The following is a 57,779-nucleotide window of genomic DNA, read 5'->3' as shown; positions in this document are numbered from 1 at the left end:
AAGCGGGAACAGATTACTGAGTATTATGATCAGCGGTGATCATAATAAATGGCCGAGCAGGCTTGAATAGCCTATTTCTGCTCCGATCTTTTAATATTTCTATGTCTCCCCTCTTGGGTTCTGGCTCTGTTAACTGTACAGCTTTCAGTTTATCTCTCATAATCTCCTTTTCACCTTGTCACATTGATCAGCCTTTAGTTTTTACCAGTCATCAACTTTATTCTCTACTTCTAACTTTCCATCTTGGAGTGTTGTACGTTTCTGAGATTCTTTTTCTTTAGCTGCCTGAGCTTCCAAATTAATTCTCTTTCCTTTTTTTCTTTTTATTCGAAGAGCTTTTGGAGCCTTTCAATATTGGCTTTGTGAATATCAATATCTGACTGCAGACCATCCATTTGGCTTTGCAAGCGATAGAATGTACCCAGTCTGTAGGCTCTGTGACTGGTGATAAATTTCTTGCTTCTGATCCTTTCCTATGGCTTGACTGAAGGCCAGCTGCTTGGGTCGTCACCATCTTCGTCGGTCTACTCTTGGCTCCATGAGCTCTGGCAGTGTCTACAACAAGCTAATCCTCTCCAATCAAATATTCTTGTACTTCACGATGTGCGGAACCCCAAATGAGCTGATTTATCCACCTTTCATCGGTTCTGCTGTGTTAAACGGGAATGTATTGTATTAAATTTCCGGAAGGATGTGCATTCTCAAAACAATCAGTTCCCTTTTCTCTACGAGCAGTAAAACAATGCAACATCTATTTTATTAAGTTTTACATCTGGAGAAGATCCATCACATCACTCTTTTAAAGTGCCCACCTCAATACTGTCACAGTCCCTGGCATTGTTCCTTAATTTAGAACATAAGAACATAAGAACTAGGAGCAGGAGTAGCCATCTGGCCCCTCGAGCCTGCTCTGCCATTCAATGAGATCATGGCTGATCTTTTGTGGACTCAGCTCCACTTTCCGGCCCGAACACCATAACCCTTAATCCCTTTATTCTTCAAAAAACTATCTATCTTTACCTTAAAAACATTTAATGAAGGAGCCTCAACTGCTTCACTGGGCAAGGAATTCCATAGATTCACAACCCTTTGGGTGAAGAAGTTCCTCCTAAACTCAGTCCTAAATCTACTTGCCCTTATTTTGAGGCTATGCCCCCTAGTTCTGCTTTCACCTGCCAGTGGAAACAACCTGCCCACATCTATCCTATCTATTCCCTTCATAATTTTATATGTTTCTATAAGATCCCCCCGTATCCTTCTAAATTCCAACGAGTACAGTCCCAGTCTACTCACCCTCTCCTCGTAATCCAACCCCTTCAGCTCTGGGATTAACCTAATGAATCTCCTCTGCACACCCTCCAGCGCCAGTACGTCCTTTCTCAAGTAAGGAGACCAAAACAGAACACAATACTCCAGGTGTGGCCTCACTAACACGTTATACCAATCCATGGGTGAACAATAAGTGATTGTTGATGCTGTATCTTCTACGGGCAGCACGGTAACGCAGTGATTAGCACAATGGCTTCACAGCGCCAGGGTCCCAGGTTCGATTCCCGGCTTGGGTCACTGTCTGTGCAGAGTCTGCACGTTCTCCCCGTGTCTGCGTGGGTTTCCTCCGGGTTGTCCGGTTTCCTCCCACAGTCTGAAGATGTTCAGGGGTAGGTGGATTGGCCATGATAAATTGCCCTAATGTCCAAAAAAGGTAAGGTGGGGATATGGTGGAAGTGTCGGGATAGGGCGCTCTTTCCAAGGGCTGGTGCAGACTCGATTGGCCGAATGGCCTCCTTCTGCACTGTAAATTTGGTGATACATCGACAGCAAACTCCCAAGAGATGGGCAACATTGAGGTGCCTCCCTGAAACATATCCATAAAATAATCTGTGTTATTTCCAGATGCTTGGGGACTCCTGTGTGTTCTGAGCATTTTCTATATTTTGCTGCAGATTCTTACAAGTTGGTTTTCTCTTTCTTTAACATCTTCATCAGTTCCTGTCTTATTGATTCTGGTGCATTCATGAAAACAATTTTAGCCAGCTGATTGTCATCCTATGTGAGAAAGTGTGAGATGCCAGTGGAAGGCTAACCCAGAGTGAGGGTAGCGCACATAAGATTTCAACCTAGATAATGCCCTTACACTCATTACATCATGGCGACGGACCAGCTCACTGCAACAGTGAATAAAACGTATTCCTAATTCGTTTCGACTATAGATTTGTGCATTCAATACATTCACTTGATGTGCGGATGACTAATGTTTATCATTAATGAAACTGCTAAATAAATGGATATAATTTGCATAGAAAATGATTAAAGTTGCAATCAAATTGGATGCATGTTGAGTCATGTAATTCATCAAAACAAATGTGTTAGGCATGCAAACCAGCACTTTACACTCCTTATTCAAAATATTCTGATTTGTTTTAAAGTTATATGTTTAAAAGAAGAGGTCTGAAGCACGGAAGGTGGGTGGTAGAATATTCCTTCCGAACCACTTGTTGGGGAAAGGTGCAAAATTCTCAGGACAAAGGATCCAGGCTGTTAGTGGGCAGCAGGCCAGAGGTGAAAACAGTGATGGACCAGTGCTGAAATGGCCAGGTTAAAAGGTCTAAATCCGTCCCCAGAAACATCAGCCCAGTTCTCCATTGTCATCTGTGACTTCTCCAAATAAAGTGGAACCTGCAGATTACTGTTAACATCAGAACCATACATGGTGCTGATATAATAATGTCAGATCACACGGCTGAGGAGTACGAGAGATCTGGAAGAAGGAGGAACACCAACGCTGTGGAGAGATCCAAGTGTGTAAGTACCTGCAGTAAATAAAGAGTAATGGTTTTGGGAAACTACAGACTTGAGCAGCAAACTTTGGGAGAATAAACAATTCCCCAAACCCCTGCCTAGACTCAGACCACACAATGCAACATGGTGACAGCGAGTAAAACACCCAGCAGACCTTAAAAAGAAGATACGGGGCTGGCAAAAAGATCCTCGAAGGAAGGACAAAAGAGAAAAACAATTAAGATTCACCAAGATGTTGGAAGATCCTGGGAGCAGCAGATGCAAGAGACTTGGTGACCAGATAGCAGTGAACGCAATCAGCAGCAGAAGGAAACAGAGATCAATTCCAAGGCTCAAGCAGAAGCACAGAATCCACATTGCCACCAGCAGAGAGCAAAAGACTCGCAATAGGCCCAGCGTCGGACGGAGAAGAGAGGATTTAGCTCCAATGGAAGCAGTGCAGATTGCGATGGAACCGGAAAACTTGGGAAACAGAATCGGGACATTGATCACTGGGAAGGAGAGCTCCCATGGAGAAGATTGAGTGAGACCATTCAGTTTGTAGGCTATGAAAGACAAAGAGTGCCAAAGCCTAAGCCCACCAAAATGGGGAAAAGCGCACCGACCGCCATTGTGAAATGTCTTCAGTGAGGCACAAACAAACTGCACAAACAAGAAGAATGTCAAGCAGAAGATTCTAACTGTCATACTTGTGCTATAAACAGCCACAAACAAAAACACAAACCCAGTATCACTACAAAGGAGCATGAGAGGGTAAAACAGCCCAAGGAAGAACAGGAGAGCAACCAGGTTCAGAACTTTAATCATAGGCACAGAGCATGTGGGTTACCAGTGCTGAAGCCCAAGGAGACAGTAAGGGTCCAAGACTAACAGAAGAAAGGCACAATCATTGAAAAAGTTCTTCAACCAAGATTGTACAGGATTGAGACAGACCAGGGTCTCATAAAGAGGAACCGCAGTGCCTCAATATCCTTGGCGAGAAAGCCAGTAGAAACTTGGGCATAAAACTCACATCCTGATGAAGAGGAAAGACTTACGACAAGTCCTACAGTCACCCAGGAGAAGAACGGTCACATAGACAGAAGGGCCAGTACCGAATATCCCTCAACCTCAAAAAGAAATCAGAACCAGACCAAGATTAGTCAAGACGCCTCAGAGTCTACTTGCGAAGTCTGAGACTTTGGGGGGGAGATTTAGGAGGATGTAAATATGATTGGGATAAAGACTTGGGGCAGGGTAGTGTTGGAGAGTAATGGGTTAAAATTAGAAGCATACATGATGCTGATGTAATAATGATGTCCGATCACATGACTGAGAAGTGTGAGAGATTTGGAGGGAGAGGAAGTTCCAGCCTTGTGTAGAGGGCCAAATGTGTAAATACTTGCTGTAAATAAAGAGAAATAGTTTTGAGAAACTATTGAATCAAGTAGCAAACCTTAGGAGAATAGACACTCCCCAAAACCCCTATCCAGACCTCAACTACCCAACGCAACAATCCCTTTAACCCTCTACATGCTCACCGCTTCTTTCACCCACCGCTCACATTTTATACACTTTATAAACAAAACTCATGAGTCCTACAGTAACATTTGGAAGTCATTGAAAGATGATGGGGCTGGATTCTCCGTTGGCTGACACTGAAATCAGGAAACGCGATTGGGCGGAGAATTGTTTCCGACGGCAAAATTGCGGCGTGCGCCGATTTGGTGTTAAATCGCAATTCTCCGTCACCTTGACAGCGGCGTCGATATGTTCCGGAACACACATACAGTGAACACCGTTTGCATATAATCAGCAGGCCTGACCCAGTATTCTTCGGGGCCTCCGCATTTCTCCTCCTCCGATGGGCTGAGTTCCCGACGGCGAGGTTCACTTGTGCTTTTAAAAACAGTGAAACCAGCGTTGTGGCTGCTGAGGGAGAGGGGGAGGGTATGGAAACTGTCCAACATCGCCATAGTTTGCTGAAAATTGCCGCTGGCCAGGAGCTTCTGCCAGGGTTGGGGGGGTGTAGCGGGGGACAGCCAGGAGATGGGCTGTGAGGTTGGGGCGGACGGGCATGGAACACTATTGCTGCAGCCAGAAAGGCAGCCATGCGGCTGGGAACGCCAGTGACAGCCCACTGTGAACTTAGGACCACGGATCGTATAGGTGTCCCCCCCAGGCCGCCCCTCTAGGTGCCCTCTGGCCCCAGCCGACCCATCAGCTGTATGGGCATGCTCCAGCACAACCAGTGCCCTCTTGTTGGCTGGGATGCTGTCTGTGGGGAGTGAAGTGGGTACATGTGGCTTGTCAGGCTCCTGAGTGTCAATCCCACACTGCTTTTCATTGGACTCGATTGTTTTCCATGTAGCGCCTCAACTAGCCCCTTAACAGTAGCTGAATCGGTCCACGAATCCTGCGCCGGCATCAACAGTCTGTCTTAGAATCGGAGAATCAAGCCCATAAATCTGTCAAAATAAACAAACATCACTTGAATAGGCCCTTAACATATTCAGAATCCCATAAATCTATATTAATAAACAATCATCATATGAAGAGGTGCTTGAAATAACCTCTTCAGAACCTCAAAAATCTGTCAAGGTCATCAAACTCACATTTCCCAGGCCAGCTGAACGAACTAACCCTGCACTTCAGAATCTGTTGTAGGTGACTCGAGGATCAAATCCATTGAGCGAGGAAAGTGAGAGATCTGCAGTTCTGGAGACCGGAGTTCAAAAGAGTGAAATTGCAACGTGATGCTACATGTCTGTGTGGAGGGAACGCAAATGCTCAGAGCATCGTGAAACAGTCTTTGTGTGTGTCTGCTGCTCGATTTGTAATTTATAGTTTGTACCAAATTGTAATTTGCCAGTTGATTTATGTTTAATTTGCATTGCTTCTGATTCATGTGAAAGTAAAAGTTACAGAAGTGAAGACTTTTGGGTACTTTCTTCATTTGGGGGTTTGGTAAAATTGGTTATTTTGGTCTATGGTTAGACGGATTGTTCCAGTAGGTATGATTGACATAGAACGATTAATGGAGTTTACAACAACAGTTAAGCTAGCGCAAAGGAATTCAGCAATATTAGTTTGCCGATTGTATGCTCATAATCAAACTCTGACCACGTCATGTACAATTAGACTCTTGTATTGTCAACAAATTGAAAGCCTTGGCATGCTTCGTGGTTCTAATAATTGATATTTACCAATTTGCTCTCGGGTTTAGCAATGGTATCAGAAACCTGTGCAACTTTGTTCTTCGATGTTGAAGACCTGGGGGGCAGGATTCTTCGGAAACCGGCGGGGTGGACAACTCCGGCGCAAAGAAGTGGCGTGAACCACTCCAGCGTCGGGCCGCCCCAAAGGTGCGGAATCTTCCACACCTTCAGAGGCTAGGCCACCGCCGGAGTGGTTTGTGCCCTGCCGGCTGGCGCGGAAGGGGCTTGGTGACACGCCAACTGGCGCCAAAGGGCGTCCGCAGGCTGGCGCGAGTTGGCACATGCGCGGGAGCACCAGCGTGTGCTGGCGTCATCCCAGCACATGCACAGGGGGGGTTCATCTCCGTGCCGGCGATCGCAGACCAGTACACCAGCCGGCGCGGAGGAATAGCGTGCCCCCACGGCACAGGCCTGCCCGCGGATCGGGGGACCCCGATCGCGGGCCACGCCACCATGGGGGCACCCCCCCGGGGCCAGATCCCCCGCACCCCCCGAGGACCCTGGAGGCCGCCTTCGGAGCCAGGTCCCGCCGGTAAGTACCTGTCGTAACATAAGCCGGCGAGACCCGGCGAAAACGGGCGGCCACTCGGCCCATCGTGGGCCGGAGAATCCCCGGGGGGGGGGGGGTTCGGAGAATCCAGCCCCTGGAGTTGCCTGCCTCACTGTTCTCTGTGAGGACGGTGTCAGATTCCCAGAGTGAGGGAGGGGAGCTCTGTCTGGCGAAGTAATAATCCTTCTCTCAGTTCCTCTGCTGCTCAGCAACCTGGCAGCTCTTTTCGAATCTCACTTCCCCTCGTCTTTGGGAACCTCTCATACATCTAAGTAACACACTTAATGCCAGCCCATATCTGACCAGTCAATTCCTTTTAACTTCTTTGACCCCTTTCTGTATCTCGAGTCTTTTGACAGAATGAGTGCTAACGTTGCCACTATGTACACAGATATACAGACCTAGGCCGGAATTCTCCCGCCATTTGCTGACGGTGGGATGCTCTGGTCCCACAGGGTGATTTCAATAGGAGTTCCCATTGGCAACGGTGGTCGCCGAGAATTCCGCCGCCAACAAACGACATACCGCCTCCCGCCACTGGGAAACGCGGAGCTGGGAGGGCGGAGAATCCCACCTTATATATCTAGACCAAGCCTATGTTCCCCAGAAGAACGAGAAGTAATCTCGTTGCAACATGTACATTCTTAAAGCAGTGTAGATGTTGGAGGATGTTTCCCTTAGCTGAGGATCTTGGGGGCGGGGGAGGGAGAAGGCTGTCACAGTCTCAGATTAAAGGGGATGGCCATCTAGGACTGAAATGAGGAGAAATTCCTTCCCTGAAAGTGTTATGAATCTTTACAATTCTGTCCCTGAGAAAGTTGGAGATGCTTTGTCATTGAGAATATTCAAGACATAAATCATTTAGGTTATTGGACCTAAGGGAATCAAGTAATATGGAGATAGTGTAGAGAGGCGGTGCTTTGATGGAAGATCAACCTTGCTCCTATTGCTTTGTGAAGCAAGCTTTAAGGAAGCTTGGGCGGCACGGTGGCACAGTGGTTAGCACTGCTGCCTCACATCTCCAGGGACTCGGGTTCAATTCCCGCCTTGGGTGACTCTGTGTGGAGTTTGCGCTTTCTCCCCGTGTCTGTGTGGCTTTCCTCCGGGTGCTCTGCTTTCCTCCCACAGTCCAAAGATGTGCACATTAGGTAATAATAATAACAATCGCTTATTGCCACAAGTGGGCTTCAATGAAGTTACTGTGAAAAGCCCCTATTCGCCACATTCCGGCGCCTGTTCGGGGAGGCTGGTACGGGAATTGAACCCGCGCTGCTGGCCTTGTTCTGCATTATAAGCCAGCTGTTTAGCCCGCTATGCTAAACCAGCCCCTATTGGACATTCTGAATTCTCCCTCTGTGTACAAAGGGTAGATGGAGTTATTGAGTTACTGGGATAGGGTGGAGGCTGGGGCTTAAGTAAGGTGCTCTTTCCAAGGGCCGGTACAGACTTGACAGGAGGAATGGCCTCCTTCTGCATTGTAGGGATTCTATAAATGAATGGCCTTCCCCTCTCCTATTCTGTTTGTTTTTCAATATGTTCTTATTTATCATTTTTAATACTGAGTTAGAGCCAGAACTTCAGCTTACTGCCATGATTTGGAGTAATGTTAGGTATGTTTTGGGCTCTAAATGCTTCAAAAGAGATCTTCATCTTCATAATGGGTATCAATGGATGACTGCAGAGAGCTATCTTTAAATAGACTCCAGGAGAATGTCAGATCCATCTGTAATTACAATTGTCAACACGCCAGGTTTTAGGAATGATTGGATAAACACAAGCAACATAAAAGCAACTACTGGAAGAGACAGTAGGAGGGAGAATTTATTCTCGGATTTGCCAGCATTCTGTCGCGTTTATGGGAGCCTGTTTCTTATATTAAAAGGCCACAAGAGGGCAGTGGTGTTCAAGATATGGTTTCACATGGTTCAGTTTTTATGTTAGGTGTGAGTATGGTGTAGATTCCTACCTCCCAGATTCTTAAAATTACAGACATGCTCATTACAAATGGTGCAAAGGTGTTTAAGCTGTCTACATGGACCAAGCTGCACTCTGAGGTGCTTCCATACAATTGTGATACATGAAACATTCACTGTGTATGTTCTGTGGTACCGCGGGGAGCAGCCTGACGAGACACATAGGCCAGGAACAGAAACTTCTGCAGGAGGCCTCGGCTGAATTGATACTGGCGGTCTGCATGAGCACTAAACTGAACACATAAACTCATTATCGCTATATGGACTTTGTGATTACCCACTCACGTTTACGCAAAATAACAAGACCATCTCTGAATATGTAACAAATTTCCAGACACAGGTGGTCAGGACGAAGGACAGACAAATGAAGCCATCAGACTCCAAATTGGGTTGTTAGCTGGTCAGATGAAGGTGCTACAGAGGACAATGGGTCTTGATTGAATGATCCTGGATAAACAGGAGTATTCTGTCTTTCCCATTAACGAGTTGGGGTCTGGGTGGCACAATAGCCAGTTATAGGCGCCTACCTATGACTGAATGCTAGCAGAACCAGTATAAAGGTAGGACCATCGGGACACATCTTCGGTGATAATCTGGGAGTCCCCCAGGCACAACTATTGCAAGAAGAAGGGACCCTGGGTTTCGAAGCCCAGGGAAGGTATCCACATTGAGTGATTGTAGCCTGACCAGCCTCCTTCATTAAGTGCGGGTAATATCAGAGCTCAGCTGTGAGTCCGAGTCATACTTTTTGTGATCGAGAGAATTGTGAATAAAATTGCGTTAAACCGTGTACCAGTCACTGACTGTGTGGAGTTTACACATTCTCCCCGTCTGTGTGTGGGTCTCACCTCTCCACAACCCAAAGATGTGTAGGGTAGGTGGATTGGCCACGCTAAATTGCCCCTTAGTGTCCAAAAAAAAAGGTTCGGTGGGGTTACTGGGTTACGGGGATGGGGTGGAGGCATGGGCTGAAGTAGGGTGCTCTTTCCAAGGGCTGGTGCAGACTCGATGGGCCGAATGGCACTGTAAATTCTATGATTCTATGATGATTCTAACCTGCACTGCCACTGCTATGAAGTAGATATGCAGAGATAGTGGGGCAAGACTCCCTGGCAATCTGTCGCGACAAGCTGGCACACTCTGAATTGGCAAATTGCGTTTACAATGCTGACAGATCAGAACAAAGAACAAAGAACAAAGAAAATTACAGCACAGGAACAGGCCCTTCGGCCCTCCCAGCCTACGCCGATCCAGATCCTTTATCTAAACCTGTTGCCTATTTCCCAAGGATCTACTTCCCTCTGTTCCCCGCCCGTTCATAGATCTGTCCAGGTGCATCTTAAATGATGCTATCGTGCCCGCCTCTACCACCTCCGCTGGCAAAGCGTTCCAGGCACCCACCACCCTCTGCGTAAAAAACTTTCCACGCACATCTCCCTTAAACTTTCCCCCTCTCACCTTGAAATAGTGACCCCTTGTAATTGACAACATCCATCATGTCCCTCTCCTTGGTGAATATCGATGCAAAGTACTCATTAAGAAGCTCACTCATTTCCTCTGACTCCACGCATAAATTCACTCTTTTATCTTTGAGTGGGCCAATCCTTTCTCTAGTTACCCTCTTGCTCCTTATATATGAATAAAAGGTTTTGGGATTTTCCTTAACCCTGTTAGCCAAAGATATTTCATGACCCCTTTTAGCCCTCTTTATTGCGCATTTGAGATTTGTCCTACTTTCCCGATATTCCTCCAAAGCTTCATCAGTTTTGAGTTGCCTCAATCTTATGTATGCTTCCTTTTTCATTTTAGCTAGTCTCACAATTCCACCCGTCATCCATGGTTCCCTAATCTTGCCATTTCTATCTCTCATTTTCACAGGAACATGTCTGTCCTGTACTCTAATCAACCTTTCCTTAAAAGACTCCTACATTTCAAATGTGGATTTACCCTTAAACAGCTGCTCCCAATCCACATTCCCTAGCTCCTGCCGAATTTTGTTATAGTTGGCCTTTCCCCAATTTAGCACTCTTCGTTTAGGACCACTCTCGTCTTTGTTCATGAGTATTCTAAAACTTATGGAATTGTGATCGCTATTCCCAAAGTAATCGCTGACTGAAACGTCAACCACCTGGCCGGGATCATTCCCCAATACCAGGTCCAATATGGCCCCTTCCCGAGTTGGGCTATATACATACTGCTCTAAAAAAACTCTCCTGGATGCTCCTTACAAATTCTGCTCCATCGATGCCTCCAACACTACATGAGTCCCATTCAATGTTGGGGAAGTTAAATCTCCCATCACAACCACCCTATTGCTCCTACATTGTTCTATAATCTGTCTACTTCACGCTCGCTTTTGGGAGGCCTATAGTAAAGTCCCAACAATGTTACTGCACCCTTCCTATTTCTTAGCTCTATCCATATTGCCTCGGTGCTCGAATCCTCCATCGTGCCCTCCTTAATCACAGTTGTGATATCATCTCTGACCAGTAATGCAACTCCTCCACCCCTTTTACCTCCCTCTCTATCCCTCCTGAAGCATCTATACCCTGGGATATTTAGTTGCCAGTCTTGCCCCTCCCTCAACCAAGTCTCAGTAATACCAATAACATCATATTCCCAGGTACTAATCCAAGCCCTAAATTCATCTGCCTTACCTGCTACACTTCTCGCATTAAAACAAATGCACCTCAGACCACCTGTCCCTTTGCGAACATCATCTCTTCCCTGTCTACTCTTCCCCTTAGTCACATTGAGTTTATTATCTAATAACTTACTGGCTTTAGTTGCTGCCTCTTCACTGACCTCTAACTTCCTAATCTGGTTCCCATCCCCCTGCCACATCAGTTTAAAACCTCCCCATCAGGGTGTCTACTAAAATCTGCCCATCAGATAAACTTACTTTTGGCAATCCTCGGAGATGTGTTGTACACTTTATTAGAATTTGGCTGCATTTTAAACCTCCTGCGGGCTTCACAGTTTCCTTGAAGTTGTCTAGTCCAATACCATCACGTTGTGCAGAAAGTCGCCACGAGTAATCGGCCAGAACCAATCAGGAAATGCGTCCAAACTATATTTCTAAATTATTTCTCCGAATGGAATGCTTCACGAAAGCTCAGGTTAAGACTAACTATGAAAGGACCTTAGGCTGCACAATGGAACAATTGAAATACAGACGGCACATCTTCAAAACGTCCAGCAGCTTGACACTCCTGAACTTGCACACTTGTTGCTAAGAACAGTGTGTGTTCTGTCAACTGGGACTAATTAGATTGTATTAGATAATAGTTGATCCTCGTGTCACTAGTTCACATCTTCAGCGGTTCCGAGAGGGGGGGGGAAATCATAGACCGATCCAGAGGGCAACAAAATGAACATAGAGTTAGTTAAATGAAGGACAAAACAAACCTCTGTAAAATAAAGTAAATTAGCGCGGGCCAGAAAAATGTAATGTATATACACAGTAACTGTTTATAAATATGAGAAAAGCCAATAAAAAGAGTTTTTAAAAAAAAGAATGACACTTCAAAATGTAGTTCAGCACAAGCTTACTGTAAAACTGCCCAACTCATCAACATTGTGCTTGCTCCCTTGCCAAAAGCCGGGATCTATTATTAATTGTTGATCCCTCCATTTCAATAAACTGGAAATGATCTAATGTAACAAGTTATATTTATGTCGCAAATAACACGCCTTTAACATAATAAAACACCCCAAGGTGCTTCATAGGACCCTATAAGAGAAAATAATCTCTAGGCATTGATCCAGTGTTCTTATTTAAGATTTTTATTCAAGCTGTCGCAGGAAAGCCTGTCACCCTCATGTGCCTGACAGATCCTCGGACAAAGGAGTACAAGGGTTATTATACCGTTCAGCTTTGTTACAAGTAATTTACATATACTAATCATTCTGAGGAAATCGATACTCAATTATGACCAAGTGAATGCTTGACCCGTTATCAGTTAATTATGGAATCTGGGGGTCAATTGTTCATTATGTTTCTACAGGTAGCAGACATAAACAGGAAACAACTGTGAGCTCCTGACTTGTTATCAGCTAATTATGGTACATCAAAGTTCCTCTTTGTCCATTGTTCTTTGTGTTTCTGCAGCTCCAGCAGTTTTATGTCAATTCTGTGGCTGCAATGATTTTAACCCCTTCAGTCTCTCCTTTTGGACCTTGGTTTTACCCAAACGCGACAAGTTGGCGTTGAGAATACTATCCCGAACTCTCTGAATGGCCAGTCTTCCAGATATCGGGAGGTATCCTAAACTATCCTGCTGTAAAGATCAGCTTCCAGCTTTCCTCCTGTTTGAGAAGTGCCATCTGTGGACAACACCAGGTTAAAGTCCAACAGGTTTGTTTCAAACACTAGCTGTCGGAGCATTGCTCCTTCCTCAGGTGAATGGGGCGCGGTTAGGGCAGGGTATTTGGCAGCTCTTTGTTGGTGACAGCACGTGAAGGTCTCACACGAAAGCCTGTGCCTCTGGTCACTCTTATTCTAAACATTTTGCACCGACCTGCGTACAGATCCTGGCATAAAGCAGCGAGGAGGCCCAGATTGCCTTGCCCTGGCGGCACATTGGGCAGCTGGGTTCACTTGTAAAAGTCTTTTGTGGGTTTGTTCTCTTGAGATTCTGACATATTTTTGAACGATTTAGTAGCATTCGAGCTATTCTTCCAGGGTTCCATCGGTAAACAATGAGTCGCCCCGCCAGATGCCAACAAATGCCCCGAGATTTTCCCGGCAGGTGCAACTTGCCTGCGGTTAGAGAGCCCGTTACTTGAAGACAAAAGCTATGAGGTTCAGATCAGGCCCCCAATGATTATTTCCGTTTCAACCGTCATGAAACACCACTAAGGAGATCCCACCTGTACAGCTGTAACCCCTCCCCAAACAATGGCAGGACATCAACCAGGATGGTGTTATCATTCTTTAGGGCTTAAGGACTCTGCATGTACACACAACATAGTGTTCTGTTTCTGTGGAGCGACCTATGGTACATGTCAGGCGACCTTGGTGAGTCAGGTATCCCCTTGACCTGGGTCGGTAGACCCAACCTCCCAACTCTTCTCCCAGTGATTCAAATGTATAACTTTCCTTAAAAGTACCATTGGCCTGATTGCCTTCATGGCTCCGACCCCTACCCCCCACTCCACCTTGCAGGGCTGGGTGACAACTCACCTCTGTCGGTCTTGATATATATTAAGGTTTGATTGGTATGAGGTGGTGAACAGGTGCCTGGGGAATGATTCAAAACTTTAGGTCTCCAATGTCTGATTCAACTCTGCCTATTAGATCTCAGGCAAGGTTACCACATTCCCTTAGCTATCATGATTATTCCATCAGCAGTAAAGTGTCTGCAGAAGCCGCTCACTCTGTAGATCGATAGTGGTTAGGCATTTTCAGCCCCATTCCAGCTTCTGTGGCTACCCAAGAGGAATAACTATTCGACTCGGCTAGCTGCACTGAAGTGGTTGTTGAGTTAGCTCCGAACTAACCCCCAACATACTCCTCTTCCTCCTATTTCGCATTCACGATTCTGGGGCGTCAGTGATTCCCTTCAGCTGGACTCCGGCCCATTCAATAGGAATAGGGTAGTCTAGACAGGCAGTAATATTTCAAATGGCCCCGAAACGTCACATTACTCCTTGGGAGATCATGGTGATGCTGTGCTGTAAAAGTACAGCTTTCCCAATCAATCCATTTGGGGGGGGGGGTTGGTTTCACCATTTGAAAAATGAAAATCGCTTGTCACGAGTAGGCTTCAATAAAGTTACTGTGAAAAGCCCCAAGTCGCCACATTCCGGCGCCTGTCCGGGGAGGCTGGTACGGGAATTTAGGACACTGAGGAGGTCCTTGATATCCACATGCTAAATTTATAACATCTAACACCAATACAGTCATGCCTACCTATTGCATACATGCAAAACTCTTGGCAAAATTGGCCGGTAAGACCTGGCTCTCATACTAACAGGGGTGTTTGTGTCCATTCTGCGGACGGGTTCATCGTCGGCCCTTCCAGATGGGAGGCGTAGGGTACCCCCAAGTTAAGTCCATTGGTAATGTTGATTAAGCCCAAGTATCTCCATGTGCCCAATCATGTGGTTGGATCATACATTCCCCTAATGCCCAGATTGGCCTCTCAATCCACGGTTTTCAGCCCAGGCAGGGAAGTGGTAGAAAAACCAACAGTTCCTACCAACGACACCTTTATCGAAATCACCATCCTATTGGCTTAATCTGTTAGCCCACTTCTCTGCCCAGCCACAGCCCGGATTGGCGAGCCAGATAGGTGCACCCGACCACTCCAAGGCCACGATGACCGCACAGTCTCACTCGGGCGTGCTCCAGGAAGGCATGATGGTTTACGTTAGATGACGAACAGATGTAACCCGGTCCGAAATACAGATGGGCGGCACGGCAGTTAGCACTGCTGCCTCATAGTTCCAGGTTCAATTCAGGCCTCTGGTTACTGTCTGCACTTTCTCCCAGTGTCTGCGTGGGTTTCCTCCCACTGCCCAAAGATGTGCAGGTTATGTGGATTGGCCTAGCTAAATTGCCCCTTAGTGTCCAAAAGGTTAGGTGGGTGTAACTGGGTTACAGAGATAAGGTGGAGGCGTGGGCTTAATTAAGTGGGATGCACATCCCAAGAGCCGGTGCCCACTCGATGGGCCAAATGGCCTCCTTCTGCACTGTAAATTCTATGATAATTGCACATTGTTCATGTAGGTAGTGAAACAGAGACTATTACGTCATCAATAGGCAGCACGGTAGCACAATGGGTAGCACTGCTGCTTCACAGCTTCAGGATCCCAGGTCTGATTCCAGGCTTGGGTCACTGTCTGTGGAGTCTGCACGGGTTTCCTCTGGGTGCTCCGGTTTCCTCCCACAAGTCCCGAAAGACGTGCTTGTTAGGTGAATGGGCATTCTGAATTCCCTCCGAGTACCCAAACAGGTGCTAGAATGTGACGACTAGGGGTTTTTCACAGTAACTTCATTGCAGTGTTAATTTAAGCCTACTTGTGACAATAAAGATTATCATTATTGTAGAAGTATATTGATAATGCAGGCTCAAACCCAGATCCCAGAAATGGCATGGCAATGTGGTCAGCCTACAGAGTTACCCAGGCCCTATATTTATGCCTTATTAACCAGATCTCAACTACATTGAAACGTTGCTATTCCCTTCATCTGCATAGGGAAAAGGGTGTTCGTTGAAATTGAAAAAAAAAACAATTTTACAAGTTTAAGTTGATAAAATCAAAGGAATTTTTATTGATGTGAATTTTGACATCGGTATCACATACTGATGAGGTGGCGTGGCAACATGAAAAAGTTATCAAGTTTCATTTTTTAAAGAATTATTATACTTCAGCAGTACAGATTCAGCACATTAAAGTTAGTGCATTACACATAACACGACCGACCATTAGTACAGTGTGTGGTCAAATACTATAAACTATCCCCCATCTATACAAAATGGTACAATTCAAATCAGATAAATTTCTACGGGTTTCTCACTCTCAAGGATTTAAGTAAAAGTCTAACTGAATGATCATATTCTGCCTATAAATTTTTTTTAAAGAAAATTAATTTCAGAACACAAAATTAACAGTGTGGTTACAGCAAAATTATTTCAAACTGATCAAAATTGATCCTTCAGAGGAGCATGGTGTGAAGGTTAAAAAGGTGGGAACCACACCATAAAATGACCACCATATTAATTGGGCCTTTTCTTTCCCAGACAAAAGGACGGCAAAAATACTGGCAAACCAAGCTCCATCAATATTACCACTAACAGGACGCGAGCAACGTACTCTGCTATAAATATACTCAGCTGCAGTCTATTGGGAAGTGTAATCAAGAAGACAATAAAAATAGCTTACTCTAAAGATAACAGACCATACACAATCTTACCAGTTATACAAGGGGTGGGAGTTGACAGTCATTTTAAGCTCAATGATGAAGAGTATTCGCAAGTAACAACTCGAGTACACTTCATTTTAAAGCCAAGAGATTTCTCAACAGGAAATCAAAGATCTGCAAAGTGAGTGATATCCAGCACAATTTGCAGGCCTTGGATTGCGCCAATAAGATTGCAGGATTCAGGCAAGTCACATGCGAGGGCTGTGGTTCAAGTCCCAAGGTAGCAGAAGTCCAGGTGAAATTAGCCCGGAAGAACATTGCACCTTCTGGTCCCACAAAAATATATTTTTCATCTATCTGTGAGAACCTACAATTCTTGGCTGAAAGATTTTGTTGAGCAACGTCAAAGGCATTTGAGCCTGTTTACCTTGATGTATTGTTCCAAGTGTATTTACATGGCTTCAGCCTGGCTCAGGAAATTCCCCAGCAGGTATGAAACAAGTGGCAGAAACCAGCAGTAGGGCTTAAAACCTATGAAGCTTACTCGCTTTGATTTGAACTTTCAGTGCCCAGTCTGCAGGCAGAGAGAAATTAAATACCCCATCTTATTTCACCATCAAATGTAAAGACAAAAGTTGTGGACTAAAGTGTTGCCCAGTCACTTTAAAAAGTCTCTATTCATGATAATTAACTCTGCTGTTGGAAGAGTCCCACAAGCACTGAATTTAAATCCAAAGTAACATTTTCTTAGTAATGTATCAGTATAATGGTGAGAACAACTGGAATACATTAGAGCAATTCACCAGTATCGTACTATGTACCGCAGGAAGCCAATGCCATTCAAAGCATGCAGAACTGATACAGCACACCTATTGGTCTATATTTCAGAAATTGGAGATTGAAGCATTTGCATTCACAAATTCCATACACGTCAAAATAATTATGATAATCTACAGTTTATATAACAGAATGACAAATATTAGCTATCATTTATTTGTAACAGAACACAAATCAATATCTCTAACCAAGAAAAAGCAAATCTTTATCAGGAGCATTTTAGTCCAGTTTATACAGGTGAGATAGGCCTAGGATATAATATACTGTCTCTTCAACCAATTGACTGCTAGTGCCAATGGCATTATACAGTGGGTTGAAAGGCACCAGCAATTAAATTAAGTTTTAGATTTTTCTGTAGAGATCTGAATGCTTTAGGATCTGAATCGATCAAATACTTTAATTGTGTCGAAGATGGCATTCTCTGTGCCAACTACAAAACCAGTCCATTCGTGCTTGAAGTTGTCAGGCCTCCTCCTGGGGGGGGGGGAACAAAAGACATTTCAATTCTTTTTATATAGTTATTTTGACTAAATTGCTTTCACCATTAGCAAAACATTGAAGATGATGAAAATCTGAAGTTAAAATAATAGTAAAACAAAATGCTAGACATATCAGGTCAGGCAGCATCTGATCACTGTTGTTTTGATTTTGGGGCTGTTGAAAACCATTTTTTCATCTTTGGTTTCTGTATTAAGCTGGCATTCATAGAATTTACAGTGCAGAAGGAGGCCATTCGGCCCATCGAGTCGGCACCGGCTCTTGGAAAGAGCACCCTACCCAAGGTCAACACCTCCACCCTATCCCCATAACCCAATAGCCCCACCCAACACTAAGGGCAATTTTGGACACTAAGGGCAATTTATCATGGCCAATCCACCTAACCTGCCCACCTTTGAACTGTGGGAGGAAACCGGAGCACCCAGAGGAAACCCACGCACACACGGGGAGGATGTGCAGACTCCGCACAGACAGTGACCCAAGCCGGAATCGAACCTTGGACCTTGGAGCTGTGAAGCAATTGTGCTATCCACAATGCTACCATGTTGCCCCTGAGAAGTGGATGGTAACTTGTGATGGCATAACATAGCGCAGGAAGTGCAGCCCTATACAAAATGTTCAAGGGATAGAATGCTGCCCTCAACCTCATTTAAAATTCTCATTCATTCTTTGAGCAATCATACGTGTTTCTATTACACAAATGAATAAAACTTGATCCTGATTCACAGAAGTGCAATATATGTGATGGTTATTAGAAAACCCACATCTCATAACTTTATAATAAGCAGTAATAATTCACCAAAGAGCAGATTTTTTCTTTATATTTAGGTTTTAGGACTCTTCAGCCCAATTACAGCAAGAAAGGAGTAAAAATAAATATTTGCCAGCATGCATGCTGGTCATGAAAGACTTGGATTCATATAGAATCGAAAATGACACCATGATGTCCCAAGCTCTTTGCAGTCAATGATTGCTGAAACAGTCATTAAAATGCAAAAATGGCATCAAGGTGTATAAAGCAACAGATGGGGGCTGCTGTCACAATCTTCAATTCGTTTTAATGATTTATTTAGTTGTCACTGCAAAAGGGTGATTTGTTAACTATGCACATGAAGGGGCTGACTTAATGGAGCAAGGAAGTAAAATAGTCAACAAATTTAGTTGTCCTAGCCAATGTTATCCCTCAGTCAACGTCAAAGACCGCCTGGTCATTATGGCATTGCTGGCCTGGTTCAAATTAGCTGTCATATTCCCTAAAAACTGTGACCACGCTTTAAATAAAGCACTTTGGGACATCTCGTGGTCATGTAGGGGGCCACTATATAAATGCCAAGTCTTTCCTTTTTCTATTTATATGTTGACGTTCCCCATATATTTTACTAAATACCAGTTTAGGCCATCAGACGCCAATCTGAATTTTTAAGCCCGACATGCATTTGACTAAAATGTTTCAAACAAATAAAAGTGATAGCTCTGATTCTGCAGAGTCATTTTGATTGAGGAGTCATTTTAGGAGCTAAGAATGACCATGCAAATTAAGGCAATGACAAAAATAATTTTACAGCTGGATCTTAAAGAGGTAATATTTCAAATGACTGAGCAAAGGTTTAACGAATTAATTAAAATATCCAACCTTTCCTGAAGAATAAAATAGAATCAGTTGGAGTTTCGCTGTCTGACATTTTTGTCCTTATGATTCATAGATGCATTGCTTTTCCTACGGGAGAAGGAATAAAATAGTTAAAATTCAGTAACACAAACCGCTTGCAATGGCTAATATACAATAAACATTTAAATATGAAATTATTTGAGTCAACTTACAACGGTGCAGATCCTTGTTCATCGTCTGATTACCATGCAAACACAAAAAAGACAAGTTTTAGTAAGGGTACATGAAAATATTTAATGAATTTACAGATGTCATTTAATTTGCTATTCAATCTCTTAAAATAAAATGCTTTACTCCAGCTTTGTAACAATCGTCACTCTGTGAAAAGTTAAGATTTTAGTGCCAAGATAGAAGTACCTCAACACAACAAAGTGGGAGATCATCACAACAGTTTCCAGGTGTTAAAATTACAGAATAAAGATCGAACACAGTCACAGAAAGAGCCCAAGGTCACTATACATGTCATGTCAAGGTACGCCAATATATTGAAACTGGATATGTAAACCACCATCATCGTTTGTTTTTCCAGATTCCTTGGAAATTACTTTGCAGCATAGTTATTTCAAATTATTTCAAGAGGTCCACAGCAAAATTGGATCTTAACTTCATAATGCACTATTCAAGAAACTCCCTTCAGGCGTCAAACATGTTTACTGTGGTAACGGATGTAGTCCCTAAACAGATGATTTCCCATAGGAGTTTGCTTCACTACTTCAACTATGATCTGTGATTCTCAAATCTATCACCGAAAACCTGTAAGCAAAAAAGCAGCAATTTCTTACTCCTAAACTAAGCAGAACTCTAAAACGAAAACAAGAGTAGACCTGCGGATTAGCAGCAGCTTTGTTCTATCAGCAAACTGTTTAGCATTGCCCATCTTAAATATGAGACAAGTTTAGGCTCAAGGTTTTGGAATTCTCCAAAATACCCTCAATCATGATAACCTGTTTAAAAAAAAAAGTATTATTTTGTTTGACCTATAATTTCCAAATGCTATTTTGTTTGGAATGTGAATGCCAAGACCTATTAAACATGGACTCTCATTAGCTGAGTTCACCTTGTGCCTAATCCCATTTGCTTTCATTTTGGCAGTACTGTAAATCGAAAAACCACTGACCAGAATTGTTACAGATAAAAGCGTAAATAAATGTAAATTGCGTTCGCTCCACAGCTAGAATTTCTTGCAAAATATTGATTTTAGCTCATAAAGGGATCTGGTTTGTCAAAATAGTTTTGAACCCTGGGAAACAGCAATTAGGTAAAATAATTTTATCCATTGACAAGGCACACACAAGAATAGTTGGCATTTGGGGGTGAGAATCAAAAACTTCTACAATTTAGAATAAACAAAATATTGCGGATGCTGGAAGCTAAAACAAGAACAGAAGATGCCAGCAAAACTCAGCAGGTCTGCCAGAATCTATTAGGAGGGAAACAGGGTTAATGTTTCAATACTTTTGACTCTTCGTCAGAACTGAAGGGAGGGCAAATGTGTTAGAGCTGTAGAAACTGCAACAAAAGCAGCAACTTTAAGAACAAAAGATAGATAGATGGTCTGTTATGAGGGGGCAGGCACTTTGCATCGAGGCGATACAAGTCTGGGATGTTTAAAACAAAGTGGGTTTAAGATGGATTAAAAAAGATCAAAATTTAAAGTTGCCAAACTCAATTCACAAGGGGTTGCACCTTGCCCAGCCGCACTGAGCTTCATTGGAGCATTGCAGCAGGCCAAAGATGGACTTGTGGGCATGAGAGAAAGGACTTGTGGGCATGAGAGAAAGGTGTTGAGGTGCAGCAGGAAGGGTCATGTTTGCAGATGATTGAAGGGCTACGGGGAAAGAGCAAGGGAGTGAGACTAAATGTATATAGCAAGCATAAACATGATTGGTTAAATGGCCCGCTGTCCTGATCATTCTATGATTTCAGTATTACCTTTATCTTCAAAAATTCCTGTGGAAATGGAAGTAGTAACAATACATCAAACTTCCTCCCATCCAAACAAATTTGCTTGACCGTTCAGCAACATTTGTATATTTATGTTGTACTGCTGTTTTTTATGGTGTCAAGATTAGCAGTAATCACCTGGGTTAATATCACTGGTCAAACAACAAAACCGAAGCCTCAGGGGACCCCCTAACTGCATTTACCATGAAATTCAAAAGATGCTAAGCGTTTTGTCATCTGTGGGTCTTGGTAGTGATCTGCATGCTGAAAGGTTAATATGGGTGTTGCGATCACAACATTCTATTCCATTTTGAATACAAGCTAAAAATAATGTTAAGATGCAAATAAATTTACAGGTATTCTTGTGCTCGACGTTGTAGCTTTGGATGCTAATTTTATCTTCTGTATTGTCTATTCAGAAATTGTTCTTCGAATTTAAAGTGCAGTGTGCCGAGCTAAACATGCTAAATGGCTTAACAGCATTCTGCTGAAGTGATAGATGAACGATCTGATGAAGCAGCAATTTATTCGATTTACAGTACCGTAGTTTAATGCTAAACACATGAAAAACACAACTGTACAGACATTACAGAAACCAGAATGCTAAGCGGCTCAGGTAATGGACGTATGTCGCTTCAGAACGACCAGCATTTTATTCCACTTACCGCAGGATATGAACCAGCAGCAAATGAGAAAGAAAACATGTTTTCATCAACGAATAGCATTTTGCCTCAATCACGTAATGAGACACCTTGTACTGCACTGAACACAGAAGCCTTAAAATATCAACACTGCAGAAAGTTTTCAATAGCCACATGGCATCATACCGCACGCAATCTACTACCAAATAGTTAGGGGATGAAATTAGTCTTTGCCAGTAGTTTCATCGCCAACAACCAGCCCATTTTATATTGTCTAATTTTTTCTATTGAAGTTTGATAGAATAAAACAGCTGTGGAAATAAAACGGGCTGTCGATGCATTATGAATCTTGCCCAAGGCAATTTCACTCCAGCCCCATGTGTCCTAAATTGGCAGGGGCTAACCGATTTGACTAAAGCAATATTAGCAAATGAAACTGAACTACAATTGTATTCTCATAGCTACTAATCACATGCTGCAGAAAATGTAACTAAATGGAAAAATATTGCCCAATTAGTGTTACTAATGTTAGAAGGAGCATATCTGCACTCGCCAGCTCCCTCTGTCAGAGCACATGGAATTTGTCAAGATAGTCCATGCAGATAATGATGTGTAAAATCCCCTCCAGTGGAATCATAAAGATGGACAGATTAAAGGAATCATACTTCAACTGACTATATTGTAACATTTGGTAATGCAGGCAAGATTATTGCTCCTTATGGGAAGTATTAATTTGTACTCATTCTGAATGAACACAAATGATGGGGTGAGGGAGGGGGGGAAATTTTAAATCCCAGGATGCAAGGGAGAGGTACAGGGTGTTAAGATTCGTAAGAATGGGAAATCCGAACTGCATTCTGCTACAACCATACCCATTCCCAGTTCAATTGGGTTCGACAAGGGGCTCAGGTGAGTTGGTCACCTGTTGGCTCCAGAGGTTGATCTGGAAAGAGGCTCTCTACCTCAGGTTTTGACAGTTAATTGGTTTTTGGCTGGAGGGCAACATTTTCCAAGGCTCAAGAAATCCAACAATTAAATCTGAGGGTTTGCTTTTCCAGCACATCCCGTTAGCCAGGAGCAGGAGTGCTTCCGCCATTCCACTCAACCTAACCTGCCATGACTGGCTGACCCCCACTCATGATCTCCCTCCCCCAGCTACAGTCTTTCCAATGTGGCAGGCATACAACCTCTCAATATGGTTAGTAGACCGCATGAAAACCATGGTGAGTGGACAGGCATGAAACGCGAGGAGATAGGCAAGAAACATAGCTGGCAGACAGGCATGATACAGAGTACAAAAGTACTAACGAGGGCCGTTTATTAAATTCAGCATGCCATTCCTGTATTCTGGACTTCCTGGAAGCTGACAGGACCCCTACACTCTGTATCCAGTTTCAGTCTTCGAAAGCTTTGCAGATAGGCACCTATTGTAACAGTCCTGTTCCAATTGTTAATCTAGGTTTTCAGGCATTGAACAATAGAAATAACAAGATTTGGATCAGAATTTCACGCTCACTGCTAGTGGGGTTTTACCCGGCTTTGTGTGGGGGGCGGCGCAGTGGGAAATAGAAGAAACGGGCTTCCCTCTGGGTTTCCATTGCAGCAGGCAAGGCCTCCAGCAGGAGGCTTTCACAGGCACGGGACACCTGAAAATGACTGGGTTTATGCCTCGGGGAGGAAGCTTCCATCAAAAGCCCCCTTCTAACTTTAGCTGTCTAACTCAACAGCCCAATTGCCGATTTTCTATTCCACCCTCCCCTGCCTGGGACCCTGAAAATTTACTTTTCAGTCCAGTTCCGGGACTTCTGTTACCTTCCATGTACTTCTTCTATCTACTGCTGCTCCTGTCACTGTATGGTGCTGCAGGTCAGCTGGGACTTCTTACCTAGTGAAGGTAGAAGTTCCGCCTGCAGCCAAATGACACACAACTGAAGAAACCCCATCATCCAGAATATCCAGGCCCTGGTTACACCAGTTGAGTTTGAAATCAGGTTCCGAATTTAGAATGGCCTTCAATTGGAATGAATAGTTAGTGACTAAGTAGGTGAGAGTAATGACAACTACTTAGTCACTAACTGTCCATTCCAAAGTCGTTCTAATAATAATAATCTTCATTAGTGCCACATTAACGCTGCAATGAAATTACTGTGAAAATCCCTCACTCGCCACATTCCGGCACCTGTTTGGGTACACGAAGGGAGAATTCAGATGTCAGATTCATCTAACAGCACGTCTTTTGGGACTTGTGGGAGGAAACACACGCAGACACGGGGAGAACATGCAGACCCCGCACAGACAGTGACCCAAGCCGGGAATTGAACCCAGGATCCTGCCGCTGTGAAGCAACAATGCTAACCACTGTGCTACCGTGGCACCCTCTCACTTTAATTGCGTGAACAATAAATACGATGGGAGGATGAGAACTGGTGACCCCCCTCACAAACAACCCACACAATTAAAAAAGGCACAAATGCTGGAAATACACTATCCATCAAGCAGATTCCAAAGAACAAAATACAAATTAATGTTTTACGTATCCTCGTCTGACAAAGGGCTATACTCAAAACATTCAGATTCTCACCAACCATGTGTGCATTGTCAGCATGGCCTTTATTTTAGCAAGTTTCCGTTCACAAACAGATCCCACGGAAGTGAATTTAACATTCACTTAGTGATGCAGCTCACGCACGTAATAAAAATTTCAAATCCATTACTTAGTTCATTCAGGATAAAAATAGAACCAAAGGTGACAACATTGAGTGTGTGCATCACCGCTGAAGCTTATATATAGTTTACTTTCGTAGCTAAAGAGTCACGAAAAGAATAACTATCATTGGAAAAACTAGGTTAAAAGGGGATTTTCTCACAATTTCATGACAAGACTCATAACTCTTTTGAGGATTTGAAAAAAAGCCTTCCTATAATTTCTTTCCGAAACTCTTCTGTTATCCCCCTCAATCTTTAGGATGAACCATGAAACCAATCTCTGATCAGGTTTATGGTCATCTACCCTTACACAGAACCAAAGAAAGGATATGGTGTCGAAGAGACCATTCAGCCCAACATGTCTGCACCAGCCAACAAAAAAAAAAAGAGAAAAAATAAACTAGCCTCAGCTTTGACAAAGAGTCTTCGGACTCGAAACGTTTGCTCTTTCCTCTCCCTACAGACGCTGCCAGACCTGCTGAGATTTCCCAGCATTTTCTCTTTCGTTTCAGATTCCAGCATCCGCAGTAATTTGTTTTTAAAAATAAACTAGCCAATCATTTCAATTCTACTTTACAGGACCAGGTCCATTGCCTTGCAGCCACAGCACTAGATCCTGGTCCAGGTACCTTGTTAATGGGGTTTTGGCCTCAACCACCGCCTTAGGGCAAATTAGAAACATCCCCCACCTTCTGGGTGAAAAACATTTTCCTCATGTCCCCTCCAATCACCTTAAATTCATGCCCCTGGTAATTCACCCCTCAGCTAGCAGGAAAACATGTCATTCCTGTCTCCCCTATCTCGGCCCCTCAGTTTTTTACACCTCAATTAGGTCACCCCTTAACTTTGGTCTGTTCCAAGGAAAATCCCCATCTATCCAATCTCTCCTCTTCAAGTCCTGGCAACATTCTTGTATATCTCCTGTTCCATGTTATCCAGAGTAATTATGTCCTTCCTGTAATGTGGTGACCAGAACTGTACACAAAATTCCCGTACCAGCCTCCCCGAACAGGTGCCGAAATGTGGCGACTAGGGGCTTTTCACAGTAACTTCATTTGAAGCCTGCTTGTGACAATAAGCGATTTTCATTTTCAAATTCCAGCTGTGGCCTAACCAGCGTTTTATACAGTTCCAGCAATACATCCCTGCTTTTGTATAAAGGTAAGGATTTCATAGCCTTTCTATTGATCTGTTTTTCACATTCCGGCACCTGTACGGGGTGGCGGGTACGGGAATTGAACCCGCGCAGTGGGCTGAACAGCTGCCTTGTAATGCAGAACCGGCCCCTTTATGTGCCCCTATCAGCACCCTTTCTAGCCTTAAATCAGCCCAATTTACATTCTTTTCATCTTCTGTCCTCAACATCTTTGTCTATCTCCACATTTCGTTGCCCCCTAACACACCGCTCCACCCCCACCCCCCACCAGTATAAATTTGACCCCATTTCCAATTTTCTCGAGCTTTGAGAAAGAGTCATCCAGATTCAAAACGTTAGCTCCCTTCTCTCTCCACAGATGCTGTCAAACCTGCTGAGGTTGTCCAGCATTTTCTGTTTTTGATTCAGATTCTCGCATCCGCAATATTTTGCTTTCATTTCTAAGTGTGGGTTGGACCGGGGTGAAACTCCTCAAAGCGCCCCAAAATGACCAAGAGTAGTGAATCCCAGTCTGGATCTCAATCAAAGAGCCAACGGGAAACACTTCGCCAAACCCACCCTAAATGACACTTAAAAGTTTTTGGTTGAATCTGAGGTGGTTTCTTTCTAGGACTCTGACAAAGAAATAGAGTAGTTTTCCTACACTTCAGAAAGCTCCAGGGAAACTTTACCACAAGGTCCTTTAATGTTCCCGTTTACAGCTTTTTCATGCAATGTCAAGCTAGTCTGGTTCAAACCCTGATATCCTACAATAGTACAGAATAGAATCCATAGAACCACAGAATTCCAACAGTGAAGGAGGCCATTCAGCCCATCGAGTCTGCACCAACCCTCTGAAAGAGCACTCCACCCAGGTCCACTATTCCATAACCCTAGCTAACCCAAGGGTACAATTTTATCATGGTCAATCCACTTAACCTGCACATCTTTCGGACAAAAGGAAGACATCGGAGGGAACCCACAGGGGGAGAATATGCAAACTCCACACAGACAGTCACCCAAGGTCAGAATTGAACCTGGGCACCTGGCGCTGTGAGGCAGCAGTGCTAACCACTGTGCCATCCCTTAGGATCTTGCCAGGACCTTTAGGACTGTGTCAGTTTCTGGAGAAAAAAAATTGGGTCTGCAATTCAACTAATACGTGATACATGAAATCAAATAAACAGCTTTCTGGGTGGTGTTGAGTGTCGCTTGCACCACTAGAGTACAGGAAAAGAGCAACATGTGAAATGAATTAGTCTGGCCAATGCAGCACCCAGCCGAATTGTCCCGATAAGTTACTTTACTCCTTTATTAATAATTAAAATTGATGCATGGCAACTTATAAAAAAGTCTGGGCTTATTGGAATACTTCCGTTTTTGGATGGTTGGATTCGAGACATTATCTGTAGGACACGTAATCGCTTTTGCGACATTTTCTAGCTTCATCATAAGTCAACTCACTAAGGGCAACACAGTGGTGCAGTGGTTAGCACTGCGGCCTCATGCCACTGAGGATCCGGGTCACTGTCCGTGAAGAGTTTGCACAATCTCCCCGTGTTTGCGTGGGTCTCACCCCCATAATGCAAAGATGTGCAGGACAGATGGATTGGCCAAGCTAAATTGCCCCTTAATTGGAAAAAAAAAATGGGTACAAAAAAAGTCAACTCACTCCAACTGAAATTGGGTATTGCAGAAACTGAGGGACAAAACAGAGGGAAAGGTTGGAAGGTGGGGCAAAGATCAATGCAAAAACACTTCACCAACAAGTACTGTCATTGAGAAATAAAGGAGGGAAGATTTCTATAAACATAAATGAGAAATTTAAAAATTGTTTTCAGATGATTTATTCATTTGAATGTATGACTTATTGTAACAATTACTCCGACCCGTATTTTGGATTTATTATCGTAATGATAAATGGATCGTAAGTAAATGTAAATAAGACTTCCTCTCCCCCCCCCCCCCCCCTTAAAACTTCATTGTTCTCCTTAATAGTCAAAACATCACAGGCCGGATTCTCCACTTGCGAAGTGTGACCGCTGGGACTGAATAGCATACAATGTGTGTTTCCATTGAGGGCTCTATGCGCTCCGTTATTCAGGACATGCAAATGGACCAGCACTCTGCTGGCAAAAATTAGAAGCAATTCCTGGTCCAGCAGGCAGTGTAACCGCTGGGGCCAGAATTAGTGCTAAAGAGCCCGACAGCTGGAGTTGATTTTAAATGCGGTGCTCCCCACATTCATGCAGCCACGAAGATGGCTGAGAAGACCTGCGCCCAATTTCAGGAGTCTGAGGTGGACTCACTGGTCGATGTCAACGAGAAGAGGAGGGACACCCATTTCCCCAGGGTGGGCACAGAGTCAAGCTTGCCCTCCTGAAGAGAGGGAATAATTGGCGAGTCCCAGGAAGGATGACAAAGGCCACGGTGCAGGTGTCCTTTGTTTGGGGCGAGCTCTGGTAATCCCCCTGCTTCCTCTGCAGTGGGACAGTGCTTCGGAGGAGTTCCAACACCTGTGGGCCCCTGGTTGAGCTTGCCCACGCCCATCCTCTTGACAATACAGCTGGGGGCATGAGGATTTCCAGAGAGGCGGCATGGGTGGGCTCCCACATCACCAGAGGCTCTCGAACATTTACAGGACACAGTGAGTAGTCTGTAGTGCGAGCGACACGGCAGCACATGGGCGGCACGGTAGCACAGTGGTTAGCATAGTTGCTTCACAGCTCCAGGATCCCAGGTTCAATTCCCGGTTTGGGTCACTGTCTGTGCGGCGTCTGCACGTTTTCCCTCGTGTCTGGGTGGGTTTCCTCCGGTGCTCCGGTTTCCTCCCATAGTCCAAAGATGTGCAGGTTAGGTGGATTGGCCACACTAAATTGCCCCTGTGTCCAAAAAGGTTGGGTTGGGTGGGGTTACTGGGATAGGGTAGAGATGTAGGCTTAGGTAGGGTGCTCTTTCCGAGAGCCGGTGCAGACTTGATGGGCCGAATGGCCTCCTGCACTGTAAATTCTATGATTCTATGAGCAGCCAGGAGCCTGTAAGAAGCACCAAAAGGGTGCATTTAAATCCACAGAATATAATGAGGGTCTGAGCCAGGCTACCCCGATCCAGAGAGGACACCAGAGTCCACGAACCTGGCAGCTAGTCATTGCCCGCTACTTCCCCTGGCTGTTACCCCCCAGCAAGGTTAACATTTTATGAGGGTTTTTTAGCATCCCACTCTCCTCAACAGCCATGGTACCTGGGCCCCACTTGTACACATTTGCACTAATTCGTGCCCATGAGACTCCCACCTAAGCATGAAGTGTCCAACCCACTAATGATATTTAAATCCATGCAAATGACAGTTTACCATGGATCTGCCAGTGTGGGGTGCAAACTTCGATATCCCCACCAGCAGGCGACTGGAGGATGGGGTCTGAATCAGCACTGGGCGCAAATTACGGATTTTCAATTGTGCACTGTACTCCACCCGATCGCAATACTCGCTGCTGGCGGCAGGAAGCAGAGAATTCAGGCCTAGGTGTTTATTCCCCACATGTTCCTTCCATTACATATGTCTAACACCATTCAAATGCTACGTGACACTTGGAAAGAATGAGACCAGAGAAATTCACAGTCGATTGAGGGGCCGCTTCAAAATCTTAACGTAGTTGTTCCAAACAGATCCTCACTATCAGTTGTTCAGAAACTCAGCCCATGAAGGAGATCGAGTACGCTGCTCTTGATCAATTTTGGTTAAGACAAAAGTTATTTTACGATTCAAAAACCTGTTAAAAGTAACCACTTGATCATACAAAGTGGTTAAAACATCTATTGGGAACTTACCATCTGAAATGTCATCAGGCTTTCTCCTTTTCTCATAAATGAAGATAATTGCAACAAGCACAATCACCTCTGCGACAATTCCCAAAAAGGGCCAGAGAGCAGCAAAACGGCCACGAACGCGAAGATGAACAGTCTCCCCTCTTGTGCCAATTTCATTGGTTGCATTGCAAATGTAATCTCCTTGGTCTTCTTCAATAGTCAGAGGTTGGATGCGTAACTCGGTCTTATTTCCAGAATTCTTGATGTGAAATTTTTCTGTTCCGTTGACAATCAACTAAATTGGAAACACACGTTGCTTTAAAATATACATTTTAAATTCACACGCAGCAGAAAGTACTCAAATATTCACAACTTTTCAACACTAATGAAGTGTTTCCATGTGTGAAGACATCCTTGATCCTCAAAAGTATCCTTCATAGCTGGCTTTAGTCTGCTAAGTTCTCAACTGCTTGATACTCTCAGCGCTCCAGCTCTCACTGGCTCCAGCTCTCACTGGCTCCAGATTTTTGATGTGCAAACCAAAAATAATATTCATCAATTCAGGCTGATATGTTCAACAAAAGATACTAGATTTTTTAAAAATACATTTACATATATGCTTAACATGATATTTTAATCTCAGCTTTCACCCAGTGGAGAAAAGTGCAGCCGTGCTCATTACTCAAATTCTAACATTAAAAACAATAAAGTGTGACTCAAAAAATAAGCTGAACGACAATAACAGAACACTTAAACTGTTGCTGTGAATGTACTTCAATCATGCTTGACCCAAGAGATGGACACAAGAAGTATCTTAATAGTTGATAGAAATGTTCCATCCACCGGAAGGAAACGCTTCATTTCATAACAGTAAAAGCTAAAGGTAACAAAGTACATAATGTTGAATGGGCACAATCAAACTGCAGAAATAGCTTCGTAATCCACACACATTTTTTTGAAAAAAAATTGCGTCCTGATTTACCTCGTGGACACCACTTGAAGACATCCTCGACCAGATCCAGCTCTCAACGAACGGATAGCCACTGCTCTTGCATGTCAGCACTCCAACATCTCCCTCATTTCCGTATTCAGATTTCTTGTCGCTGCTCACGCCAGGTGGAGCTAGGTTAAAAAATGATTAACTTATTTCCCAATCAAGCCCAGATTTTCCTCATGGCACCCATGGTGACAGATATTGTAAGAGAATAAATTCCTAGATTCGTAAATTATTATTTCATGATACTTTAGAATTATTTCAGTGCCAGAGAAATATTAATTACTTGCTCTCCTTTTCTTTTTCTTTAAAGTTAGAAAAGCCAATTCATTTTGTCAAATTAAGGGGCATTTTAGTGTGGCCAATCCACCTACCCTGCACATCATTTGGGTTGTGGGGAGCGAAACCCACGCAAACACGGGGAGAATGTGCAAACACCACACGGACAGTGACCCAGAGCCAGGATCGAACCTGGAACCTCGGCCTATGAGACCGCAGTGCTAAACACTCTTGCTCTCCTTTTCTGAAGGTATTTAGCATCTATATATAATCACAAGAAAACAAAGGACTCTTATTCATTCCACTATGCAGCTATTTTAATCATGTGGACCTCCTCACTCCATCATAAGATAACATTCTATATCCTTGGTATCGTGGCCATCTGTTGCTGAAGAACTAGAGTTAGAACAGAAGAATGGGGAAATATGGGGAAGCTATCGACTTGGCAGAAAGTTCATGGCAGGGCAAGAACTTGCCAGATCATTCCACCATTGCCATTTTGCCTCCCAAATAGCTGGCCAGGACAAAGCACAAAGCTATTTTGATATTAGGTCCTACAACATCAATACAATCCCAATGCCATTTCAGGACTGATCTGTGCACACCCCAACCAGTGTCAACTGGCACTTCAGCCGAACAGAAGCCCAAAAGTAAGCTTTTAATTTATTTTTGTGAAGCCACAAATGCTCAAACACCACAAAACTAACCCAAGTGCTACTACACTGCACAACATAACATTCCTGCAATCTATCATCTGCTGAGACAGAAAATCAGTAAGAAGTCTTCCAACACCAGGTTAAAGTCCAACAAGGTTTGTTTCAAACACTAGCTTTGGAAGCACTGCTCCTTCCTCAGGTGAATAAATTCACCTGAGGAAGGAGCAGTGCTCCAAAAGCTAGTGTTTGAAACAAACCTGTTGGACTTTAACCTGGTGTTGGAAGACTTCTTACTGTGCTCACCCCAGTCCAACGCCTGCATCTCCACATCGAGACAGAAAATGTCAACCACTTCTGCTTGTTTTCTACTCAAAAATCATTACTGAGATTTTATTGTTCAATATATTCAAACTCCCGTCACTACAATTAGGAAGGCTAATCATGAGGAAGTGAAATCTGCTTCAATGTCTTGCAAACAGCAACTCCACCACTTCCTTTATAATTATTTGTGCATCTACTACAGAAATTGGGTAGAACTCCAATCTGTACTTTCTTTTCACCTGTTCATGCCTGCTAGCCTTACCTTTCACATAGATGGTGTTATTGACAGCAGGTGTAGTAAAATAGTGGCAGCTGTACGCCCCTGAGTGTTTTGCATCAACAGAACTCAGCCTGGAGAAAAACGTGCAACAGACGAAGGCATTGCAATTAAAGCACAAATAAATTTTGTATCTATCAAGAACAATAATGAATTTTCTGGGTGAAATGTTTATGCAATTAAGGAGACAACTCTAGTGTCAGCATTTTCTAACATTAAAATCTAAAGCTGATTCACCTGGGTTAATTGTCAACTAAATTATTGTCATAACTAACGATGCCGATATGGAATGTGACCACTGCATTGAGGCATCTTCTACCAGAAACAAAGTTGAAGGCCTCCTGCTGAGTCCAAATACATTGCATATTTCAAGAAATGTTGAATAAACTAAGATGTCAACCAACACTGATATAGCATTTTCACTGTTGCTTAAAAAGGATAAGGATCCGACGGGGTATGGGTCGTATAGGCCCATTTCACTTCTTAATGTGGAAGCAAAGGTATTGGCAAAGGCACTGGCGGGTAGGCTGGAGGGGTGCCTCCCGAAGATGATAGGTGAGGATCAGACAGGGTTCGTGAAAGGGAGGCAGCTGTTTTCAAATATTAGGAGGGTCTTGAACGTCGTTATGGCATCAGCGGAAGGGAAGGAAACAGAGGTGGTGGTGGCACTGGACGGCGAGAAGGCGTTTGATCGGGTGGAATGGGGGTACCTGATGGCAGTGCTGGAACAGTTTGGGATTGGACCAGGGTAAAGTTATTATATAAGGAGCCGAAGGCGAGTGTCCGCACGAACAATATCAGTTAGAGATACTTCTCTCTCCACCGTGGGAAGAGGCAGGGATGTCCTATGTCCCCCCCCTGCTGTTTGCGCTTGCGATTGAGCCGTTGGCCATCGCATTAAGAAGTTTGGGAGCATGGAAAGGAATGGTATGGGGGGGGGAATAGAGCATAGGGTGTCCTTGTATGCAGACGACTTGCTGCTCTGTGTCGGAGCCGAGTGCATCGATAGGAGGAATATTGGAGTTGCTGCAGGTATTTGGGTCTTTCTCTGGGTACAAGCTGAACTTGGACAAGAGTGAGTATTTTGTGGTGTCTCAACCGGGGGTGGGGGCAGGGGTGGTGGGGCTGCCATTCCGTAGGGCGGGGACTCACTTTAGGTATCTGGGGGTGCAGGTTGCCCAGGAGTGGGGAAGGCTTTGCAGATACAACATCACTAGTTTGGTGGGGAGAGTGAAAGCTGACCTGGCGAGGCGGGATGGTCTCCCTCTGTCACTGGCGTGTCAGGTGCAGACGGTTAAAATGAATGTGTTGCCGCAATTCCTGTTTATTTTTCAATGCCTACCGACTTTCCTGCCAAAGTTTTTTTTCAGGGAGATTGAGGGGAGGGTTACCCCGTTTATATGGGGAGGGAAGGTGGCCAAAGTGAGGAAGGTGCTGCTACAGAGGGGAAGGCAGGCAGGGGGTTTGGGTCTCCCGAACCTGATGTACTACTACTGGGCGGCGAATGTGGAGAAGGTGCGGAGCTGGGTCAGAGGGGTTGATTCCCAGTTGGTCAGAATGGAGGAGAGGTTGTGCAGGGGGTCGTGGCTGAAGGCACTAGCAACAGCGCCGCTCCCGATAGCTCCGGGGAAATACTCAGGGAATCCGGTAGTAATAGCTTCATTGAAAATCTGGAGGCAGTTTCGCCAACACTTCAGGTTGGGGGCAGGGTCGAGGGAAATGCCGATCCGGGAGAACCACAGATTTGAGCCAGGGAGGTGGGACGGAAGCTTACAGAAATGAGAAGAAAAGGGGATTAAGACTCTAAAAGATTTGTTTCCTCGGGGTCGATTTGCAGGATTGAGGGAGCTGGAAGCAAAGTATGGGCTGGAGCATAAGAACATAAGAACATAAGAACTAGGAGCAGGAGTAGGCCATCTGGCCCCTCGAGCCTGCTCCGCCATTCAATTAGATCATGGCTGATCTTTTGTGGACTCAGCTCCACTTTCCGGCCCGAACACCATAACCCTTAATCCCTTTATTCTTCAAAAAACTATCTATCTTTACCGTAAAAACATGTAATGAAGGAGCCTCAACTGCTTCACTGGGCAAGGAATTCCATAGATTCACAACCCTTTGGGTGAAGAAGTTCCTCCTAAACTCAGTCCTAAATCTACTTCCCCTTATTTTAAGGCTATGCCCCCTAGTTCTGCTGTCACCCGCCAGTGGAAACAACCTGCCCGCATCTATCCCATCTATTCCCTTCATAATTTTAAATGTTTCTATAAGATCCCCCCTCATCCTTCTAAATTCCAACGAGTACAGTCCCAGTCTACTCAACCTCTCCTCATAATCCAACCCCTTCAGCTCTGGGATTAACCTAGTGAATCTCCTCTGCACACCCTCCAGTGCCAGTACGTCCTTTCTCAAGTAAGGAGACCAAAACTGAACACAATACTCCAGGTGTGGCCACACTAACACCTTATACAATTGCAACATAACCTCCCTAGTCTTAAACTCCATCCCTCTAGCAATGAAGGACAAAATTCCATTTGCCTTCTTAATCACCTGTTGCACTTGTAAACCAACCTTCTGTGACTCATGCACTAGCACACCCAAGTCTCTCTGAACAGCGGCATGCTTTAATATTTTATCGTTTAAATAATAATCCCGTTTGCTGTTATTCCTACCAAAATGGATAACCTCACATTTGTCAACATTGTATTCCACCTGCCAGACCCGAGCCCATTCACTTAACCTATCCAAATCCCTCTGCAGACTTCCAGTATCCTCTGCACTTTTCGCTTTACCACTCATCTTAGTGTCATCTGCAAACTTGGACACATTGCCCTTGGTCCCCAACTCCAAATCATCAATGTAAATTGTGAACAATTGTGGGCCCAACACGGATCCCTGAGGGACACCACTAGCTACTGATTGCCAACCAGAGAAACACCCATTTATCCCAACTCTTTGCTTTCTATTAATTAACCAATCCTCTATCCATGCTACTACTTTACCCTTAATGCCATGCATCTTTATCTTATGCAGCAACCTTTTGTGTGGCACCTTGTCAAAGGCTTTCTGGAAATCCAGATATACCACATCCATCGGCTCCCCGTTATCTACTGCACTGGTAATGTCCTCAAAAAATTCCACTAAATTAGTTAGGCATGACCTGCCTTTAACGAACCCATGCTGCGTCTGCCCAATGGGACAATTTCTATCCAGATGCCTCGCAATTTCTTCCTTGATGATAGATTCCAGCATCTTCCCTATTACCGAAGTTAAACTCACTGGCCTATAATTTCCTGCTTTCTGCCTACCTCCTTTTTTAAACAGTGGCGTCACGTTTGCTAATTTCCAATCCACCGGGACCACCCCAGAGTCTAGTGAATTTCGGTAAATTATCACTAGTGCATCTGCAATTTCCCTAGCCATCTCTTTTAGCACTCTGGGATGCATTCCATCAGGGCCAGGAGACTTGTCTACCTTTAGCCCCATTAGCTTGCCCATCACTCCCTCCTTAGTGATAACAATCCTCTCAAGGTCCTCACCTGTCATAGCCTCATTTCTATCAGTCGCTGGCATGTTATTTGTGTCTTCCACTGTGAAGACCGACCCAAAAAACCTGTTCAGTTCCTCAGCCATTTCCTCATTTCCCATTATTAAAACTCCCTTCTCATCCTCTAAAGGACCAATATTTACCTTAGCCACTCTTTTTTGTCTTATATATTTGTAAAAACTTTTACTGTCTGTTTTTATATTCTGAGCAAGTTTACTCTCATACTCTATCTTACTCTTCTTTATAGCTTTTTTAGTAGCTTTCTGTTGCCCCCTAAAGATTTCCCAGTCCTCTAATCTCCCAGCAATCTTTGCCACTTTATATGCTTTTTCCTTCAATTTGATACTCTCCTTTATTTCCTTAGATATCCACGGTCGATTTTCCCTCTTTCTTCCGTCCTTCCTTTTTGTTGGTATAAACCTTTGCTGAGCACTGTGAAAAATTGCTTGGAAGGTTCTCCACTGTTCCTCAACTGTTCCACCATAAAGTCTTAGCTCCCAGTCTACCTTAGCTAGTTCTTCTCTCATCCCCTTGTAATCTCCTTTGTTTAAACACAAAACAGGTTCGGGACTTTGTCAGGAAGGAGATACAGAGTTTCCCGGAGGAACCGGCCTCCATGTTGTTGGAGGAGGTGCTGGCGGCAAGTGGACTGGAGAAGGGGACAGTGTCAGCGGTATATGGAGCTATGTTGGAAAAGGATAAGGCACCACTGGAGGAGATCAAAGCGAAGTGGGAGGAAGAATTGGGAGAGGTTATAGAGGACGGGGTCTGGTGTGAGGTGCTCCGGAGAGTGAATGCCTCCACCTAGTGTGAGAGGTTGGGGCTGATACAGCTGAAGGTGGTGTACAGTGCACACCTCACGAGGGCGAGGATGAGCCGATTCTTTGATGGGGTAGAAGGTGTGTGTGAACGTTGCGGGGGGGGGGGGGGGGGGGGGGGGGGGGGGGGCTAATTATGTTCATATGTTTTTTTTACATAGAATTTACAGTGCAGAAGGAGGCCATTCGGCCCATCGAGTCTGCACCGGCTCTTGGAATGAGCACCCTACCCAAGGTTAACACCTCCACCCTATCCCCATAACCCAGTAACCCCACCCAACACTAAGTGCAATTTTGGATACTAAGGGCAATTTATCATGGCCAATCCACCTAACCTGCACATCTTTGGACTGTGGGAGGAAACCGGAGCACCCGGAGGAAACCCACTCACACACAGGGAGGATGTGCAGACTCCGCACAGACAGTGACCCAAGCCGGAATCAAACCTGGGACCCTGGAGCTGTGAAGCGATTGTGCTATCCACAATGCTACCGTGCTGCCCAAAGCTTGGGGAGTACTGGAAGGAGGTGTTTAGGGTAATTTCCAAGGTGGTGCATGTGAAGCTGGACCCAGGTCCCCGGGAGGCCATATTTGGGGTGTCGGATCAGCCAGGGTTGGAAACGGGTGCGGAGGCAGATATCATAGCCTTCGCCTCGTTGATCGCCCGAAGGCGGATCCTGCTGGGATGGAGAGCAGCCTCTCCACCCTGTGCCCTGGCGGGGCAAGGGGACCTGCTGGAATACTTGACCCTTGAGAAGGTTAAGTTCGAACTGAGGGGAAGCTCAGAGGGGTTCTACAAGTCATGGGCACTATTTATTATGCACTTTCAAGAACTGGATAACATCGAACATTAGTGGGGGGGGGGGGGGGGGGGGAGGGTGGGTGGGGTGCAGGGGGAGGGGTGCTGTGTATGTTGAAGATGGCTATGGGTAATCCCTGATTCCTTTTTTTTTCTTTGTCATTTGTTTATGTTAACATGCGGGCTGATGTCTGGGCATGGTGGGAGGATGGGATCATTGTTACTGTTATGGGGTTTGAGATATTTGTTGTTGGTTATTGATTGTTGTTGGGTGCAAATTCAGGAGAAAAATTGTGAAAGAGGAAGAGAATAAAAATATTTTTTTTAAAACACTGATATACCGTGTTCCCACTGCCCATGGCATCCAGTAACAAGGCTTCAACCATCCACTACCAAGTGATGATAGGCCCCGCTTTCCCATTTGCTGGCAGGTCTCCTTGCTTTACCTGCTGTTCCACTCCTTTTAGTACTGGCCTGATTTTTAGTGCTGGCTATTTGGCTGCAAAGACCTACAGTTTATTTCTTCTAATTCAAACTTTATCTACTGAAATTGCCCATTAATTCAGTGTTTTGAGTAACAAAACATTTTACTTGAAGAAAACTGTACGTTTTCTGCATAGCGAATATTATTTGAGCTCATCCATTTAAAAAATCACAGCAGAACATTCCTCAAACTGTTTTTTCTCCTTTTTAGGGTATAAATAATGTTCATAATCCATAATTGATAAGAATTAAACATTCCATTCTATATCACAGCATTGATCATGTAACCGATCATTGTCTTTGGTTTCTCCACTTCTCTCTAAAAGATACACGTTTGTGCATGTATCAAATTAAAGTAACCCACTTCAGCCCTCAAAATAGCTAACATTCTAGGAATGTCTTCCAGGCTTTGAAAAACATATTGTTGGGAGTTTTTTTTAAAATTAATTCTTGAAATTAATGGTATCGCTAGAAAGGTCCTTGAGGGGTGTTTGTTGATCCTTCTGTAGCCCATGTGAAGGCCCTCTTGCAGTGTTGTTATTCAGGGTATTCCAGGATTTGATCTAGGATTTGACCCACGACAGTGATATATGTCTACGCAAAGACGGTGTAATTTAGAGGTGGTATCTCACAGTCCTTGTTCTTCTAGGCAGTCGAGGTCTCAGGTTTGGGAGATTTTATAAAAATTGTTATCTATATTAATAATGCTCATCTGTTTGCATACATTCAATTGGTTATATTGCACCATGTTGTCATTAAAAGCCAATTTAGAAATAAGCTACCTGATCTTCACCCCATAATATTCTATTTTGTGACAATGCCCAGGCTTACTGAAGAAGTCAGTTTGAGCCCAAGTCTTCATGCAACAATGAAACACAGGGGAGTTTAAACAGAAGAAAAGTGAGCATTAGGTTTATAGAATGAATGGTTTATAGAATGGATGTGGAAAATAATTAAATAACGAGATACAGGAGATACAGAAACGTAAGTTTGTGAGGACACGCAGAAAAAGAAAAGTGAAAATGTAATCATAGAGTCTACAGTGCAGGAGGCTATTCGGCCCATCGGGTCTGCACCGGCCCTAGGAAAGAGCACCCTACTCAAGCCCACACCTCCACCCTATCCCCACACCTCCACTTTATCCCCGTAACCCCAACTAATCTTTTTTTGGGCACTAAGGGCAATTTAGCATAGCCAATTCACCGCATCTGCACACCTTTGGACTGTGGGAGGGAACCGAAGCACCAGGAGGAAACCCACGCAGACACGGGGGAGAACATGCAGACTCCGCACAGACAGTGATCCAAGCCGGGAATCAAACCTGGGACCCTGGAGATGTGAAGCAACTGTGCCACCGTGCTGCCCACTAAATAATTAGAGAGCAAGGCAAAAAGCAGATAGCACACAAATGTTCAAGCTAGGGAGAAAAATATATACAGGATGTCATGTGAGAGTACCTTTAAGAAATGGGTGTTTATCAGTGATGTCAGAGTGTGGGTGGAGCTGGGCTGTCTGTCAGGTTTTTTACTTTCGTTTTAGGCTGTTTGCTGCGGGGTGTGTTTTAGTTTCATATTCAGAGCTGGATAGCTGCAGTCACAGCCAGAAGGGGTATTAGTCTCTCTCGCTGCAATCTAAAAACTGTAAATCGATTCTTTGGTGATTTAAAACTAATAACTGCTCCCAGTAGTGACTTTAACCTGATGTGCTTCTGTTAAACGTTGTGTTTTTATGGATTTTAAAAGGAAAGCTTAAAGGATTAGTGTTGTATTCTTTGGGGGTTGTATTTGAATTACCGGTTGCTAAGATGTTCACTATGGTTTAAAAAAGTTAACTTGAGTTCTAGACTAAACATTGTTTTGCTTTAAAATACTTTTCCATTTCTGCTGTACCACACTTGTAGAGGTGCCATGTGCTCCCCATACCACAATCTATTAAAAGTTGTGGGTCAGGGGAACTCCATGATACACTTTGGGGTTCTCCATATTCCATAACAAGGAATATTAACTATATTGCACATCATTGCACCAATAGGACTTTTAATAGATTGTCAAATAAAGCAAGAATCACTACAATGTTATTTATGAATATATTTTTGACTAACTCGGACAAAGGGACTAAAATGTGTGCACGTGTCTGTGTGTGTGTGTGGGTGGGGGGGGGGGGGGGGGGGGGGGAGATGAGAAGAGATTCAGGAAACTCTTCTTTCCTGCCCCCAAAATTTAGGTACATTTTAAATATCTGCAGTTCAATTTTGAAGCATTTGTGGCGGTAAATGTTACAGCAATTATACTGAACTGTCCTGGTACAAAGTACGCTGCTATATATTAATTTTGATATTTGATAAAATAGGACTAGTGGGCAGGAAATATGAAGATTTTTTTGTCTAAACCCAAGCTACTCTCAGGCCAAAGTCTTACTTTTACTGAAGTAATACTCCTAACTAAAAATAATTACATCAAAGAAAATAAGTAGCAGTCACACATTGAAGGAACTTTTAAGCAGAAAAATCAAATGTTGAATAATATTGCCACATGTTCCACAGAAATCCTTAAAACAGTTGTTTATGTAAATTCTGTAGATGTAGACATGGCATATGTGAAAAATTAAATTTTAAATGCTGTTGTAGATCCTCACATTACGAATGGCATTACTCAATATATCATCATCATGGTACCACTTCTCAAAATCAAGTACAGGGCAGAAATTGATGTGGGGGGGGGGGGAAAGAGAGAGAGAGAGAGAGAGAGAGAGAGAGAGAGAGAGAGAGAGAGAGAGAGAGAGAGAGAGAGAGAGAGAGAGAGAGAGAGAGAGAAAGGATATTTGAGAATAAATGGGAACAAAATACTGCAATAGTGAACTAGTTTAAGAAAATACCCTAATATTGGTAATTTCATATCAGATAGGTAAAAACCAATGTTACTGATTTTTAATTATGGAATTATTCAACAGCTGGCTGAGCTGTGCTGCGTGAAAGGATCTGATACATACTTGTATTCCATAATTGTTGAAGTCGTTTTATCACTGGTGTCTGGGATATCCATGCCATTCTTTTGCCACACATGCCCCTCAACGGAAGATGGTGGATTTGTCAGGTTGCAGCGAAGCATTGTTTCCGTTAAAATATCCCCTGAATCCAAGATGGGAGGACTCGTAACAATTATAGGGTCTGGTTGCAAAGAACAAACAAATTTCAGGCTTGAATGAAAACCTCATGAATGCAGAGACCGGCTAACTACAAAACATCAGAATGACCAAACTTCACCTAACATACACTTCCACAACACTTCGTAGCAGGAATGTATTTACAGAAAGTACAGATAACAATAAACCACAAAGTCGTGTGAACTACGTTAAAATTTTAAAAAGAGATAAAGAAACTTTCAATTCAATATTTGGCTCAAAACAGTAGTCAAGTGAAAGCTTGCTCTGTGAACTAAATAAAGAAAACATTATACAGTTTAGTTAGTATTACAAACATGATTGCTTTGTTGAGACATCTTTTCCACTAATCAGTTCAAGGGAGGAAAGTAAACTACTGAAGCTCATCACAGCAGCAAAATGCAAACCTCTTCCTTCTGCTTTCTTCTAAAAACATAACCTATTTCATGGATATTTAAACGTCTCAGTTTCAGATAACATTGCAGTCACTCCCACTCAATTTTTTTCATAATATGGCTTATAATTTAATCACTGACATGATTAGAAATAAGCAGCCTTCCTTATTTGTGTGTATGTTAAGATCGATCTCGTTATCTCACAGTCAAAAGTAGTTTTTCCGTGGAGAAAGTATGAGATCAGATCAGAATGTTAATCACATAATGTATAAATAAATCTCATTAGGGTCTCGGCATTTTTAGTGTGCGCAAAATCAATAGAATATAAATACAGCATCATAGTCACTATTATAGCTGTATGCCAATGATACGCAAGGTTAAAAAAAGCATTTTTCCCATTGCCATGAAGTCCAGATTGCACAAATCAAATAAGACATTGGGGTTATCTATTAGTCTGGTTATTACTTTCTTCATTTGCTTTGTGCAAATAAAGTTTATTAAAAATATAAACTAAAACTATTCTGTATAACTTAAAAGAAAGTAATGCAACTTGAGCACTGTCCAAGCACTCTTGCTATTATGACAGCAACAGCACCATCTAAGGATTTATTTGCTGCTCTTATGTCTTAAAGAAAATGTGACAACGAAAATATCAGCTTAGAGGCTGAGGGTCCTGTTTATTTTGTTTTCCCCCAATAAAAAGGTTTGCACTGTAACATAACCAGAAAAATGCAAGGGCACTACAGCATAGGCTGAACAAGGAGAGGACAAAGGAGTCTTTAACACTCACAAAGTTGGAGCATGGAGGGTAGGGAGAACATGGCAGCCATTACATACATCAAAATGACACAATCATAAGATAGTGATTGAGAAAGTACATGGCTCTGTAGGATCCACAGGGTATGCAATATCTTCCTAAAGTACCAGAAAGCTCCAGTTGCCATCTTCTGGTTGTAAAGGTAAAATGCGAGACCAGTAACAAAGTGTGAGATTGTAACATTACAAAAATATATTTTTTTTAATGCTGTAAAGATAAATGGCAAGCCAGCTATTTAACATTTCTCATTATAAAATTTGGTCCAAGATTGTTTGGAGGTGCCTGAAGACGTCTTCAACACATGGCTGAAGTAAAACAAATATATAACTAGCAATCAGTTCTCTAAAATATTGTGTTTCTTCAGTTTGATTAGACGGCTGGCCACTGTCCATTCAGAGTTGCTATAGTGAGAGTCATCATATCTTAACTGAAATTATTTTACTGCCAACATCTAAAAGTAGGGAAAACAATCTCACACCTTGCATCCAGTCGTAGGACAAAAACAGGTAACCGCCAGGGTAGAAAAGGGTTGGATATGGCTTTGATCACATGACAGCAGTGCAGGTGGCAGGAGGTTTTCTTGGAAGGATGACGAAAAGGGCACCAAATGCATACCAGGCACTTGGGACTAAGCTACTGGTAAACATCTCTGCCTCAACTTGGCAATCACCACTCGGCAACCACCACTCACGTTCGATGACTATTAATGTCGCTTGGGACCGTATCCACTTGATCTTTGGGCTCTTTTGTAAATCATTACGGTCTGGATCATTACTGGCTCTGCATTCGTATGTTCCAGTGTCCTCGATACTTAGATTTGTGATCTTGATAGAGCTCTTGGCATTAATGTTATAGCTGGAGTTGATTTTGACTCGCTGTTGTCGCGCACCGTCGTAGAGCTGCGACATGACCTCTGAATCGTTGCCTTCTATGCCCCACCACTGTATTTCAGGGGTGGGTTTTCCAATTACCTCACAGTTCAATTCTACATTGTCTTCCATTAGCTTCACTTTAGACAGTGGTGACTTTATAAAGCCAGCTGCAATAAAAAGATCATTTGCAACAGAACAGAAAAAGTTTCAGTTGATGAACATAAATTTATAAAAGGAGTACTACGAAAGGAAGTCCTCACAGAAATCACCACTCCACTCCTCCAAACACATGCATTTAAGGAGTCTATTTTCTAAACCTCCTAATAAAAAATAATTAATCAGCCTTTAATTTGTTTCCGTTCAGTAGCATCATGTATTGAGTCCTGTTAATCATCAACACTTTCAGCACTCTCGTGTGCACTGTTGTCACTGGGCTTATTTGACATATTGGTGTCTATATAGTACAGGATTTAATAAAATATTTTCAGCAAACACACTTCTCGTATGACACAACTTAATCAATATAAAGTTGGAAAGGAAAAATTCAGTAATTAAACTACTGCAAAGAGAATTTATGCACATATAATGAAAATTTCACACAGACCATTACCACATTTTAAGAGTATTTAACTGTTAAAACAGTGAACAACTGTACAGTGCACGAAAGATCTTACTGCATCAGAGTTCTGTGTTAGAGAATTAGTAGTTTTAGGTTAACTACAATATAACATTGAGGAAATTTTGTGCACGATCTTCCCAAAAGGGAACAAAGTGCCCTAGCAAGCACGGTTAGCCAAGCGTTTTCCAGCACTTGCAGTGCCGAGAAACATGGTTATTCAACGCGACTCGCTTTGAATAAGGGGTCTAAACGGGGAACGTGGGACCGAGGCTGCACATAGCCCCGTTTGTTTTTACAACGGAGAGTTCCGCTCACCGGAACTCCCCATTGTAGCAAAAGATCAGGCGTCCCGATCTCGGAGACCCACAAAAGAAATCCAGACCTCCCCACATCCCGAACACAACATGGGAGGGTCCCCCAACAGCCACAGCGGTCAGCCCCGGCCCAATCGTGTGAGTGTAGAAATTGGCACGTTGGCAGTGCTAACCTGGCCCCCTGGCAGTGCCACCTGGGCACCACCAGGCTGGCACCAGCTTGCCCAAAGGTCATGCAGCTGTGGGCCTCCTTTCCCCTCAGGATTCCATGGGGACCAAACAGCACTTGCCTGAGGTGAAGAGAATGAATTCCAAAGCCTCGGGTAGCTTGGGAATCTGCACATTTGACTCAGGCTTACTGCTCTAATATGCAGATTTCCCAAAAACTGATCGGACGGGATTCCCATTGCAGCTTCTCGCAAGATTGCGCTGAGTCTCGCGAGGCGTTGCGAGCCAGGTAGATCGCAGGAGCAGCAAGTCCCAGCTTCCGCTGGCCACTCTGCGCCGCGTCAATCTGCTTTTCCGGTGCAGCATGTCTGGATGATCGCGTCCTTTGTCCTCTCGCAGGGTCAAGAAGCTAACAAGTTGTGGCTTCGATTGGGGAAAAAATAGCCAAGCAGAAGACAGAGTAAAATATGAAATGGATGTTAATACACAAATATTAACAAGATCAAGATTACAGTTCAAAATATCTTGTACAACCGTAATTAAAATGCTGCACAGAATAAATCAGTCCAAATTTCCTGAATGCCTTCTACCTGTTAACAGAGGGGAAGAAAGAAATTGCATTCGGGAAGTCTCAAAGCACAAGACAAAACAATTCTGCTTTCCATTGAATGGACCATTCTTGAATAAATGAAGCAGAAATAAATTTTTTTTAAAAAATAATCCAAGTAGTCATGTGGGAAAGAAAAGTACAGAAGGTGCTCCAAATTTGATCTACTTGTCTACAGATCATTTTAGGGGAGGTGGTGGCGTTGCGGTATTGTCGCTGGAGTAGTAATCCAGAGACCCAGAGTCATGCTCTGGGCACCCGGCTTAGAATCTCGCATGGTAGATGGTAAAATTTGAATTCAAGAAAAAACTGGAACTACAAGTCTAAAGGTCACCATGAAATCATGGTTGATTTGTCATAAAAATCCATCTGGTTCACTAATGTCCTTTAGGGAAGGAAATCTGTCGCCCTTACCTGGTCTGGCCTACATGTGACTCTAGGCCCACGGCAATGTGGTTGACTCTAGAATGCCCTCAGGGAACAGCAATAAATGCTGGCCCAGCCAGCGACGCCACACCCCATGAACGAATAAAAAAAGTTACTTTGCAAGATCTAAATTCACAAGTTTATGCTTTGAACTGCACTCATGTTAATTTTACAGTCACTGACAAAATTCTTCTTTGAATCAAAGATATATCTTGGAAAAATATTTCTCTAATTTTGTTATAGAACATTATCCTGTAATGTTTACCTTAAGATTCAAACTATGCCCTTCTCCACTAAATAATCTCTATTCTTGCACGTGTATTAACTCTAACCCTCATCCCAAAGAAAATCTACAACACCAAAACAAAACATCTATAGACCTAGAAATTGTTCACAGATAACTCAAGATGTGCAGCAATGTTTAACCCTGATGTGGTGAATTGGTGGTTTTGATCTCAGATTGGAGGTGAAGTATGCTATGAACTGGTTAGCATGAACTGGAGAGATGGGAGGGCAGGATTCATAAGGCAAGAAATAGGAGTAGGCCATTCAGCCCCTCAGGCCTAGTCTGTCATTCAATAAGCTAAATTCAATTAATAATCATACAGACTGTAAAATATAAAGTACAGGGATATAGTAACATAACATAGAACGCACAGAACAGGCCCTTCGGCCCTCAATGTTGTGCCGAGCCATGATCACCCTACTCAAACCCACGTATCCACCCTATACCCGTAACCCAACAACCCCCCCCTTAACCTTACTTTTATTAGGACACTACGGGCAATTTAGCATGGCCAATCCACCTAACCCGCACATCTTTGGACTGTGGGAGGAAACCGGAGCACCCGGAGGAAACCCACGCACACAGGGGGAGGACGTGCAGACTCCACACAGACAGTGACCCAGCCGGGAATCGAACCTGGGACCCTGGAGCTGTGAAGCATTTATGCTAACCACCATGCTACCCTGCTGCCCCCAAAAAAAATTTGAATACATAAATACATATATAACTTTAAAAAATGGACCATTTTGATGAATAACTTGTTATGAGATTCAAGAATTTGAAGTTTAGTTTTCTTACCCTTACCCATGTATAGATAATAAAAAAGGGAAATGTGTTTGAAAATTTTCCATGAAATTCAATGTAATTTGTCATGAGGAAGTTGAGGGCTAGAGTGTTTCTGTATCATAAGATCAAGAGTACTGAGTTGAGATCAGATAACAAGTTGTGTTGGAAAAGCACAGAAACAGGAGTGGGCACTGGTTGAAGCAGGATCTGCTGGTAGTGTGGGAAAGAACTCTAATGAGAAATTGAAAGCTGGAAGCATGCTAAGTACTAGAGGAAGAAACGGCAGGTATTAGTAGATATAAAATGGATGATACAATGCAGCCAAGGGTGCATTCGGGGCAAAATATCCTCATGGGAACCTTCAGGACAAGAGACGCCACAGAAAATCTATCCTTGTAAGGGTGAAGGGAAAAATCAACTTCTCAAGCAAATATAGGAGTGGGTAATAAATGCCGGTAATAACCGCATACTATGAATGAGCGAGAAAAGCTTTTACAGTGCATTCCCAGGCAGTAAAAGTGGTTGTAAAGCCAGTAGAACATTGATCATATATATGCAAGTCAGGAAAAAATGGTTAAAAATGTTGGTTTTAGTACATGATAAAAAGTTACAAGTGTTCCAAAGGACATCAAAATTTTAACTATTTACTCTCACTGCCAGAGTGTTGGCTGAAAGTCAAAACTTGCGATAATAACGTTCAATATTCCTTCAAATCTTGACCAGTGACCAGGTCAAGAGAAATCATCTAAAAATATTAGAAAGAAATTACCTTTGTGCTCGTACTCTAACCTCTACTCTCTGTTCACAAATTAGAGCTGCTTGTTGGCCAGCTCATTCAGTTACTGTGAAAGTCACCTTGAGCCCTTTGCATGAACAAAACTCAAGGGTATCCAAGGAACCCAAAGTCATAATAACCTTCCAATAACTCTGCTATTACCTTCCCAGACCATAACATTTAACATTGTTGGTAAAACCAGATATTAAGCAAGAATTTCCTCATAAGTCACATCAATATTATATATTGTAAATGATAGGGTTTGAAAAATTCCAGCAATCCAGCAGAATTTGCGAATGTTCCTCGCAAAAGCTCAGTCCTTGAATCACAAATTTAACAATTATGACAATACCCACAACGGTTGTGCATTTTATTCCAATCTTTTCATGCAGCCATGTGCAAAGATAATGAACACAGCCGCGAGAGACACTGAAACCTGAAGCTAATATGGCATGAGCTAGATCACAATAATTTATTTACTTTTATGAAATGGTCTTTTAAATTTATTTTACGTAATTGAAACTATCCATTATAAAATTATTGGAATTATACTTTCAGCTTCATGCCATGCTAAGGTATGCACAACAGTCTAAATATCTGAGCATTGTTAGGTAAAGGTTTGAGGTTTTAGAGGTATGTTGATATTTATTTAATTAATCCAAAACAAGCTGAAGAGACTGAATGGCCTATTCTTATGTTTCACTGGCAATTTTATTTTGTCAGAAGCACAGGTTTAAATTACCAAGTTTAAACCACAAAACAGTTTCAATGTAATTAATGATTTGATTAACGTGATAATTCAGATTCCAGAACCAATTCATTCAACATTTTTAAACATATGTGCATCTTTATAACCAGTTTGCACAGCATGCAACCATTAAGTTGTGAGGAAAAATATATTCTCAGGATTTGGCTTGTTTTGTTAAGATATGGTTTTTAGACATTTAACGAACATGGTATTATCAAAACGTATCAATTGGCAAAGCAGTATGACATTTTTTAAATCCGCTACGTTGGACCACAGAATCCACTGCAGGCAAAAAAGTCAGAGGCAAAGTTTTGTTTGATTCTGGGCTATTGATCTACACCAATGCTCTGCGCATCAAAAAGTGTTACGAATCAAAAGTAGAGCATGAATAAAGTCCAACTGAATTATTGTGATGCAAAGATGGATCTTTCAAAAATATTAATTTTGGGATAAGTTTGAATGTGGCTAAAAAGCAACACTCAGATCAGATTATTACTGTATTAACTAATCGCAAAGGAAGCTAACAACTTGACTGCCACCAGAGTTTAATAGGCTCCCAAAGAATGAGGAGAAAGCAGATTAAGTGACTAATAAGCATATTTAGAAATCAGCAATATGCTCATTTCTCACTAACAGGTGGTAGCACCAGTCCTTCAGTCATCTCAGTGCCACTAATCTGTGACCTTCCTCATGGTCTCTGCCTTTGACGTCAGTGTGGAAAATCCAGTTTTGTCAATTTCCATTGTGTGTGTGGGCTAGTTCTAGTTCCTCTAATCACGGTGGCTGATTAGTAGTTCTAGTAGCTCTACTGATCTCTGAATTCACACTTCACTTACACTGGTGTCTCAATTCTCCACTTTTCCCTATTCGGCAACATTTAGGGCCCAGGTGTACACTGTACACCACAGAGAAGGGTTACAGAAAACACCACTATCAAGGGGTTTCATTTTTTACCTTTAACAAGCATAAAACTACACCAACATAAAAATACTATACTGTACGCATAAACTGTTGATACAATTTTCAATTACTCATTACAATCTGATAATCAAAGGTGCTTTAAGTTTGCCTATTATATTTTGATTACTGCTACCACACACTTCCACGCTTACAGCAGTAGAAAATTGCATTTCTACCACAAGATTTATATTCACCGTAGCTTTTTCTTTAAATGCAACTTTACATCAGCTCGAGCTGACACATTTAGTACTGTTACTATGGAATCCACTCAATGACACACTTACAGAAAGCAGCCAGAGGCAGGGAATGGAAGAGAGATGCAAGTATCAGTTTTTGTAACCAGGGCAAGGCATCCAGTGGGGTAAAAGTAATTTGATTTGTTCACTTATTTGTTTTTGTTTTCCATAATCCTAATAATCCTACTGTACAGAAGTCAAGACTGAATATTTCACAAAGTTCAGAAATTCCGAAACAGTTGAGAGATGGTTTACTCAACCCATTCATTCTTATGATGAAAAGTTGAACTGGTTGGATCTATACCCATTGGAGATTGACAAGTTATCTTATTGAAATATACAAGATCCTGAGGGTACTTGATAAGGTGGATGTTTCCTCTTGTGGGTGAAGCAAAAACTTTAAGACTAAAAGTTTTTGAGACTGAGATCATAGAATCCCTACAGTGCAGAAGGAGGCCATCCAAGGAGAAATTCTCTTTTTAAAAAAGTCTTTCTTCTGTGGAATTATCTTCCCCAGAGATCATTTATTCATTCAAGGCTGGGTTGATCAGAGAAAAGGGAGTCGAGGGTTATGGGAGCCAGATTGAAAAGTGGAATTGAGACCACAGCCAGATCAGCCATGAGCTTATTGAATGGAGGAACAGACTCTAGGGGGCGAATGGCCCGCTCCTGTTAAATCCTAATGTTCCTCTGGTAGCTTCTTGAAGCACCAGGCTTCATAGTGGTTTACTATTTAAAATTATACAATGTATCCTTCAAGACCCTTTTTTAAAAATTAATCTTTCAGTTTTCTAACTTTATCACACACTCGAACCCATTTTGTGTCTCACTCCTAACAGAGGCTGTTCCAATTGACAGTCATGGGAAAGAAATCAGGGTGATAATCTAAAACAGGGGTGGGCAAACTTTTCCGTGCAAGGGCCACATTCAGAAATTCACAATTTTAAAGGGCCGCATAGTATATTAATTAATAGTCCCGGTTGTAACCAATTAGCGTGCGGCATATACCTCAGCGCTTCCCCCGGCGGCATCCTGCCTTTAGCCCTCTTTTTCTCTACTTTCAAAAATGGCGCTACACCCGGTTATGATTCTGGGCGCCTCATATAGAACATAGAACAGTACAGCACAGAACAGGCCCTTCGGCCCTCGATGTTGTGCCGAGCAATGATCACCCTACTCAAGTCAACGTATCCACCCTATACCAGTAACCCAACAGCCCCCCCCCCCAATTAACCTTATTAAAAAATAAATAAATAATTTTTTTTTAAAAATTTTTTTATTTTTTTTTAAATGACTTGATCTTGGTGGGCCGCATAAAGACCTTTGGCGGGCCGCATGCGGCCCGAGGGCCGTAGTTTGCCCACCCCTGATCTAAAACAAGTTCCAAATTGGGATACATCTTACGGAATCACACACCTGGTGCCTATTTTCTGTGGCAGCTCCATTGTTGAGGACACCACACCATTAGCCAATATTTGCTACTGAGGCTCAAAAAAAAAACTAGTGACCAATGGTACACATAAAGGAGTGGTCAGTTAAGTGCAGTTCCTGGCAAAAAGCTGCCACCACATATGGGGCATGAGCCCAACATTTGAAAGAAATGTGACTGAAAAGATGTACAAAGAAACAAAGGTAAAAATATGAATGACAGGATAGAATTCGATACAAAATGGAGTTCCTTAAAAATATGGTTTAAATTATACCAGGCACAAAAGCAAAAGCTCGGTCTATTGCGCAGACAAACGGCTTGGAATTCACCAAAAACACTGATGGCAGATACTATGACAAAATTACACAGCACAATTATTTTGCAACATTTTATCAAGAGTAGCTTGAGATACTAAGGCGGCTTTCCCACTAGCTATTGCTTCATGGTAGTAAAAATATATTGACGTAATAAATTAACTCCTGACCAATGACAATCAATATTTGCACCACAGAGGAGGCCAAACAAACAGTCACGCTAGCTCTTTGCAAGAACTGGACAATTAGTCTCACTCTCATCTTGTCCCATAGCCCTGCAATTCTCCAGCAAATATAATCCTAACCAACTCAATGACTCCTCATACATCTGTTCTGCCATCCCAGGACTCAGTTTGGTTAACCTTCACTACTCTCTCTACAGCAAGAACATCCTTCCTCAGGAGAACAAAACTGTGCACATATTCCAGGTGTGGTCTCACCAAGGCCCAATTTCAGAAAGGCATCCCTGCTCCTCAATTGAAATCCTATTGCTATGAAGATCAACATACTATTTGCCTTCTTTACCACCTGCAAGATTACTTCCAGTGGCGGGGGTACAAGGACATCCAGTTCTCGTTGCAGATCCCCCTCACTCAATCTATAGCCATTCAGATAATCTGCCTTGCTATTTATGCACCAAAGTAAATAACCTCACATTTATCCACATTTTACTGCATTTGACCACTCGCTGAACTTCCCAAATTACACTGAAGCATCTCTGCATCCTCCTCACAGCTCACGCTCCCACCCAGCTTTGTGCTGTCTACAAATTTGGCGATATTAAATTTAGTTCCGTCATCTAAATCAATATATATTATGACTAGCTGGGGTCCTAGTACTGACCCCTGTGGTACCCCATTAGTCACTCCCTCCCATTTGCAAAAAGACCCATTTATTCCTAATGTTCCCTGTCTGCTGAGCAATTTTCTATTCACTCAATATACCACCCTCAATCCCATGTGCTTTAATTTTACACGCTAATCTCTTATGTGGCCTTTGTTGAAAACCTTCTGAAAGTCCAAATAGATCACATCCACTGGCTCACCCTCATCAATTCTGTTAGTTACATCCTAAAAGAATTCCAGTAGATTTGTCAAGCATGATTTCCCTTTCATAAATCCATGGTGACTGCCCAATCCTGCTACTATTTTCCAAGTGCTCTTCTCCCTCCTTTTTTAAATAGTGGGGGCTACATTAGCCACCCTCAATGTGTAGAAACTCAGAGTCTATAGAACCTTGGAAGGTGACCACCAATACATCCTATTTCAAGGGCCACTTCCTTAGGTACTCTGGGTGATCAGGCCCTGGGGATTATCGGCCTTCATTCCCACCAATTTCCCCAAAACCATTTCCCAACTGATACTTATTTTCTTCAGTTCCTCCCCACCGAACTATCGCCCCTACCATTTCTGGTATGTTATTTGTGCCATCCTTTGTGAAGACAGAACCAAAATATGTATTTAGCTGGTCAGCCATTTCTTTGTTCTCCGTTATAAATTCCCCCGTTTCTGATTGTAAGGGACATTTGTCTTCGCTGATCTTCCTTTCTCTTCACACACCTATTGAAACTTTTACAGTCAGTTTTTATGTTCGCCCAAGCTTACTCTTGTACTCTATTGTCTCCTTCCTAATCAATCCCTCTGTCCTCCCTTGCTGAATTTTAAACTGCTCCCAGGTCTGTTGTTTCTTTCTGGCCAATTTATATGCCTCTTCCTTGGATCAAATATGATTTCTAATTTCCCTCGTTAGTCATGGTTTTCCCAGTTTTATTTTGGGGCAGACAGGAACCAACAATTGTTGCAGTTCACCCATGAGCTCTTTGAATGTTTGTCATTGACTATTCACCGTCATCCCTTTAGGTAACGTTCCCCAATCTATCATAGCCAACTTGCGCCTCACCATTGTAGTTTCCCTTATTAAGATTAAAGACCGTAGTCTCAGAATCAACTACATCACTCTCCAGTGAAGAATTCCATCATATTATGGTGTCTCATCCTCAACATGCCTTGCACAATAGATTGCCGATCATTCCATTCTCATTACACAATAGCCAGTCTAGGATGGCCTGTCCTCCAGTTGGTTCCTAAACGTATTGGTCCAGAAAATCATCCTGTGTATACTCCAATAAATCCTCCTCTCTGGTATCATTACTAATTATATTTTCCCCAATCTATATGCAGATTAAAGTCACCCATTATTACAGATGTTCCCTTGCTGCCTATGTGTCTAGCTTCCTGCTTACTGCCATTCCCAACATCACCACTTCAGCTTGGGGGGGAAGGGGGGTCTATATACAACCCCCCACTAATACCCGCTACCCCATTGTGATTCTCAGCTCTACAAGGTGCAGTGCAGAAAATTAACCAAGGCTATATGGATAGCACCTTCCAAATCTTAACCTCTGGCACAGCAATGGACAATAGACTAGTGAGTGGGCCTCATGAGTGGCCCTCTTTCATCTCAGTGGGCCTTAAGATTCAAATCAGGCTTGTTCACTAGCCCTCGAATAAGATTGAATACATTTAGTCCATGCCGAATATTTCATAACGAGCGATAGAAAATGTTTAGTCATTCACTTCAAGTGGCAAAAACAAAACATTTACATTTGGATGCAGAGGGAGTATTAGTTCTCAGTCAATGTGGTGTGAAATCAGTATGCACCTCACATACCCTTGCTTTACGTTCAGTCATACCAATAGAAAACAATATGTGGATGGAAATGAGCGGAATATGGCAATCCTGTGCATGGGCAGTCAACGAAATGTCTCCTGGGCCACATTCAGAAGCCAGATGGGCCGCAGTAGGCTCACCACTGCTCTAGCACCTAGGACGTTGTAACACCATCACCTGCAAGTTCCCGTCCAATCCACACATCACCCTGTCATGGAACAATACCGCTATCTTTGAAGTTGTTGAACTGGTAAAGAGCAAAGCCTAATAATGATGAAGAATGTTCCTGATTAGGGGCTGGTTTAGCTCACTGGGCTAAATCGCTGGCTTTTAAAGCAGACCAAGCATGCGAGCAGCACGGTTCGATTCCCATACCAGCCTCCACAAACAGGTGCCGGAATGTGGCGACTAGGGGCTTTTCACAGTAACTTCATTGAAGCCTACTCGTGACAATAAGTGATTTTCATTTTCATTTCATGATTGCTAAAAATCTACCATTTAGGAACAACTATGATCAGGCTAGATCAAAGGAGATTTTGATTTGCATGTTGAATCTCAAACATCGAACACCATTCAAAGCCAAACAAATAATAGTTGATATTCTCTCAGGCAATTATGACAAATCATCCAGTGGGAGTGAATAAGGAAGTCACAGAAAAAAATGTTGCATCATTTCACCATACAACACATTGCACTGTGATAAAGCTTGCAATTATCCTTATGTTGCAACTTCAATGACTAAATTGCCAGTGCACAAGAATCTGTTTAATTATTTGAGAAATAAATAGGTTTCAGTGAAGCACCAAGAGAACTATCTTCACTCTAAACTGAAAATGAACTGCTGCTTCATAGCACCGAGGACCCGGGTTTGATCCCGGGTCACTGTCAGTGTGAAGTTTGCACATTACATTAACTCTTCCCCGCCCTCCCCTCTCCATGTCTGAGTGGGTGTCACCTCCACAACCCAAAACGATGTGCAAGGTAGGTGGATTGGCACGCTAAATTGCCACTTAATGGGGGGGGAAATTGGGTAGCCTAAATTTATTTTTTTAAATGAGAATGAGAGCTCAACGTTCTTGACAGGCTGCACCATTTCCAAAGAAATCCATAGAATCCCAATGCAGGAGGAGGTCATTTGGCCATACAGTCTGCACCAACCCTCAAAGAGTGCCTTACCTAGGCCCACTCCACTGCCCTATCCCAGTAACCGCCCTAACCTGCACATCTTTGTACAGGAGATTTTGATTTGCATGTTGAATCTCAAACATCGAACACCATTCAAAAGCCAAACAAATGATAGTTGATATTCTCAGGCAATTATGACAAATCATCCAGTGGGAGTGAATAGAGGAAGTCACTAAATTAACTAAACCGGAGCACCCAGAGGAAACATGCGCAGACACGGGGAGAACGCTCAAATTTGACACAGTCACCCAAGAGCGGAGTTTAACCCAGGTCCTTGGCATTGTGAGGCAGCAGTGCTAACCACCGTGCCACCATATAGCTTCATATTTTGCTGGTGAAAGGTTGGAGATTTTCATGAAGAAGATGCACCAAAAGTTGATTCCTATGATATATTTTAAGCCTGAGGTGGCACGAAAACCTCATTTTGTTGTAACTCTTCTCTTCTACTGGAAAAGTATGTGCTCATCTGCAACCGATCCAGCAGCAGACAATTAGAATCAGATGGCAGTTGTTACTACGAGATGTTCAGGTTGACCAGTTTCTCAAACGTCATTAGACAGTTAATAAACTTGCAACGGTCCTAGAATTCCATAGTTCATATATGGATACGGTGCACACTATAGGTGAGTCAACAAGTAATATCAGGAAAGTGAACGCCTGATGTCTTTAAATGATTAAAGATTAGGCCCATAAACCCTGGTAACATCTCCCCCATTCAAACCAAAAATCGCAAACTGGAAAATTGGGCACCAGAGACTAGGGACAAATTTTCAGACCCAGACTCCTTGCTTGGAAGCCTCAAATAATTGGAGCCTAATACAAACTTTATCCCCATGTAATTTATCTTTGGGCTACTGATTAAGGCATTCCCTCAGCTGACATTTAACACCACAGATAAGCACCATTACAATTTCCATTACTGTTTCATTGTTCAATATGTTTCTATAGACGATATCAGCTTCCCCACCCCCCCCCCCCCCCCAAACATGTCAGCTGGCAAAAAAGATAAGACACTCCATAAACTAGCTGATGTGGGGTGCAAAGTCAGCAGGATGCATCCACATAAATATGAATTATAGAATTTGTTTACTCATGGTTATTCATGAAAAGTTAATTTAAGTACAGTTAATCAAAGCAAATATCTTTCACAACAGGATTCGTACAGCCCATCCAGTAATAGATTTATCTGGACTGACCTTCTCCCGCACAATGCAACACGAAAATAGAACACTTATTTCTCTGGAGTCCATTAGATTGTGTACACATGTTTCCAATGCCCCTTTCACCATCAATTTGCAACCCAATTCATATTATTTACCAGTTCTGGGAGTGTTCCAAATTGATAATTAGAAAAACCAGGGTAAGTCGTTGCTTGTATAGACTGTACCAAAACAATTGTTATTTTTACTCTAGATGCTCTGGGGACAGATATTCGGGTACTAGTTTGTCATCTGTGGACCTTCGCACTACAGGATTAATAAGTAAAGCTGGCTGTGTAGAATCTATTCTTGACCTAGTTTTAATTTAGAACTCAGAACACTCGAAGCTAAACTTTCCCTGCACAGAACAGTAATTACGCCGAATTAGAAGAAAATCATGACACTCACAGTCATCACCATGGAAAATCAAGTTGCATCAGCCCATTGAAACACCAGCTGAACAAGTCAACTAGAACACAGCATTTACTCTGCAAATCCTCAACCCATGGAATCAGTCAACTGCTGTTTGAGATATGTTTTGACTATTGTTCCAGTCAAGTATCACACACACACACAGATTGAAAGATGATCTGGGTGGCACTGTGGGTAGCACTGCTTCCTCAGAGCACCCGGGTTCAATTCTGGCCTGGGTGACTGTGTGGAATTTGCTTTTTCTCCCAGTTCCTGTGTGAGTTTCTGCGAGTGTGCCGGTTTCCTCCGACAGTCCAAAGATGTTAGGGGGATTGGTCTTGCTAAATTGCCTCCTGGTGTCCAAAGATGTGGTTAAGTGGGCGTATGGGGATCGGGTGGGGGAGTGAGGTAGGGTGGTCTTTCAGAGGGTTAGCGCCGATTCGATGGGTTGGGAGCGAGGTCGGGGGGTTGGGAGCGAGGTCAGGGGGCTGGGAGAGGGGTTCGGGGGGGGGGGCTGGGAGAGGGGTTCGGGGGGGGGGCTGGGAGGGGGGTTCGGGGGGGGGGGCTGGGAGAGGGGTTCGGGGGGGGGGGCTGGGAGAGGGGTTCGGGGGGGGGGGGGGCTGGGAGAGGGGTCCGGGGGGGGGGCTGGGAGAGGGGTCCGGGGGGGGGGCTGGGAGAGGGGTCCGGGGGGGCTGGGAGAGGGGTCGGGGGGGGGGCTGGGAGGGGTCCGGGGGGGGGGGGGGGGGGGGCTGGGAGAGGGGTCCGGGGGGGGGGGGGCGGGGGGGGGCTGGGAGAGGGGTCAGGGGGGGGGGCTGGGAGAGGGGTCCGGGGGGGGGCTGGGAGAGGGGGGGGGGGCTGGGAGAGGGGGGGGGGGCTGGGAGAGGGGGGGGGGGGGTCTGGGAGAGGGGTGGGGGGGGGGGCTGGGAGAGGGGGGGGGGGGGGCTGGGAGAGGGGGGGGGGGGGGGGCTGGGAGAGGGGTGGGGGGGGGGGCGGGGGGGGGGGGGGGGGGGGGGGGCTGGGAGAGGGGTGGGGGGGGGGGCTGGGAGAGGGGTCGGGGGGGGGCTGGGAGAGGGGTCCGGGGGGGGGGCTGGGAGAGGGGTCGGGGGGGGGGGGAGAGAGGGGGTCGGGGGGGGGGAAGAGAGGGGTCAGGGGGGGGGGAAGGGAAGAGAGGGGTCGGGGGGGGGGAAGAGAGGGGTCGGGGGGGGGGAGAAGAGAGGGGTCGGGGGGGGAGAAGAGAGGGGTCGGGGGGGGGGGAGAGGGGTCCGGGGGGGGAGGGGTCCGGGGGGGGAGGGGTCCGGGGGGGGAGGGGTCAGGGGGGGGAGGGGTTCCGGGGGGGGAGGGGTCGGGGGGGGAGGGGTCCGGGGGGGGGGGGTCCGGGGGGGGGGGGGGGAGGGGTCCGGGGGGGGGGGGAGGGGTCCGGGGGGGGGGGGGAGGGGTCCGGGGGGGGGGGGGAGGGGTCCGGGGGGGGGGGAGGGGTCCGGGGGGGGGGGGGAGGGGTCCGGGTGGGGGGGGAGGGGTCCGGGGGGGGGGGGAGGGGTCCGGGGGGGGGGGGGGTCCGGGGGAGAGGGGTCAGGGGGAAGGGGGAGAGGGGTCCGGGGGGGGGGGG

General features: G+C 43.9%; 1 protein-coding gene across 1 annotated transcript; it reads right to left on the bottom strand.

The window, feature by feature from the left end:
• Nucleotides 1-15,768: 15,768 nt before the first annotated feature.
• Nucleotides 15,769-47,208, bottom strand: bsg (basigin). The gene is made up of 9 exons (XM_038776589.1): nt 47,184-47,208; nt 42,860-43,207; nt 40,786-40,963; nt 32,139-32,227; nt 30,609-30,748; nt 29,648-29,921; nt 19,546-19,570; nt 19,358-19,441; nt 15,769-17,700 (listed from the first exon to the last, which is right to left on the bottom strand). Exons 1-8 carry the CDS (start codon nt 47,206-47,208, stop codon nt 19,381-19,383), a joined length of 1,140 nt encoding a protein of 379 aa, XP_038632517.1. The 3' UTR covers nt 15,769-17,700; nt 19,358-19,380.
• Between the last annotated feature and the right edge of the window lie 10,571 nt (nt 47,209-57,779).

Source organism: Scyliorhinus canicula, chromosome 18 (genome assembly GCF_902713615.1).
Source record: "Scyliorhinus canicula chromosome 18, sScyCan1.1, whole genome shotgun sequence".
In the NCBI taxonomy this organism is placed as follows: domain Eukaryota; kingdom Metazoa; phylum Chordata; class Chondrichthyes; order Carcharhiniformes; family Scyliorhinidae; genus Scyliorhinus; species Scyliorhinus canicula.
The sequence above is the reverse complement of the archived record's forward strand: the minus strand, read 5'-3'. Positions and strand labels throughout refer to the sequence as shown.

What these genes read in the sequence shown, in the direction of transcription:
- bsg (XM_038776589.1), bottom strand. Translation starts at nt 47,208, where the DNA reads ATGTTAAATGTTATGGTCTGGGAAG. An exon ending in TCAACAATTATGGAATACAA is followed by an intron (nt 32,228 to 40,785) that starts GTATGTATCAGA and finishes GTTTTTCTCCAG; the next exon opens with GCTGAGTTCTGTTGATGCAA. An exon ending in TAACACCATCTATGTGAAAG is followed by an intron (nt 30,749 to 32,138) that starts GTAAGGCTAGCA and finishes TTTTTAACCTAG; the next exon opens with CTCCACCTGGCGTGAGCAGC.